The 69,042-nt window shown below is 47.4% G+C and overlaps 4 protein-coding genes across 8 annotated transcripts; 3 read left to right on the top strand and 1 right to left on the bottom strand.

The window, feature by feature from the left end:
- Positions 1-12,073: 12,073 nt before the first annotated feature.
- On the top strand, positions 12,074-40,477 carry MPP3 (MAGUK p55 scaffold protein 3). Of its 5 annotated transcripts, none has more exons than XM_074319518.2 (20): positions 12,083-12,301; positions 12,597-12,679; positions 13,492-13,554; positions 13,818-13,936; positions 14,175-14,252; positions 15,435-15,515; positions 15,786-15,923; positions 19,054-19,135; positions 20,313-20,398; positions 21,757-21,831; positions 24,122-24,318; positions 26,086-26,150; positions 27,336-27,356; positions 27,945-27,986; positions 30,125-30,289; positions 30,390-30,470; positions 32,900-32,993; positions 33,183-33,291; positions 34,732-34,854; positions 37,289-40,477. In XM_074319518.2, exons 3-20 carry the CDS (start codon positions 13,530-13,532, stop codon positions 37,463-37,465), a joined length of 1,758 nt encoding a protein of 585 aa, XP_074175619.1. In that variant the 5' UTR covers positions 12,083-12,301; positions 12,597-12,679; positions 13,492-13,529; the 3' UTR covers positions 37,466-40,477. The 5 variants fall into 5 exon arrangements, with proteins under 5 accessions (XP_088645071.1, XP_074175622.1, XP_074175619.1 ...); XM_074319520.2 differs by lacking the exon at positions 12,083-12,301 and adding an exon at positions 12,308-12,437; XM_088788945.1 differs by lacking the exon at positions 37,289-40,477 and having other exon boundaries at positions 12,074-12,301; positions 33,183-33,338.
- Positions 40,478-41,169: 692 nt separating this feature from the next.
- On the bottom strand, positions 41,170-43,982 carry CFAP97D1 (CFAP97 domain containing 1). The gene is made up of 5 exons (XM_019752249.3): positions 43,859-43,982; positions 43,237-43,307; positions 42,836-42,954; positions 41,661-41,784; positions 41,170-41,226 (listed from the first exon to the last, which is right to left on the bottom strand). Exons 1-5 carry the CDS (start codon positions 43,980-43,982, stop codon positions 41,170-41,172), a joined length of 495 nt encoding a protein of 164 aa, XP_019607808.1.
- A 1,227-nt stretch (positions 43,983-45,209) lies between these two features.
- On the top strand, positions 45,210-56,289 carry DUSP3 (dual specificity phosphatase 3). The gene is made up of 3 exons (XM_019752248.3): positions 45,210-45,781; positions 48,694-48,920; positions 52,565-56,289. The coding sequence occupies exons 1-3, from the start codon at positions 45,657-45,659 to the stop codon at positions 52,768-52,770; spliced, it is 558 nt and encodes a 185-aa protein (XP_019607807.1). The 5' UTR covers positions 45,210-45,656; the 3' UTR covers positions 52,771-56,289.
- Positions 56,290-60,055: 3,766 nt separating this feature from the next.
- Positions 60,056-68,380, top strand: SOST (sclerostin). The gene is made up of 2 exons (XM_019752198.3): positions 60,056-63,663; positions 66,384-68,380. The coding sequence occupies exons 1-2, from the start codon at positions 63,444-63,446 to the stop codon at positions 66,803-66,805; spliced, it is 642 nt and encodes a 213-aa protein (XP_019607757.1). The 5' UTR covers positions 60,056-63,443; the 3' UTR covers positions 66,806-68,380.
- Positions 68,381-69,042: the final 662 nt, after the last annotated feature.

Raw genomic sequence — 69,042 nt, 5'->3', positions numbered from 1 at the left:
ATTGAATCCTCCTTGAAAGGAACAAAACAAACACGCATACGAGAGAGAGCCCTGACACATCGTTTTCCAAAAGAGGTCTGTCGGCTTTTTTTTTTTTTTTAATTGCAAAGTTCTTACAGGTTGTAAGCAAAATTTTACACAATACAGAAATGTTAAAAAAAAAAAAAAAAAGAATGGGAATACTTCCTGTAATTCCCCTCTCCCTTAGAAAACCACTGTTTACATTTTGGCATATGTACTTCCATATATATAGTTGGAATTTGAAACCATAACTCAGTGGTTGTGGGAGGGGAGATTGTGTGTGTGTGTGTGTGTGTGTGTGTGTGTGTGTGTGTGTGAGATATTCTGGTGATGTGGGAGCTATGTTTTAATTTCACAATGATCGGGGGGCACTGCTGACATTTAATGGATAAGGACAGACGTTTATATCAGTGAAAACCCTGTAACCATGATATCAGCCTGGGACCTCATTCCCGTTACATGTACAGACTGCAGAACATAATCGGTTTTTGCAGTTTTAAAAACACAGATTAAAATAATATGTATTCTAGGGTTTGATAGTATACCTCTGCTCTTTCATTTTTGTTTTGTCTTTATACAGAATAATTTCTGATCTTCTTATCTTAAATCCTAACTTATTTATTATAAGCAGGAGCAAGCATCTGACACTTCATTATGTTTTTCTGTTGTCAAGGGGCCTGCACATTGACACTTGGAAATATGTGTTATTTGGTGACAAGTTGTTTTCCTTTTCCTTTTTCCTTCTATTACAGCTCGGGCATTATATTGTGATTTTTAAAAATTAACTGTGTGAGAAGGCATATTATTTACGATTGCATTTCATAAGAGTAAAAGAAGTGTTACCAAAATTTTAATTTTTATGTACAGGGTGTTGGGTGTCATATGCGTCATCCTTGCTTCCTTCGTGTGTATTGTGAGGTCTTCCCTCCAGTCCCCCTTCCCCCTATGTCCACACCTAACCGGGAGACAGGTTTAAAGACTCTGTTAGAAACCGATTCTTCAGGCCCGGAAGTACTGCAAGAGCTAGGGAGGAGGGCCTAGGTGAGGGGCTAGCATGGGCCCTGCACCTGGTCCTACCCCACAGGGTATATGAGGGGCAATGGATAGATTCCCCTGGTAGGTTTAAGGATCTAAGAGGAGAGGACACTTGACTCCTGCTTCTTACCTGGAGCACTGGGAAGTGCCCTGCCATCAAAGGATGGGAGAACATTGGGGGCAAAAGGGCTCCTGGACCAGTGGGCTTGCAGCAGCCTTCTCACATTTCCGTGACATCCCTGTGCCTGGTAATGGCTTGGCCATGCCTGTAGGCACCATGGCTGGGATGAGGGGATGGGCAGCAGACATGGGGAGGAAGAAGCCAGAGAGCCCCGTGGATGCTGGCCTGGGCAGACAAAGATGAAGGGTGCCCCTTCCTTCTCTAGGCCCTGATGATAAGTAAAGACCTCCAGAACTTAGACTCACTTAAGGGAGAAGGGAGGAGAAGGGAGAACCCTAAAGAGACTCTAAGTCAGCTGAGAAAACTCAGATTGAAACTTAAGTCCCAGCTGCGGGATAGGGTTGAGAGAGGCCTAGTAGTAGGGCAGACAAAATCTGTTGCCCAAAACAGGGCCGAGCTTGATGGGTGCCTCTTAGTACTCATCCTAGTCCAGTTCTCCTCTGGTTTGGACTCACTTGGACTGTCACTTCTGCTGATCCAAGATGGTCATTTGTTTCCCTTAGATCAGGTTTTCTCAACAGCAGCACTAGTGACATCTGGGACCAGATAATTCTTTGTCGGGCTGTCCTGTGCTTCGTAGAATATTTAGCAGAATCTCTGGCCTCTACCACTAGATACGGGTAGTCTCCTCCCTGCCCTCTGAGTTGTGACAATCAAAAATGTCTCTAGACATTTCCACTCTCCCTCTGGGAGGCAAAATTACTCTGGGTTGAGAACCACTATCTTAGGTGATAAATGAAACTATGAAAAAATAAAAGTGTAAGGCATGTAAGTTGTGTTTATACAGGTGTAGTAACAAGGTTTTGGTGTAGGAGAGTGGGCTTCCTCATTATGAAGCCCGGAATTAAGCAGACTTTATGCAATGCTAGAAAACTTTGCCGCCCCCGTGGGGCTGGGGCAGTCCATGTCACACTCAGGTATGGAGTAGTTCCGCAAACACACCCTCTTTGCAGCCGAGCCAGCTCCCAGGAGAAAGAGGGCTGGGTGACACATGTCTTGTTTCTCCTTGCAATTCATTAATCAAATAAATGACATAGAGACAGACCAAGGGTGTTATACCACTGGGGTTCCCTCCTCATGGAAGGAAACATCAGGATTGGGGAAGATGTCGCCCCAACAAAGATGGGTGAGTCACAAGCTGGAAAGAGCCTGGATCCCTGAGTCAGCACTTGGAAGAAAACTGCCCTGACGGTTACCAAACCTGTAGCAGACCTGATGTGAGCAAGAGACAGACTTGTATGTGTTCAGCCACTGAAATTTGGCAGTTTGTTAGTTGCTGTGGCATGGCCTGAACCAGCACAGTCTTTTGTTTCCTCACACACATTCCATCTTCTACCTAAGGCTCCCCCATCCCCAGCCAATTGCAAATTCAATTGTTAACTTCCTCCACTGATATAAATCTGAAAACTCCTTTCAAGATTTTTCTGTTGACTGTTTTAAGGATTTTTTTAACTTGTAGCAATGACAGTGAAATGACGTGGGAGGGAAGTAATGGCGGACCAGGAAATAAGGACCCTCCTCCCTTAGAAGCTGGGTAAAATAGATATATATTTTAAAATCTTCTCAAAAACAGTGAAGGAAGGCTAAAGGCAATGTGGTATCTTGGATTGGATCCCAGAACAAAGAAAGAATATTAGTGGAAAAACTAGTGAAATACTAATGGAGCCTGGAGTTTCATTACTAGTAATGTACCAATGTGAATTTCTTAATTGTGACAAATGGACCGTGGTTGTATAAGATGTTAGTGTTAGAGAAAGCAGACAGAGGGAAGGACATTCAGGGACTTTCTGTTAATCTAAAATTATTCCACAATATAAAGTTTATTTAAGAAAGAAAAAAGCAACTAGCAAGAAGAGCTAACAAGAGCATGCGGGATTGCCAAACCGAGGTCTGCATGCAGAAATCCAGAAGGATGAGCTGAGCAGGCAAGGCGCTTTTGTCCTTTGGAGCATCTACTGATTCAGGAGAAGCAGCTAAAGGGAGGAGTTAGGAGTCTAGGGTCCCTCCAAGTTTGGGGAATCTGATATATATCATTACCTTAGGCTAGAACCCCAAAGGGCCGCACTTTGGGAGAAAGGTGAAAATAAACCAGGCCACCATGGGCTTTCGCTCAGCTTCCTGTCATTTAGTTGTCTTCAGGAAACTTCAAGCTCTGAACTTGAAATAAAAATAGTCCTGGTCTGGTAAGAGCCTCCCTCCCCCTCCCCCAGCTCAGGTATCTTAAAGATACCAATGAAAATCCTTTCCGGAAGAAAATGGCATCAGCCTAAGCCTCAAATTATTATTATTATCCCCCCCCCCGCCCCATTCTTTCACCCCCCCAACCCCCACTCCGGTTCAGGCCGTTGTTTCTCAGTCTAGTTGTGTAGGACACAGCTCCCTGGCCCGTGCTGGTATTATGGGCCTTGCGCTCTCCGCAGCTGAGGCAGTCGTTTGCCAGTTGTTGGTGGGCCGCTCATAGCAGCTCACGGCAGCTCACGCCAACCTCTGGCTACTCACTGGCAGCCCAGCTCCAGGGAGAGCTGTTGTTCACAATCTTAACTGTAGTGGGGGGCGGGGGGAGGTGCAGCTCACTGGCCCATGTGGGAATCGAACCGGCAACCTTGGGCATTAGGAACATGGTGCTCCACCCACTTGAGCCACCAGGCCGGACCTAAGCCTCAATTTATTTAAAAATTGATTTTTAAATACAACTCAATATACAATCAAAGAGAACCAAACATAGTATGAGGAGACAAGACTCCTTAAGCAAGACTGTACAACAGAATCAGACCTGCGGAGACTCAAGAGATTAAAAACAGCAGGAACAGCCTCAACACAATGATTCTTACTATGTTCAAGGAGGTAAGAGTCAAGCCTGAAGGTTTTGGCAGGAAACTGGAAAATATAAAAAATGACCCAGCAGATTTGAAAAAGAACAACCTCAAATTCTAGGACTGAAAAAAAAAAAAAATGAAAAAAAAATTCTAGAACTGAAAAAAGGCAATAATTAGAATTAAGAATTCAATAAATCAGTTTCAGGTGAGACAGTTGAAGTGATAATAGTGAACCGAAGAAACCATTCAGAATGAAGCACAGGAAAAGAAAAGGATGGAAAATAGAGTAGAGAGGGTAAAAGGAATGGGGAATAAAGTGACAATGCCCAACATGCATTTTATTGGAGATGTAGCACGAAAGAAGACAGGATGTGACACAAGCAGTAATGAAATAAATAATTGCTGAGAATGTTCCAAATGTGAAGAACCACACCATATGTTCTTTAATGTGTGTGTGTGTGTGTGTGTGTCTGTGTGTCTGTGTGTCTGTGTCTGTGTTTACCATATGCAGGGTGCTAAAGCCTGTGACCCAGGTTATAGGTCCCTCTTGCCTTGGTCCAAGGGAGGTACAGTGTGGACACTTGATCTGTGACAAAGGTGGCGCAGTAGAGTAGTGGGGGGAGGATGGTCTTTTCAATATGTTGGGACACATGCAAAAAATGTGAGATGTGATCCCTGCCTCCTATAACACACAAAAATTAAGTCTAGGTGGATTACAGAATAAATGAAAAAGGCACAATTTTAAAGCTTTCAAAGATAATATAGCGTATGTTTATGGCATCGGGGTGGGGAAAGAGTTCTTCAACAAGACACAAAAAGCACAGACCACAGAGGAAAAGACTGATAAATTAGACTGTGTTAAAATTAAAAACTGTTCATCAAAAAATGCCATGAAGAGTGAGAAGACATACCCAGGGTGGGAAAAAATATCAGCCACACATATCATAGGCAACACAGATAAATCTTTTAAAAAGGTAACGTTGAGTGAGAGAAGCCAGGCGTACAAAAGACATATTGTATGATTTCATTTAGATGAAGTTTGAAAACAGACCAAATGAAATAGTATTGTATTGTGACAGATATATTTAGACGATACAACCAGAAAGCAGAGGGATTATTAGAAAAGTCAGGGTAGTGGTTATATTATTGGGGACACATTGTGATCTGAGAGGGGTTTCTGGGGCTGACAGAGTTTATTTCTTCATAAGGCGGTGGCTACACAGGTGTTCACTTTTCATTAATTTGTGAAGTTGTCTTGTTTATGCCCTTTCTGGTGTGCACATTCTATTTCAAAAATCTAAATTTTTTTTTTTTTTGAGATGGAGTAACAAAAACAACAAAAAGAAAAAGTTATCAGAAATTTTCCCCCAAAATTAGTGACAGTGCTTTCCCTGGTTCTCACTGAGATATAAATGGACTGAGCCCGCCCTTGCTTCAGACCCTTCTGACTCACCCTCTTGATGCTGTCTGGGAGTGAGCCTGTTTCTCCTCTTGGAATTAATCCCGGTTCCTGTCAGTATCTGGGCTGAACGCCAAACCAAATGATGCAGACCTAGCCTGAAGCAGATTCTTTTTGTCACCTCTTGGAGGATCACTGACATTCTACCTTTTCCAGAGTGTGTCTCCTATACTCTCTCCTAACTGTCAAGATGGACAAGACCCCAAGTCATTCATTCTTCAGGCCTTGAGCTCATCTTGCTCTTCTGTCTGCAGCTGCCCTGGCTAAAGTATCTTAACCAGGGCCTGACTGGATGAGGCAATCGCTGCCTGGGCTTTCAGCCATCTTGGCCAACTTTGCCCTGTGTCACCTCTTGCCCGAGGTGCAGTTCTCTCCCCAGCATTCCAGCTCTAAACTCTCATTCACCCAAACATCTCTCTCTCTCCCCTCTTACTTTTTATTTCAGTCTCCTCGCCCAAATATCTTCCAGGCTAAAGGACATATACATATAAACATTTTAGTGTGCTAAATTGTCTTCCAGGAGGTTTACACCAATTAACTAACACTCCTTCCAACTGTGTAAATGTATTTATTTCCTTCCATCCTTGACAACATTGGAAGTCAACACACAAACATTTTTGTCTTACTAGGTGAAAAGGGGCTTCAATTTTTTGTTTGGTTTAGATGTCTTTGATGATAAGTGAGGTCCTGCATCTTTTTATCTGTGTATTGGCTGTATATATGTTTTTTGTAGCAAACTGCCTATTTTCTTTGATAATTTTTCTATTTTTTCAGTTTTTCTTTAAAGTGTGTGAACTTGAATAGTGTGAACTTTTTTAAATTAAGGAATTGGATTTTTTAAATCATATTGCTTATGCTATCACATCATGTTACAAGTAATGTTTTCATCTATAAAAGTGTTTACATTTTATTTAGTCACACATATCTATCTTTTTCTTTATAGATCTGGGTTTAGATTTTCTTTAGAAAGGCTTTCCTAAACCCACTGGGAAAGTATTTTGGTGTGAGTGTAAAGGAGAAATACAGGAATCAATAACGTAATTGGACTTAGCTAGTTTGCAGTTTAACTCACCACAGAGCTCTATATCTCGCCACCTGTAATTAGACTTAGTTTGCATTTAGATCTACCCTGATATTCAGCTATTTTCTCTTTGTTTCTCCCCCCACTGATTGATGGTAAGAACTCTGTTTTGTTCCCTTTCTCAAGGCTACACATACCTCATTAATCCATTTAATCAACAGAATCCTAACCTTAAAAGAGCAATTTCTTAATCCTCAGGCTCCCGGACACCAGAATCCAATTTGCAACTCCCTTGCTGTTTTTACTGGTGATGCATAAAGCCTCAGGCCGAGGTGGACGAGATGGAGTCCTGAGTCCAGAGATAACATTATCTTAAAACAGACAAGACCCCAGGATGCAATGTCAGTCCTCAAACCTGCCTGACCTTTGTTTTTCTTGTGTACCCATTAAACCTTCTGCCAGATCTAGAAATGAGGAGACGGCCTTTGGACAGGAGTCCACCATCCTCCAGAGATGCTGGCATTCGGAATAAACCTGCTTTTCTTGTCTCTTGATTTAACTTTTTCCACCTTGTCTCTTGATTTAACTTTTTCAAACAGCAGGCAGCCGGACCTTAGCACTGTATCATGAGTGAGATAGGGATCCAGCTTTCTTTTTTTCTTTTTGCATAAAGAGTAGCTAGGTGTCCCTCCCTCCCGCCACATTTATATGTATACATGTATATGTATATATTTATAACGTCATCTTTTTAAAAAAGTTAAATTACCATATACATGAGGACTATTTCTGTACTTTCTGTTCTGTTCTATTTGTCTAACTGTTGGGGATTTCTTCAGTACTGAACTTTAAAAAACTGTTTTCATATCAGAAATGTTTCATATTTGATAGCGCTAGCGCCGCCTTTCACCCCACCCACCCTGGTCCCATAAACTCTTTCAGAATTTTTCTGCTATTCACCAATGCAAATTTTTCCTGATGAGTTTTAGTAGCGTTTAATAAGTTTCCTCTGAAAATCCTTTTTATATTTTAATTGAGATTGCATTGGGTTTGGAGATTATTTTAGAATGAATTGACGTATTGATAGTATTGAACTGTCCCTTCCCCTATCTGAGTTACAGTTTGTTGTGTGTGTCTTTTACTAGCATTTTAAAGGGTTTTTTCCCCCCGTATACCAATAGGTCCCTCACTTTTCCTGTTAAGTTTATAACTTGGTATTTAATCTTTTGGTTGCTGTTTTTGTTTGGAATTTTTTCATTATACTTTATTATTGTTGTAGTTCATAGGAAAGTCATTGAATTTTTAATATTAACTTGTGTACTCTGACATCTTATTTAATTTTCTCATCATTTCTATTTTTAGTCAATTCTTTGGATTTTCTACCTATACCATGTATCACCTGCGCTGCCTCTTTCTAGTATCTATGCCTGTTCTTTGTTTTTCTTGTCTGCTCATATTGGCCAACACATTCAGAGTGATGTGTTAAATGACTGGTGATGGTAGGATCTTGAGGTTTATTTCATCCATTCACATTTAGTGTTAATATGTCTTCTTGATCAACTCAGCCCTTATCATTATGAAATATCCCCCCTTATCCCTGCTAATATTTCTTGTTTTGAAGTCTCCTTTGCCTGATATTAATGTAGTCATGTCAGCTTTCTTACTTAGTATTTCTGTGGTAAATCTTTTTTCATTCATTTTCTTTTAACGTATCTGTATCTTTATGCTTAAAGTTGTTGAGACGGTTTTTCCTGCAGGCCCCCCCCCCAAGAACTCAATCTCCCCCTTATTGGAGCTATCTCTGGCAAGCTCCCCCTAAGAGCTCTGTCCCCCTTCCTCCTCCCTCCTTATCGGAGCTGTCTCCTGCAGGCCCTCTGGCTCAGAGCTTCATCCTCCCCCTCCTCCCATACCTTAGCAGAGATGACTCCTGCAGGCACCATAGTTAGAGGCCTCCCTGTCAAAACAAAGTTGAGGGATCACAATTGCTAGGGACGGATCTCCCTGGCACCCAGGCCAGACCTCCCCCGCCCAACCTGGAGGCCTAAACATATAAAATAAAACGCCTGACCCCAGTGAGTGCTCAGTTCTTTGGGAAATATCCCACTGGGCCTACTAGTGTAATAAAGCTGAGTTCTCCTTGCCCTCTGGGTGCAGTTTGTGTCTCTCGGTCCTCACCGTTTTTCGGCAACAAAGTGACTTTTTTCTAGCTAGCCCAGAGTGAAGTCTTGCTTTTTTCTATCCAGTCTGACAATCTCTTTTATTTGGAGGATTTAGACAATTTATTTTTTACAAAAACAACTTTACTGAGATGTAATCTACATGCCATAAAATTCATCCATTTAAAGTGTACAATTCAATGGTTTTTATTATGTCCACAGAGTTGTAAAACCATCACCCATCTAATTTTAGAACATTTTCTTCATCTTAAAAAGAAACCTGGTATCCATTAATAGTCACCCTTGACCTCCATCCCCTAAGCCTACGCAACTACCAATCTTTCTGTCTCTAAAAATTTGCTGATTCTGGATTTTTCATATTAGTGGAATCATGCAATATGTGGCCTTTTGTGACTGACTGCTTTTTTTTTTTTAAAGAGGGCACAGCTCACAGTGGCCCATGTGAGGATCGAACCGGCAATCTTAGTGTTATTAGCACCGTGCTCTGACCAACTGAGCTAACCAGCCATGCCTATGACTGACTTCTTTTACTTAGCAAAATGTTTTCAGGTTCTTCCACTTTGTGGCATGTATCAGTACTTCATTTCTTTTTGTTATTAAATAATATTTCATTGTATGGTTATGCCACATTTTATTTATCCATTTATCAATTGATAGGCATTTGGGTTTTTCCCACGTTTTGGCTCTTACGAATAATACTGCTTTAATATTTCCATACAAGTTTTTGTGTTTTCATTTTCATTTCTCTTGGGTATATATTTAGGAGTGGAGTTGCTGGATCCTATGGTAACTACGTTTAATAATCTTTTGTTCGCTTTCATTTTTGAAAGATATTTTTAAAAATCATGTATGGATGCCTTTTCAGAGTCTATGGAGATAATATTAATTTTTCACTTTTCATCCTATTGATAGATTACCATATATGGAGTTATAGTAATAGATTTCCAAATATTAAACCTTTTAATTTCCAAAAATTAAGCCATTTTTGAGTACACTCTACTTGATCATGATGTATTTGTGTGTGTGTGTGTGTGTGTGTGTCCTGGTGAAATTGTCAGCTAAAATAGTTTTTAGGATTTTTTCATAAGTGAGATTGGTTTGTGGGGTTGGTTTTTTGTTTGTTTTTATTTCTTTGACAGGTTTTAGTATCAGTACTATGCTTACTTTATAAAAATAATTTTGAAGATTTCCTTCTATGTCTATGTTCAAAAAGAGTTTTTTAAATGTTTGGTAGAAGTCTCCTGCAGAGCTATCTGGTGTTTTTGAGGGAGCAATTCTTTGACAAGTTTACTCTATTGAAATCAGTCTGATAATAATTTTCTCTCTTCTGGAGTACTTTAGATAATTTGTATAAGAATAATAAACTGCGTTTCTGGACCAGCCAAGTCTGAGTTGAGTGACAGCCTCAAGATGACAACACCCCAGGAATCATACAGTATGTATTTTTCACGTCTGCCTTCTTTCATTCCATATAATATATTTTGACATTCACCCATGTTGTTGCATGGTGGGGATAATTTTTGAATACTCATTTGTTTCTTTTTACTGATGAGTGAATATACCACTGTACAGATATAGCACAATTTATTTATCCATTCATTTGTTGATGGACATCTGGATTGTTTTGTTTGGGACTATTATGAATAAAGATGCGTTGAATATTCTTGTACAGATGTTATAGACAGATGGTTTTATTTCTCTTGAATAAATACCCAGGAGTGGAGTTGCTGGACCATCGGGTAGATTGTATGATACCTGCTTGTGGCTTTAATGTGCATTTGCCTGATGATAAATGATATTGGATAAGCACTTTCTCATATGCCTATTGGCTATTTACACATCTTTGTGAAGCGTGTATTCACATTTTTTACCTGTTTTGGGGTTGGGTTGTCTTTATATGATTGAGTTGCAGGATTTCTTTAGTCCAGATACAAGTCCTTTGTCAGATATATCTTTTATGAATATTTCCTCTCAGTTTGTGGCTCACCTATTTTCTTGATAGTGTTTTTTAATGAACAGAAGTTTTAAATTTTGATGAATTCCATTTATCAACTTTTTAGGGTCTATGCTTTTTATGTCTTTCCTAAGAATTCTTTGCCTACTGAAGAATTGAGAAGATAATCTATGTTTTCTTCTGGAAGCTTTATCAATTTAGTTTATGTTTAGGCCTTTGGTCCTTCTTAAATTGAACTTTGTATGTGGGGTGGGGTAAGGATTCAGTCCCCTCACCCCTTTCCCATATACACACATGAATACCTAGTTGTCCCAGCACCATTTGTTGGTGCCCTTGTCAAAAATAATTTGACCCTATATCAGATGGCTCTTGATATCTGACACTAAGCACCCCACATAAAAATGTATCTCCTGTAGCCTTTCTCTACCCAAAATGAAGTCCTAAGACAAGGAGCATCTCATACCCTGGGAGGTTGTTAGAAAGGCAGAATCTGGCGCCACTGCAGCCCTACACAACCCCCGGATGATTCACCAGCACCTTACATTTGCAGAAGCATTGGTGTAGATGTTTAAGGAAGGAGGGGAAAAAATGTCATCATGACATACTCTGCCACTGACAACCTCCCCGGGCACTGCAGGCTGTGGGGGTGGGGATGGGGATGGGGGGTGGAGGGCTGTGCACCCATTTCCTCTCCTTAGCTTTCTTTGCAGCTGGGGGAGAGAGGAGGGGACTCACTCACCTACTCCTCACCCCATGATACCCACAACCACCTACTCTCTCATCTCACAGCTTCTGCCCTCTCCTCCAAGCACAGCTTTCACCCCTGAGTCTCGGTGTCCTCAGTTACAGAGCAGAGATAATAATGGTCTCTGTCTTGGGTTAATGTGATGGGAAGGGATCTGAGGAGTACCTGGGGCATAGAGACAGCACAATAAAAGTCAGTGATTGTCATGGCCATTTCCGAGCCTGTCCCCTAGGAGAAACCCCTGCACACAAGCCGCCGTCCCCCGCCTCCGCTCCCCCCACTCTACCAGAGCAGAATTGAGCTTTGCGGTCTCCTCAGGCCGACTTCTCCCTCCCTTACTTCTCCACGTCCCCAGGGCAGCGCGCACTGATAAATCTTTCCCAGCACGTTGTATTGTTACAGCGAGTTGCCCTCGTGTCTGATCGGTCCCCCGCCCCAGCCTGGGAGTCCCTCAAATCCAGGATCTTTGAACCCCCAGTCCCTGGCACAGTGCCTGGCACTTGGAGGGCACTCAATAAATGTTCGCAAAATCAAATTATATATTAAGCAAGCGTCCACACCACAATACGCGGGGGTGGGGGCAGAAGGGAAGGCTGGCTGTGTGTCCCAGTGGGGGGGCACCGGCAGGCAGCTCCTCGAGGTGGGAGGATAGTGGGGAGGGCGAAGCCTGGGCCAGCAGAGGGCTGGCGGTGCCAGACGCTGTGGGCTCCCTCGGCTCCTCCCCCTCCTCCTCCCGCGTCCCCTTCTCTCTCCCCCGGCTCGCCTCCTTCGGCTCCACCACTCCCGCCCAGCGCGTCCGCGCCAGGGAGGGGCCGGGAAGGAGGAGCCAGTGGTGGCCGAGACTCCCGGCCCCCGCATGGTTCCCGGGCTGGAGCAGTGATCCCGGCGCGCCCAGGTAGGAATCCCCGCAGGGAACGGACAAGGGACCGGCAGCTGCGGCGGGAGGGGCCAGGCGGGGGCAGGGAGGATGGGCCGAGGCCAGCCTCTCGTGCGCACGGCGGCCTCGCGGCCCATCGAGCCCCCAGCTGGGGGTAAGAGGGTGCTTAGTCCCCGCCCCTCGGCCCGGGCCTTCCTCCCTGCAACCCCCACCCGGCTGCTTTCCCGCCGCTCAGCATCCTCCGAGACTGTCCCCCAGCGTCACCCAGGTTTCCCTCTCCTTTGACCAGCCGCGCTCCTTGTTCGTCCCACAGGTTCCTTCCGAAAGCGAGCTGGAGTCTGTGCTTCGCCGCCTGCGGGGAGCGGGGACGGGGGCACAGCTAGAAAGAGCCAGAGGGTGAGTCCGGTGCGGTAGTGGTGGTGGTGGTGGGCGGGTGGGGGCGGTGGCTAGAGGCCGGGTACCATTCTTATGCATCTTGGTGTCACCGGAGCTCGGGCGCAGAGGGGCTGGCTCCTTGTTTGCGGAATGAATGAATCATTACTCTCCTTGTTCCTTTCTGAAGGAGGACTTTTTGAGGTCCACGTGCTGCAAAGCACATCGGGGAGCCCCCTGAGACAGGGCTCCTCCGTCCCGCGCTCTCATTTCTCCACCTCCTCTGTATACTCTATCCTGGGGGGAGGGTCCCTTTGGGTTGGGGCTTGGGGATTGAGGGGAAGCAGGGAGCTTGTAGGCCCAGCCAGGTACTTGTTGAAGGTGTGACAGGCAAGGGACTTGAGGAGGCCTTCTAGAAGGTCACAGGGGAGAGGGTATGCTGTGGAGGAGAGCGCCCACTTTCAGTCAGGGGCCACTTCGTACCTCTGAGACCAGTCTGGAAGGGCCACCAGAATATGGGTTTTGACCTGAAAGTTACTCAATTCCTTCAAGTCTCTGTTTCTTCATCAATAAAATGGGAACATTAATATCTATTTTCTCAGGGCTTTATGCAGATTAAGAAAACATATGAATGACCTAGCACAATGCTTGACACAATGGGGGCACTCAGCAAATCTTACTTTTCTCTCCTTCCTCTCTGAAAAAAACTGAGCAGAGAGTTATTTGTTCCCAAATCCTCTGTCTCCACACTGGCCACGGACAGACACAGTAGATGTGCAATCACTGTTGAATGAACATGCTTGATGGAGCTTCACCCCCACTCCCCTTTCTCCCAGAATCCATAGGCAGAGCTGGGGATCTGACCAGCATAGACATGCCAGTGCTGTCCGAGGACTCTGGTAAGTGGCTGCCTCCCCGGGCTGGGCCTCCAAGGCCCTTAAGACGAGAGTTTGCCCAGCAACCCTGGCTGGAAAGAAAGCAAGCTGATGCCAGTGTGGGCTCTCAGGAGCTGCAGTGCCTCTGAGCCCTGGGAAGGAGAGCCTGGGGAGAGAATGTCCACATGGCAGGGCTGAAACATTGGTTGAGGGTCCACTGGGGGTCCCATGGGGCAGGAAGTACCCATTGCATTTGCTGTACTTTGTTTTTCTTACACTCTCCTCAGGTTTACACGAAACCCTGGCACTGCTGACCTCTCAGCTCAGACCTGACTCCAACCACAAGGACGAGATGGGCTTCCTGAGGGATGTTTTCAGTGAAAAAAGCCTCAGTTACTTAATGAAGGTAAAGCCCCATTTCATCTCTCCTTGGTGAGGGTTTCTAGAGGTCTTTCTAGCTGGCTGTGGCCATCCTCCTACCCTAGGAAGGTCTTCACTAGCCCACCATGCAGGGCTTTCTCTTACACTGCCCTGCTGATGACCCAGTTTGCAGACCCACAGTCATGGGTGGGCTGTGTGGTATCCAGAATAAGCCTGGGCAGCTGGCTTGGGAGGCCCCAGCCTGAAATTGGCTGTCTTTGCAGATTCACGAGAAGCTTCGTTATTACGAGAGGCAAAGTCCAACCCCGGTTCTGCACAGTGCTGTGGCCCTTGCTGAGGATGTAAGTTCCAGGTTTTTCCTTACCGTGTCAGCCCTTTCCCCATCCCACAGGGCTCCTTCGTCTTGCCTCGTTGCCACTGCTTAGCTAGGGAACATAGAGACTCTGGAGCCCTGAGATGAAGAGCGTCTCTTTCCCTTCTCTTTCCCCTCCTCCTCCTTGGGCCCCCTAACAGGCAGGGAGGAATTCGTGAGCCTTGGACTGGGCTGGGGGACATGGTGACACGATGACGCCCACTTACTGTGTGTTCCCAAGAAAGTCTGTTTCCTCAGCTGTGAAATGAGAGCATTTGGATCAGATCAGCAGTTCCCAAACTTTGAGGACTGGCGACATGAAGAGGTCAAGCAAGACCTTGTGTCTAGGCATTCGGGAGGCCCAATGTGAATTCCTGGTGGCAAGGGACTTGCAGTGCATCCCCATTGACTGGCTTAGGCTCCTCATTTTTTAAAAGAATGCTTCCTAATTTCTTGTGAACCTATTCTCTGTGTTGCATGGTTTGGGAAAAGCTGACCGATGACTAAGTCCAGCTCCTGAATAAACCCACCTAACCCCGGGAGACGGCCTGGTGAGGGCAGGGTGTAGGCTGGGGGTGCAGATCTTACATCTTGCTCCTCTGTGGAATGTGGTGAGGAGCATGTTGGGTTGCCAGGCTCCCAGTCTCAGCACTGCCTCTACTGCTAGCTCTGTGACCTTAAGTCAGTCGACCTCTCTGAGCCCCCAAATTCCTCATCTATAAAATAGTTCAGTGGTGAGGGCACAGTTAATGGAGCCAGATAAACCCAGATTCAAGTCTTGGCAGTACCACTTACCAGCTTTGTGACCTTGGGCAAGATATTTAATTTCATTTAATTCTCATCTGTAAAATGGCATAGTAATAGTATCCACTGCATCTAGTTCATTATGAAAGTTAAGTAAGCAGGTCCACACAAAGCAGATGACACAGTAAGGGCTTTATAAATTAGTGCCCATTAAGATTACCCTGTGGAGCTGCTCAAGCTCTTGTGATCCGTGGGGTCCTTTCCCTGGGAACGTCAGTCCTGGGGTGTCTCAGGGTCCAATGTGCCCCTGGGTGCTGTAGCAGTTGCTGGGAGGGCCCTTGGGTCTGAGGCTCAGGGAGCAGGGTTTTTCCTGGTGACTCCCAGCAAGCTCGAAGCACCCACAGCCGCCTGTCCTGTTCCCCTGTAGGTGATGGAGGAGCTGCAGGCCGCCTCTGTGCACAGCGATGAGAGGGAGCTCCTCCAGCTGCTGTCCACCCCCCACCTCAGGGTAGTCACGCTGCGGTCCCTGTTCGCCCACACAGCTTGTGTCTCCTGGGATGGGGGCAGGAGGGAGCGCTCGCTTGGTCGTGAGACTGAAGAAAGGAGACTTCTGAGTGAGGGATCTTCAATGCCGGTGTCTGGGGTTGTTTGTTGTCTCTCTGAAATGAAATCCAAGACACACACTGCTCCCCCCGTCCCCCAGACCACTGCCCAGCCATGGTCCCCTGGCCCCTGTGAGCTCTGGGCCAGCCTTTCATTTCTTTTGCTCTCCTAACAGGCCATGCTCATGGTACATGACACGGTGGCCCAGAAGAATTTCGACCCTGTTCTGCCCCCTCTACCTGATAGTATTGATGAGGATTTTGATGAAGAATCAGTGAAGATTGTCCGCCTGGTGAAGAACAAGGAACCCCTGGTATGAGGCACTCGTTTCTCTTCCCCACCCTCTCCCTGTTCCATCCAGAAAACTGGGAAGGGACCCTTCTGAAGTCTTTGGAGTGAGAGATGGCAGCTTTGTCAGGGCTGTCACTTTTGTGTGCAGGGTACCTCATTCTCTGGGTGGACACAGCCTCCCTCAACTGTGGCCAAGCTCTTTTGTGCAGTGAAGAACCTGCACAGCTGTACAGGCAGCTCTGATCATCATACTCTGAACCAGAGACTGGCAAACTACGGCCCAAGGGCAAACCCAGCCGCCCACTGCCAGTTTTTATAAATAAAGTTTTACTGGCACACGGCCCCACCCCATTCATTTACATGTTGTCTGCAGCTGCCTTTACATTGCGATGGCAGAGTTGACTAGTTTCAAAGGAGATCATGTGGCCCACAAAACCTAAAATATTTCCATTTGGTCCTTTATAGAATAAGTTTCCCAGTCCCTGCTCTGAATACTGAGGAAGCTCAGGGCAGCAGCCCTTCTTCTCTCCAGCTGACAGATGGTTTTCATTTTGGTCCTGGCTGAGCACTGATTTACCAAGCAAAGGGACAGGGTTGTTTATTAGATGGAAGGAAGTAAGGCAGGGCCAGAGAATTGAGTGCTTACCCGAGAGATTCCGCAGCTAGCACTCTTTATTGTCATCTTTCATCAGATGACCTCAGATCAGCCACTTCAACAAACAGACCAGCATCTCTCCTCTGCCTCTGTTTTCTTACCTTCAAAACAGGACAGTCATCCATCAACTTGGCAAACACATTGTGTACTTTCCTGTGTGCCAGGCACCCTGTTGGCTGCAGGCAGTTCAGAGATGATTAAAACCTAGTCCTTGCCCTCTAGGAGTTCACAGAAGGTCGTGACTGGGGGCTTCCTGGAAGGGGTAATGCCCATGACGAATGCCAAAAAGAGGAACAGGAGTTTTCTAGAAGGGAAAGGGAGAGGAAGGGCATTCCACGCAGACTGCACGAACAAAGCCAGGGAAAGGTAAACAGCATGGTATACGGTATTTAGGGAACTCTGAGCAGCCTGGTGTGGACATAGAATGCCAAGTTTGAGGTAAGGAGCGACAGGGGAGGCCAGATGAGTGGCAGATCATGAGCCTGGTTGTCCACACACAGTTGCTTACCTCGACCCCAAAGGCAGTGGGGAGCCATTGAAAGGTTTCAAGTAAGAAAAAACGTGGCCAGATTTGCAGTTTAGAAAGATCGCCCTGTCTACTGAGTAGAAAGTGGCCTGGAGTCTGAGGCCAGAAGCAGAAAACCAATTTGAGGGTGGGGGCCAGATACATGAGATTCAGGAATGGGGCTTGTCCTAGGCCTGTGGGAATAAGGAAGAGAAATCCAAGAAATCCTTCAGAAATGAAATTAATTTCACCCTGAGACTGCCCCGGTTTGGGCAGGAGGCTGGGGAGCCACATAGGATAATGCCCAGGTGTCTGGCTGGGACTAGGTGGGCTCTGGAGACGTCATTCATGGGAGGGATTAAGGAGGAGCTTAGGCCCGTGTGACCCACAAGTGGAGATGTCCAGAAGGTGGAAGGATTATGTGTCCAGAGATACAAATTTGGCAGCGTCCCCCGTCCAGGAGGGGTTAAAATCATACCTGAGCATTCGAGACCACCTGGGTAAAGAGTATACAGAGTGAGACAAGAGGAGGGCCAGGGGCAAGCCCTAGCCCTATAATCAACATTTAAAAAGCAGATAAAGGAAGACTCAGCAAAGGAGAAGATTTGTCCTTGAGAAGAACAGGGAGAGAGGTGTCACCGAGGGTCCTGGCTAAGAGAGAATTCCAGAGGGAGAGTGAATACCAGAGTCAGACAAGAGGGAGATCAGAGGAGAGAGACCGAGGGTGGTAGCTGGGGTCATTAGTACTTTTGCTGGAGCTTTTGAGATTGCACGGGTGAGTGACTTGGAGGGCAGGAAGCAGAGAGAGCACTGCTTCTTTAAGAAGCTTCGCTCCAAAGAAACGGAGACTGGCTGCTGCTGGATGGGAATGCAGGCCTTTTAGTGATGGGGGAGACTTGATAATATTTTTAGGAGAAGGAGCCAGTAGAGAGGGGGCATTGAGAATTCAGGAGAGGGAGGGAGGGGTAGAGGAACCAGCTTAGACAAAAGGAACCCCTCTCCTGAGATGGAGGAAGGAAGAAAGAATGAACAGAGATGCTGGAAAGTTAGGAGATCTAGGGGCAGGAAGCCACAGGGTGCTTAGCTGATGGCCTCTCTTTTCAGCAATATTTATCTTACGTACTTCAAATAGATGACGTGAACGAAGTTAATCAGTGTGCCAGTGTGTTTGCAGTTACAGCCAGTAATAAATGGTTAGCATTTATTGAGCACTTACTGTGTGCTAAGTGCCTTGCATGTGTTACCTGATGCAATCCTTGCACGGCCCCGTGAGCTAAATGCTATCCCAGCGGAAACAGACTCAGAGAGGATAATGGGCTTCCTTGCTAAGGCTGCATGCTTTTAGTAAATGGCAGAGTAGATTCAAACCCAGGGCTGTCCAACTCCAGAGCTTAGCTCTTCACCTGACTGCCGCCCTGCCTTGCCACAGTCCAGCCTGCGTGGTGCACGACGTCGAGGGCTCATTAGCACGTTTCTTATCCTTGACATTCCTTCTGCTGTGTTCCATGGACCAAGTCCTGGTCCCAAAGCTCTGCCTGGGGTATGATTGGTTCCCCTCAGCAACTGAAGGCCCTGTAACCCTGTGATGGGTTAGAGGCAGGATGAGGATTTGCTGGCACCTACTCTCCTCATTATTAAATGTCTTTGCAAGAGGCCAGGGCTATGTTATGATAAAGACCGGATTCGGCGTCACAAAAAGCTTTACTCCTTACTAGCTGGGTGACCTTGAGGGTGTTTACCTTCTCTGAACCCATTTCTCTTTCCTAAAATGAGACTGTCATCATGTTTTTTTGCTTTGTTTAAACTGTAGTGCTGTGTGATACTAATGTGAGATGTTGGCTTTCTTGCGTCCTCTGCATTGGCAAGGCCCCCACTGATCTGCCCTCTGGGGTGACAGAGGGAGGGATGGGGAAGCCCTGTGGGCTCCAGAGAGTGAGGGTCTGAGGTGTAGGGCTGCATCTGAGGAGTCTGCCTTCTCTGTCTCTGACGCAGGGTGCCACCATCCGGCGGGATGAGCACTCGGGGGCTGTCGTGGTGGCCAGGATCATGAGAGGGGGTGCAGCAGACCGGAGTGGTAAGTGACATCAGTGCCGGCCTGGCTGAAGGGATGGCCATCGTCCCCCTTTGGCTACAGGTCTCCTTTCCCCCTTCTATCCAGTCTCCTGTTTGGGATGTGCCAGGAGTAGGGGAGCGGGGCTGAAATTCTCTCCTTCCCAAGTCCAGTAGACATTTTAATTGTCTGAAAAATCTCTTGGGCATGGAGTACTTGGGGTGGGAGGGCAGGATCAGAGGGGTTCATGCATTGGCTTGTCGTGAGGACTATGGTAGTTAAGCATACAGCGTGGGCTTGGAAGGTAATTCCTAACTTGGGGGCAGGGACACCCTTCCCTACCATCTGGTTGCCATTATTACTGAGGGGAGGGTGTTCATGTCTCAGATTTGTTTGGGTGGAAAACAGGTTTCGAATCACTGGTGTGGGGAAGAACTGAGTCAGGAGGCAAAGTTCCTGATGTGAGGGGTGTTGCCACCAAAGTCTGGGGATCATTTTTGTGGGGAATCCTTCATGAGCTTCTCAAACATGAGCAAGTGAATGAACCCCCTTCCTCCCCACCCCAGAGCATCTTGTTAAAAGGCAGATTCTGGTTCAGCAGGTCTTGGGTGGGCCCTGATCTGCACCCCTAACCTCCTCCTGGGTGGTGCGGATGCCTCTGGGCCCCTGTCCATTTTTCGTAGCAAATAGGGCCTAATATGCAGAAAGTGCTTGTCATTAAAACTGAGGCCAACAGACAGGTGTATTTAACACTCTTGATGACATCTTCCCTGGTGCCCTTAAGTTTTCTTGTTAAGATTGGAGAAGGCATTCTCGGAGTGTGTCTGTAAACTCAGGAAAGTGAGGAGTGAATGGTATTTTTAAAGAAGCGGAGGTTACAGCAGAAAGAACACAGGCTTTCTATGTCAAAATAGCTGTGTTTCAACACTGGCTCCATTATGTCTTAGCAGTGTGGCCTTGGGCAAGCGGCCTCATTTTTCTGGATCTCGGCTGCCAATTGCAAAGTGGGGATTTCACCGGGTGGTTGTAAGGCTGTGATGCCAGCTGAGGCACCCAGCACACAGTAGGGATTTCCCGTCTTTAAACCTTGAGTCTGCCCTGAAGCAGGTTCATCAGATGCCCCCCAATGGTGCCTAGAGCTCCGAGTTCTGGGGGCCGGGACCCCCTTCCTGTGCTGATGGTCAGTACCCGTGTCTCCTAGGCCTGGTCCACGTGGGAGACGAGCTTCGAGAAGTGAATGGGATCACAGTCCTGCACAAGCGGCCTGACGAGATCAGCCAGATTCTGGTCCGTGCTGCACGCATGCTGGGGGTTGCTTTGGAGACCAAAGCCAGGCGCTCAGACCTGGCTCAGTCTCCCTGTTTTCATGGGAAGGCCACAGACAAAGTGGCCTTACAGTGTGCCTGGGTGCAGGGTGGGAACTCCAGTCCATCTGCCCCTCGCAGACCTTCTCATCAGCACAGCCAATCCCCCTGATCCCCAGCTCCCTTTCCTGAGGACCCTTCTGGGAGACCCCCCTCAAAAGGGTCCCCTTTTCCAAAGGGCTGAGGAATATGGAACAAGAGATTGCAGCACAGGGAGGACCCGGAGCAAGGGCTTTGAGGTCAGCTGATCCTGGGTCTGAATCCTGCCTCTGCCACTTTCTAGCTGTGCAGCCTTGGGCAAATTATCAAATCATTCTGAGTTTCGATTTCCTTTCCTGGACAGTAGGGACAGGGATGGTTTCTCATTCAGTTTCGTGATCATTAGTATGTGAACATCTGGAAAGGGATATAGCATTTCATGTCAGTGCTGGGATGAAAACAGCCCCCAGAGTCCATTCTGGAAGTTCAAGTCAAAACTGAAATTGTAAAGAGCCCCAGTCATAGTTTTATTCTCTTTATCCTTAGCATTCTCCCCCAACACTCTTTGCTACCTTCTGATGGTTTGGGGGCGGAAACAAGATGAAATCTGAAAAGCGGAGGCCTGCTCTTTAAGACCCCACTGTAAGGGGCCTGGTTGCTGGCAGCCCCTTCAGTCTTCCTGCCTCCACTGCCCGTTTCCTGGTTCTGGGCGCTGACCTCCAGAGTGATACAGGGCTAGGGGACCATTGGGTGAGATGTGCTCTCATGGGCGGACAGCAGTCTTCCTCATGGGCCCCATATATGGAGATGCAGGGTCACAGGGTCTCTGTCGTGCAAAGGGGAAGGGAACTCCTGGAAAGGTTAGAGTAGCCTGCCATTGGAGAGCCCATTGGGGAAGATGGAAGCAAAGAGGGAAGTACTGATTGGGAACCAGCCCCAAATCAGGCAGGAAGGAGGAACAGGAAACTGGAGTAGGTTATTAAAATAACCTAAGAGGAAGGAAAGCAAGGTAGCCCTTTGAGGCACTAGAGGTCAGGAGTGATGCAAAGCTGGAGTTCAGGGCATGCATTGTCCTTGGGTTCTCCTTTAAAGTCTGTCCCTTTGTCCCATGAAAATGCAGATACTTGGTTTTTTGAGTTTTGCTTTAGTTCATTCAACCAAGTGCCACCATATAAGGGTGGGTCACAGGGGAGGCAGCGAGTTTGACTTTCCTCTGAATGTGAGTTTTCAGATTTGAGAAGATGGGAACTCACGGAGGGTTAGATCTAGAAGATGATAAGCCTGTGCTCTCTCTCCTTTCAGGCGCAGTCCCAGGGATCCATCACCCTGAAAATCATCCCAGCCACCCAGGAGGAGGACCGGTTAAAAGAGAGTAAGGTATGGGAGGGCTGGAGGGGGGGGAGGGCCCCAGCCAGTCTTTGAAAAGGTCATATGGGAAGAGATCATACATCTGGCCCTCAGAGCTCGCGCTTGATAGATTGTAATTCAGTCACAGAGTGATTCATTTATTTGTACCCTGCGTCTTTTTAAAGAGGATTTGATGCAGCTTACTAATAAAAGGAAAGCTTATTTTAACGGAAATAGAAAATCGGGGCTGTGAAGAGGAGGAGAATGTACCCAATGTGCTGGCTTTAGGACCAATTAAATAATTGCCATTTGTTTAATTCTTTGTGGAGCCTACCTTTTTTTGGGTGCCTCCTCTGTGCCAGGCACTCTGCCAGATGCTAGAGACAGGGTAGATTAGGAACTCTGAAGCTTCCTAGCTCAGACGGGAAGACTGGGGAACAAATCTTTTGTTACTATGTGATAAGTGCTATAGACACTGTACAGAGTGACAGGGCTGTGGAAAGTGTCAGCTAGCAGGGGTGAGGAAGTGAGGCTTGTCGCGGAGGGTGAAGATGAGTAGGACGTCCCTGGGGAAGAAGAAGTAGAGGGAAGTTCAGGCAGTGGGGTCTGCGTAAACAGAGGCTCAAAGTGATGGAGAGAAGCATGTTTGGGTGTCGGTGAGAAAAAGCACTGTGGTGGGGTCTGGGAGGGTTTTTGTTTTTTAAGAGGGGAGTGATACAACCCTATTTGTGTTTGAGAAAGCTCTCGGGGTAGCCACCTGGAGGAGGATGGAGTGGGTGGAGATTGGGGGGAGGAAGACCTGGTAGGAGGTTGTTATAAAAACCCAGGTGAGAGGCTGTTAACACCTGAGCTGAGGTGGTGGTAGAGAGGACAGAAGAGGGCATTACTTGATTTCAAATAAATTTGGATATGAACTTCCTGGCAGCCAAGGCAGAAAGGAGAACGTAATGAATTTGTACTTTTCATTGGTGGATAGAAGAAAGCTTGCCAATTTTTCAGGATAGTAGATTCCTGAAGCCCCTGCCTCCCAGTACTAAATGCATGAATGAAGGGACATTCTAGCACCTGGCACATAATAGGTGTCAATAAATATTTTGATGAATGAGGATTAATAATGGACAATGTCTTTGATATCAAGTTTTTTGTTTGTTTGTTTTTACAGCAAATGAAGAAATAATGCTTTTATGGCTTGTTTCTTATTTGCACTCTTCCACTGAATCCCAGGGCACACATAATATGGACTCTCTCTTACCTGATGGAAGGTGGTTCTTCTTGGGACAAGTTAACGTGGTTGTCATAAGCAATCACTAAAGGTTTTAACTTGATACAGGGAGAGAACGTGGTTTTCTTGGAGGAGAAAATAGGTAGCCTGTCCCTTAGCCCATCCTTCCCAAATATTTCTTCTTGAGCCAGAAGCTTGGTCTGGCTTCCCGTTTAAGATTATATTCTCTTCGGAGTGGTTGGGACGCTGGTGACATCTGTGGCTGGAGGAGGGTATCTGTCATGACAATATCTGGCTAGGAAGTTTTGTCGTCTAACTGAATCTTTTCTGGTTGGCACATAAAGGAATATGATTTGGATCTAAGGAAGCCATCTGAACTTTTTTCCCCCCCTGTTTGCTGATAAAGTAATTGGGCCCAAATAGAAATAAGTAAATCCATGCCATTTAATTGTAGAAGAGAACAAGGAAGTGTGACAAAATGCTGTGTCTTCCCACCATCTTCTCTAGCAAGGATGACTTCAGGGTAAAGGGGAGAGTAAGGGGTTGGCCAAGTATATGACAGATGAGGCAGGATTGAGCTGTAAAAAATGTGGTGTCAATTACCCACTGAAATATGATGGTGAGGAAATAAGTAACAGTAGTTTTGTTGATATTTGGGTTCTTACCAAAACATCTTGATTATTTATTTAACAGATGGCTGCTGACTTCACGAGGGGCAGTTAGCAAATCAAAAATCACATTTAAGTTTCAGATTGTGCTTGCCTTTGCGTTTTGTTCCCAGGACTAATTATTGCTTTGTGTATGCTAAGGACAGCAGATCAGGTAACAAAGGAAATGTTTAGGCTGGAAAGAGCAATTCAGACTTGCGGCCCCTCTATTAATTTTCTGATTCTTGAGGGATTGCCTGACTATAATAATCAAAATGGTTGAAGCAGAATGAGAAAATATGTGCGGTGTGTTTCTGATTCGCTTTTGATTCTTAAGGCTGCTTGTTCTTCCAAATTGTGAACGGCAGTTGTCGTATGTCCTTCAATGTGGCATAGACATACCTATGCTTCCGGGATGAAGGTCCGTCTCACCGGAGCCCCTCCTCTGCAGGTCTTCATGCGGGCCCTCTTCCACTACAACCCTCAGGAGGACCGGGCCATTCCCTGCCAGGAGGCAGGCCTGCCCTTCCAGCGAAGGCAGGTCCTGGAGGTGGTGAGCCAGGATGACCCCACGTGGTGGCAGGCCAAGCGAGTGGGGGACACCAACCTTCGAGCTGGCCTTATTCCCTCCAAGCAGTTCCAGGAAAGGTGGGTCTGGGGTGTGTTGTAAGGGGGTGGTTTTGGGGTGGTCAGAGGCATAGGTGCATGAGACCCCTAAATCTCTGCCACCACAGCCAGAGGGGCACACTCTGTGTGTTGTTCCCTGAGATAAGTACCAATTGCACTTGTGTTTATTCTTCTTGATTCATAACCAGTGATGATGACTGTTTGAGATTTAAATCAATATATGGAAATCTAGGTTCTTAAAGTAACATATGTTACTTATAATGCACACTTAGAGAAAGTTGAGAAATAAAATACAAAAATACAGAAAAGGAGGACAAGGGAAAAAAAATTACCCAAAGTCTCGCCATTATCCAAACAGCATAATGTATTTCCTTTCTGTGTTTTTTATGTGAGTGTTGCACATAGAATTTGAGGTCTTGCTTTATTTTTTTCAACTTAGCATTTTGACATTAGCATGTCCTACAATATTACCTGTTCTTTATTGTGTGATTTGGGTGGCTACATCAGGTTTCATCAGGAGCTACACCATTCATTCAGGCAGCATGAAAGTATTTATTATGAATGGAGCTAGCCTGTGCCAGGCATCCTGCAGGCTGCTGTGAACCCCTGGTTTCTACCCTCGAGGAGCCTACAGTTTAGCTGGAAAGTCACAGATGGTTCAAACAAGCACTGTATAAATGTGAAGGGGGCGAGGGAGGAGGAGATGGTGCTCTGTAAAGTCATAGTAAGAGGATTGGCCCTCGTCTGGGTATACAGGGAAAGCTTCTCAGAGGAAGGGTTGTTCCCAAGTGACTTCACTCCTTCCTTCCTTTCCAGTCGTCTCCAGTGTTTCACTGCTACAAGGCTGCAATTATTATCTTGTGCATAGACTATTCATCATATTTCAAATGATTTTCTTAGGATAGATTTCCATAATGTAAATTCTGGGTCAGAGCGGGTGGCAGTTAGGACTGCATCGCCTCCCCTGGGGTTTGTAGCCCTCTTCCATCTTTTGGGGGGCATGGAATGTGGTAACAACAGACCTCAGGTGTGGTTCTCATGGTGTGGTCCCGAGGGCAGGGGCAGCAGCAGCCCCTGAGAACCTGTTGGAGAGACAGACCCCTGGGCCCTGCCCCAGATTTGCTGAATCAGAAACTCCAGGGGTGGACTCTGAGCTCTGTGTTCTCGCAGATGTTCCAGGGGATTCTGAGGTGCTGAGGCTTGAGAACCACTGCTGTCTTTTTTCCGGGAAGCCTCAGACCCATCTGCATCTTTGGCTTCAAGGTCTTAGGGGAAAGCTCTTTAGCTGTGTTTAATGTGGAAATCTCGAGTCCTGGGCGTTTTCTCAGGTCAGACCTGAGGCCTTGGCGGCTGGCTGTCCATTAATGGCCATATTGGATAATGGGTCAGGCTCGCCCTCAGCCTCTCCTAGGAGTGGTTCTGCTATTTTCCAGCTTCCTCAGGGATGGGAAGGCCGGTGAGAGTGGAGAAGGGGCCTCCTTCCTTGAGAATCAGTCACAGGAAAGTTAACAACCAACTGCTGACCGGGCACTGTGCTGGTTCCCTGTGTGTGACCATCTGGGGCTAGGAGAGCTCCTCCCAGAGCAAGACCTTCAGTTTCTTCCCCAGGAGCCAGTGAGTGCCTGTGAAAGTGTCTTTCTTCATCGGAACTCATTGTGTGGCAGGAGGCCCTCGGAGTGCCTGCTGTGTAGGAGCTAGGCCTTAGTCTCTCTGAGTTTTCCGTAAGACTCCCCCCGACTGGTTCCCTATCCCAGCTCATGGGCCTGCCTTCCCTTTGTGTCCCCACAGGCGCCTAAGCTACCGAAGAGCCACGGGTACCCTTCCAAGCCCCCAGAACCTCAAGAAGCCCCCCTGTGAGTAAATTGGCAGGGTTGGCACTTCAGGGAGGGGCCAGGGTTAGTATTTGGAGGCATTTTGCCACGAAGAAGCAGGCACTGGGCTGGAGGGGGCACCAAAGGTCTGCTCTGAGCTCCCAGGCCTCCAGAGGAAGGAGGGGGCGGGGAGAGGGATGAGGAGGAGAAATAGGGATGTATTGGGGAGACCTACTCTCTGGAGAAGAGCTTCTGTATTTGGAGCCCGTAGGTGACACGGGGGGGCATGTTAACACTTCTCCCAAAGCTGTGTGCAAACCTCTATGTGTGAGTGAGTGTGTCTGTCTTTCTGGGAAAGGGTCCACAGCTTTCATTACATCCCCAAGGGGCTCTCTGATCCTGTCGATTTAAGAACCTCTGATTGGGGGAGGGAATGGAGATGGCTATGAGTGATCCTGTGCCTCTGTGTTAGAGGCCAAATTTGGCAAATAAAAATAAAGGATGCTCAGTTAAATTCGAATTTCAGATAAACAAATAATTTCTTAATATAGGTATGCCCCCAGTATCACATGGGATATACTTATGCTAAAAACCAGTTCATTGTTTTACTGAAATTCAAATTTAACCGAGTGTCCTGTGTTTTATCTGACATCTCTACTCTGTGTAGCACTTTACCTTTTAGAAAAGATCCACCTACCTTCTTGCCTTCTAATTGTCTTGACAGCCCTGTAAAGTAGTGGAGTTGGAGCATCCCCTTTTCCAAGATAGGAAAACGGAGGCTCAGGAGGTTGAGGGAGTGAGGCCCGGGTTGAGTTTTCAGAGGCCTGTGATCAGAGCCCCCAGTTAGAGTATGAGGAGGAAGCTGGCCCACTGCTGGCAGCCTGGAGTGAGCTGCTCCCATGGCTTGGCAGCCACTGCCCACGGTCACTCTTCTAGACTTGCTCTCAAGCAGAAGGGCTGCTGAGTAAATTGGCCTTACGGCTGCTTACAGCAGTGATGAGCTGGCTTTCTTTGGGCCACTAATGAGACACGCACAGGAAAACTAATTAGAGCAAGTCTTGGTTTAATAACACACCACAGATCAGATCACAGGTTTGTTGGAAGAGAGAAAGAGGGGACAGATGGAGGGCTCCTCAGGCACACGAGGCCATGGCTGTCTCGCAGCCACAGGGCCTCCTGGTTCCCCTCCACTAACGCTGTTCCATCTGTCTTTTGTGCAAACCCCAGATGATCAGCCTTGTGACAAAGGTAGGCCTGGTAATTGTCCCTGTGTGCATGGATAAGGCCTCTTTTCTGTGGACTGTCTAGGGCTGGAGGAACTTGCCCACCCCGCTTTGGGGTGGCTGTGCCTCTCTGGCTCTTTGCACACCTCTCCCTGCTCTGCCAGCTGGACTGGCCTCTTCCTTGAGACTGCAGAGCCGGTGGGGACGGAGCCCCTCCCTGCCTGCCTGGCATGCAGCGCCCAGCCTTCCCGGGATGCTGGCTGGGCTGGCTGTGACTGGGCTGCGTAGGAGGCAAGAGACATGGGAGGTGGGGTGCAGCATGAGTGAATCTTCCTTATTCACACTGATCCTAACTCGGAGGGGCTGGGATGGGGGCCTCCTGGCCCATAACCCCTGCCAGGACCGGGGAAAGCTATTTGGGACCTAAGCATGGAGAACTGAGCTAAACAGAAGAACTTGTTTTTCTGGGGTGGCCAGGATGTGGGATTTCTCCTGAGCCCTCTTGAGACACCATCCCAGAGGGCTCCGCCTGGCCATCCAGGGGCCTGGTACCTGTGGGTTGGGGTGTGTGTCCAGCATGGCTCACTGGCCTCCCTCTTTGTTCGGTTCTCAGAGACCTGTGACTGTGAGGGGTACCTCAAAGGGCATTATGTGGGTAAGTAGTGGGGGCTCTCCCCGCAACACCCTCTCCTGCATTCATGCACAGCCCATCATGGTCTCCTGGGTCAGGGAGAGAAAAAAGCAGAGTGATCTGAGTGCCGGGAACATTTTAAGAGCAGCTGGGACCCACATTTTCTCACGTCTCTGTCAGCAGAGGAGGGGCTGCCTGCCCAGGCCTTGGGGTTCCCCACCTCAACATTCACCCAGCCACAAGAAGCAGAGCCCTGGCAGGAAATGGACATAGCCCCCCTACATTGATACCGATTTTATTATTATCACGATCTCAACTATACACCACCATTGCATAGTAACGCAGCCTTTTACTAGTCTCCTAAGTACCTTCACTTCTTTTATTTTGGTCAGTCTTCTCAAAGGCCTAGAGACCAGAATTTTTTAATTTTTGACTTTTTTTTTTTTTTTTAAGATTTTATTGGGGAAGGGGAACAGGACTTTTATTGGGAACACTGTGTACTTCCAGGACTTTTTTCCAAGTCAAGTTGTTGTCCTTTCAATCTTAGTTGTGGAGGGTGCCATTCAGCTTCAAGTTGTTGTCCTTTCAGTCTTAGTTGTGGAGGGCGCAGCTCAGCTCCAGGTCCAGTTGCCGTTGCTAGTTGCAGGGGCGCAGCCCACCATCCCTTGCGGGAGTCGAACCGGCAACCTTGTGGTTGAGAGCCCGCGCTCCAACCAACTGAGCCATCCGGGAGGCAGCTCAGCTCAAGGTGCCGTGTTCAATCTTAGTTGCGGGGGGTGCTGCCCACCATCCCTTGTGGGACTCGAGGAATTGAAAGGGCAACCTTGTGGTTGAGAGCCCACTGGCCCATGTGGGAATCGAACTGGCAGCCTTCGGAGTTAGGAGCATGGAACTCTAACCACCTGAGCCACTGGGCTGGCCCTTAATTTTTGATTTTTTTTTTTTTTTTTTTAAGATTTTATTGGGGAAGGGGAACAGGACTTTATTGGGGAACAGTGTGCATTTCCAGGACTTTTCTCCAAGTCAAGTTGTTGTTCTTTCAGTCTTAGTTGTGGAGGGTGCAGCTCAGCTCCAGGTCCAGTTGCTGTTGCTAGTTGCAGGGGGCACAGACCACCATCCCTTGCGGGAGTTGAACCGGCAACCTTGTGGTTGAGAGGACACGCTCCAACCAACTGAGCCATCCGGGAGCTCAGCGGCAGCTCAGCTCAATTTTAGTTGCAGGGGGCGCTGCCCACCATCCCTTGTGGGAGTTGAATTGAACTGGCAACCTTGTGGTTGAGAGCCCGCGCTCCAACAACTGAGCCATCTGGGAGGCAGCTCAGCTCAAGGTGCCGTGTTCAATCTTAGTTGCAGAGGGCAGAGCCCACCATCCTTTGCGGGACTCAAGGAGTTGAACTGGCAACCTTGTGGTTGAGAGCCCACTGGCCTATGTGGGAATCGAACCGGCAGCCTTCGGAGTTAGGAGCACGGAGCTCTAACTCCCTGAGCCACCGGGCCAGCCCCTAATTTTTGATTTTGAAGTAATTTCAAATTTACTGAAAAGTTAACTGTACAAAGAACTCACATATACTCTACAACCAGATTCACCGGTTGTTAACACTTTGCTGTGTTTGCTTTATCGCTCCCTTTTTCTACATGCATACATTTTTTTCCCCTTAGTCATGTGAGAGTTAGTTGTAGATGTCATTTCCCTTCACCCACAGCATAATACCTCAGCGGGACAAGGACATTCTCTTATATAACCCTGGACAATTATCAAATTCTGGGAATTTAACATGCATACAATTCTATATCTAATATACTGTTTATATTCAATTTTTGCAAATTGTCCCAACAATGTTCTTTGGAGCATTTTCCCCGATCTACTATCCAGTCAGCATACTGCATTTGTAGATTTCTATTCCCATTTCATGGATAAGGGAAGCAAGGCTCAGAGAGGTGGTGCTAAGTAAAAAGTGACCTTGAACCCTATTTTTTGGATGCCAGGTGGTCACCCTTTCATCATACTACTATGTGTTTCCATCAACCCCTTCCTGTAGCAAGTGGAGGTTGGGAGAGGCCAGTGGGACTCAGTCCCACCTCCGGGTGGGGCCAGGTAGAGAAAGTCTTTACTAGGAGATCCAGGGACAGATGCCATGGTACCCCCTGCCCTTCCCCTAAAGCTGGTCTTCGGAGGAGCTTTCGGCTGAGCCGCAGGGAGAGATTGGGAAGCCCGCAGGAAGGAAAGATGTCCACAGTAGCTGAGTCTCTGGAGCTGCTGACCTATGAGGAGGTGACCAGGTACCAGCAGCAGCCAGGCGAGCGGCTGCGCCTGGTGGTTCTGATTGGTAGGTAACCTGCATCTCTAGGGGGTGGGCTGGTTTCCACCCTGCAGGAGTGGGCGGGAGCTCAGCCGGGTCCCTGGTCAGCATTCCCTTTGTTTCCCAGGGTCTCTGGGAGCCCGACTGCATGAGCTGAAGCAGAAAGTGGTGGCAGAGAACCCACAGCACTTTGGTGTTGCCGTGCCACGTAAGAGGGCCGTGTGTGTCTGTGTGCGTGTGTGTGTGTTGGGGGGTGGTGTGCGCATCCACACAGGAACATTTCATGGGTACTTGACTCCCCATATCCATCTTCATCCTTACTTTGGGTCTCAGGGACTGCCAGGCACTGTCTGCTATAGGCAGATCATGGGACCTAAGCATGATGGGAGAGACCCACTCTCAGTGGTCCACTAGGACCCTCTGAGGCAGAAGCTGGAGGACCACTTGTCTGGTTCCTGCCTGGGATGGGAGATGAGTCTAAAGCATATTGCAGGCAAAGTGGCAAACTCAACCCAACACCAAGGGGCCCCCAGCCTCTTCTTCCAAATGTCTCTGACTCCGATGGCCCCTGCTCTCTGCCTGGATAAGAGAGCAAAGCAGGGAAGCCAGAGAGCCAGTGAATGGTGTTGCTTGGGCACTCCCTTATAGCTAGATCCGCCTGTCAGGGTGGCTCCTGAGTCTAGAGGCAGCTGGGGATGCTAAAACCCAGCAGGTGGGAAGTCCTGGTTCTGAATGTGATGAGGAAGAGGAGAATGAGGAGCGCTAGGAAGTACACCAAGAGCTTTCATGTGGTAATTCGGTCAGCTTCCCCAGCACCCTTGAGAAGAGGGACTATTATCATCCCATACTGCAGAGGAAGACACTAAAGCTCCGAAAAGGCGAAGTAACTTGCCCAGTGTCACATAGTTGGTAAGTGGTGGAGCCAAGATTCAAACCCAGGCAGCCTGCCCCAGTCACGTTTTTAATGAGGCCACACGACAACCTCTCACCTGCTGCCTGTCACTTCCTGTCCTTGGCTTTCCCTTTCCTTTCTGGGACACTCTCTCAGTCCCTCTGGCCTCAGAGGGACAGTGTGAGCACCTGGTGACCACCAAAAGTGGCAGTAATGAGATCTTTCCAGGGTGTTCTGAGGAAGGGCATCTACAAAGCTACTCCCCTGGGCCTTGGGGTGCATAGCCTAGTCTGTGGGTCGTCAGAATTGTCTTCCAGAGCCCAACTTGAAGTGGCAGCCGTGGGGACGGGGAAGGTGTTGGGGAGGCCATCTGGCAGCACACCTGTGATGGGCCTGGTAGGTTTCAGGTGTCCATGCCCTTCTAGGCTGATAGGATGGACTGAATGAAACAGGACATGTGGAAGTTGCTCACACATAGATCCTTGGAAACCCTCAGATCCATCCCCTGGGGGAGGGGTACCTAGATGGTCAGGCCTACCTGCTTCTAGGTACCACACAGATAGGTGACTTTCCCACTTGCTTTTAGGAACTGGGGGAGTCAGGGAGGCTTCCCAGAGGCAGTGACATTTATGCCGGGTTTTGAAGAGTAAATAGGAGTTTTTCAGGCAGAGAAGAAAGGAAGAATTCTCTCTACAGAGGGAACAACATGTGCAAAGGGATGAAGGTGTGACCCAGCGTAGCAGTGCTAGGGACTGGGGAAGATGGTGTGGATGATGTAGGGGAGATGAAGCCGAGCTGGGGGCTGGGCAGACAACGAGGGTCTCATATATTCATCTGAGGTCTTTAGAATGTAATCAGTAGGTGAATAAAAATTTTAAAGCAAGGGAATGACATGGTCAGACAAGGGATCCTAGCAGCTCTGCCAGAGGTTGGCCAAAGATACCAAATGTAGAACACAGAGCATCCCCATGGGTGGCCCCCAAGGGCCAGAAAACACTACCCTCCAACACCCTATCTTTTCCTTTGGAATGCTCTGGAAAAAGCTGTGTGTTGCTTCATACGTGCTCTTATTCTGTGGAGGACCTGTTTTGCCCCAGAAGTGTGCATCTCAATTCTATTATGGAGAAGGTTGGGAAAACACTGTGTGGTTTAAAATTATGTGAGAGCCAGCTCTGCTGAAGCACATCTCATCCATAAAGGGACTGTCTGTCTTCATGCCTCCTTTTCTCTCAAAATGGGACATAATTGAATAAAGAATTAAAAGCATACAGCAAGGTCATCTGTGTTTGTGCCTCCTCTGCTCTCAAAAAGCAATTAGGACTGGGGATAAAATAAAAGCTTAGGACTAGGGATTCCCTCAGTGATTCTTGCAAAGCCACAGCATCTATGAGGCAATTTGGTAAGGTGGTGGTTAAGGGTATACACTTGGCACGAGACAGAGTTCAGAACTTGGCCCTACCACCTGCTGGCTCTGGGTGATTGGCATGCTGCTTCGCCTCTCCTCACCTCTCAGTTCCCTCTCCTGCAAAGTGGGAGGCCTCCTTTTGCCTACTTCAAAGAGTTGTGCAAATCAGTGATGAGCCTGGAAAGGACGCTGTGCCTGACACAGGGACACTGGATGAATGGAAGTGGTTGGTTTATATACAAATCAGCAATGAACTCTGCTTGAGGGCAGAGGCTAGCCACTGTGCTTGCTCATTGTGATGTGACATCTCTTTGCCCAGCTTTCCTTCTTTCTTTCAAAGATACCACCAGGCCCCGAAAGAGCCATGAGAAGGAGGGGGTAGAATATCACTTTGTGTCTAAGCAAGCTTTTGAGGCCGACTTACATCACAACAAGTAAGTTTGCTCGATGGGCCAGTTAGGCCCGTGTGACTGTCTTTGCATGTGTCCCGTATTCCACTTGACCTCCTGGGAGGGCTTCCTGAAAAGATGGGGGAAGTGGGAGAGAAGTCTTGGTGGAAAGTTTCTGTGCTAATTTAGGTAAGCTCAGGAACTAAAGGCCTTTCCCCTTTGGTGGTGTTCTAGGTTCCTGGAGCATGGTGAATACAAGGAAAATCTCTATGGAACCAGCCTGGATGCCATTCAGGCTGTGATGGCCAAAAACAAAGTCTGTTTAGTGGACGTGGCGCCGGACGTGAGTTCCTGGGCCATTGGACATTTCCTGTAGACGGAATTCATAAAGTAGGGCATTGTATATTTTATAGAACATTTGACCTCAGTCTAAGGAAGTTTTAGTCTAGAGCACTGGATATTAAAATGTCCTTGGGTCTCCCTTTGAGAATCCAATGAAAGCTTTGTACCCCCAAATGAGCACCTTTATACACAAAAACTGCATTCAAATTGTAGGGAGTTCATGGATGCTCTTGGTGGCCTAGAGACCCAGGCTGGATAGGAACCTCTGCATGGAGTAAGTCATGCAGTAGATGGTGGCACCGACTGGCCAATTGTGATGTGACAGGGAATTAAATGTCAATGCCTGGGTGGAAGCTGGGTCTCAGCTCTTGGCATCAGGCCACCCCTTCCCTGACCAGGACGAATGAAATTAGTGGCTTGGGGAACCACTGAGGGAGGCAGTCAGGAGAGCAATTTGGAAGGGCGAAGGGAAAGGAGACATGACCCTGTGAAGTACTTCAAAAACATTTCCAGCTCTGTACATCCTGCCTGCTGTGTGCTCGACAGGGCCTTAACCATCTTTTTAACCTTGTTTTTAAGAAACACTTCTAAGCTTTGACCTCAATCTGGGGAACTTTATTCCTCTATAGAAAGAAACAGAGCTGTGATTTTTATGATATAAGCTGTAGACTTCATTTTCTAGAAATTTGCTTGAAACAGATCCCAAAAAGTACACTATGTCTGTAAAAGAAAACCCTGGCAAATTTGGATTTACTGGGAGTTGCTAGTCAAAATTAAAAGTCTAAATTTCAAAATTTTATTTGGAAAGTGATTTTGTTGATTTTTTTTTCTTTTGGCTGCAGAGTATACATACAGCAGTTGAATACCACTATTTCTAAATAGAGGACTTTACATTTTAGATCAAATGCACTAATAAACAGGATGATTTGCATATGGGAAACCTTCTAAAGACTTTACAATTTGTTTCAAGCGATTTCTTAGTCTCTTCACTTGCTTAGCAAACCTTTCTTCTTTGAGTATTATAACGAGGCCTGTGTGATAGCACACATTTTGCATTCGTATAGTCCAAATTGATGACATTTGACTAAATAGACACACATTGAATCCTGCTGGCTCATCCATCAGGACTGGGCAGGTGGAGAAAGGTGTCAGGAGGTTAATTAGAGCTTGCAGGGTCAGAGCAGAGAGAGATGGCAAGTCTTGGAGCCAGCCGAGGCTTTGGAACCTGTGTTCTCAGTGAGTGGGCCTTCAGGGCCCAGCTGAGTCCAGTGTCACAGTGGAGCACGGAAAAATAAGCAGTTGGTTTGCCCAGTTGAAGTCCACTGTCGTATGACTATGCGATGGTCTTTGCCACCGAGGCACATCATTACTGAGCATTCAAAAAGTATGTTTCACAAAAAAATATTTCCAAAGTATGATATTCCTGAAATTTCTTTCTCAGGCATTGAGACAACTGAGGACCTCAGAATTCAAACCCTATGTTATATTTGTGAAGCCTGCAATTCAGGAAAAAAGGAAGACACCACCCATGTCCCCAACTTGTGAGGACACAGCAGCTCCACTTGTGAGTTTAAGTTGATCCTTTCTTTTCTGAAGGCCTGTTACAGCCACAGAAGGGAGCTGTGCAGACCACCTTTTGCACAGACCTTTTCATTTTCCCTGTTGGCGAGACTTAGATGGACAGGTGACCGGAAGGCCCAAGGTGGGGCAGCCAGAAGCACCTCCCACTTCAGACATGGGTGGCTTTGTCTGGGCTCCTCACCTGCCCTTCACTCCCTCACATAAGCACTGTCCTGGAAAATAGGGACTGACATCTGTCAGGGACCTGATCTGAGTGTGACAAACCACACAAATCTCTTAAACTCCTAAGCCAAACCTAAGTAGGTTTTTGTTGTTGTTGTTTTAAATATTATCCTTTATATTATAAGATATTCTTTTTTTTTTTTCTAAGTAGTTTTCAATTGAAACCAAGTTCTGATCCAGTAAACTAATCCAACATGGGGCAACGGGCAGCACGAAGGGACTCTTTCCCATGTGCATTTCAGGTCTGTGGCTTTCTTGCTGAAGCTGCAGGTGATTGAACATTCCACCTTTACAGGCTAAGAAAGGGTTCAGGGCAATCTGTGGCTGCAAAACAAACGTCACACATATTATTCCATTAGATTTATTTGCATTCTTCCAAGACGCAAATATCTATTGGAAGATTGAGGTACATAGTAGCAAAAATGTTCCTTCTATAATTTCTCAAATAGCTAAATGCTTCCAGGATGAAGAGTGAGGGTCCCAGAGGAGGGAAAATTCCAGAAGCAGCAGATGGGTCTAGAGGATATGTGTGTAAGGGGGCAGGGGAGATAGGGTTTAAGTGCCAGGGCCAGTGCTAGGAAACGGCAGGGTGCTTTTGAGTCTGAGAAGAGCTCTGTAAGATACAATGTAGAATTGGGAGGCCTCTCCCAATTTGATCTAGTTTTTCCCCTCCTGGGGGAAAGAAGGAGAAAAAACTATCTCAGCCTTCCCTTAGGTCCCTGCTGTCTTTTTGGTGGCATATAAAAACTGTTTCCTAGACCTTTAGAACGTATCTTCTGAAACTGTAGATGTTCTTGCTGAAGGAGGAATCCGGTTTTGATTGGTGATAGAAGAGGAGGAGAGGAGACTATTTTGGGATGTAGGTCTCTTTGGGGGAGGACAGCTCACCCCCTGCTTTGGCAGCATCAAAACACTGAACCCCTAGAAGCAGAGGAGACAAGGCAATAGGGGACTGGAAAGAGAAAGGGAGATGGGTGAACACCAGTGATAAATTCCATTTTGTAACTTTGCTCAGAGTGGATCTGCCACTTTCCTTTCTTCCAAGAACCAAGCTATTTATCAGTCAGCTACCTGCATGAAGTTCTTATTAGAAGTTTCTCTCTTTTTTTTATTGGGGGATATTGGGGAACAGTGTGTTTCTCCAAGACCCATCGGCTCCAAGTCGTTGTCCTTCAATCTAGTTGTGGAGAGCGCAGCTCAGCTCCAAGTCCAGTCGCAGTTTTCAATCTTTAGTTGCAGGGGGCGCAGCCCACCATCCTATGCGGGAATTGAACTGGCAACCTTGTTGTTGAGAGCTCAAGTTCCAACCAACTGAGCCATCCGGCCATCCCTCCGGCATCCCATTGCCTTCAATCTAGTTGTGGAGGGTGCAGCTCACTGGCCCATGTGGGAATCAAACCAGCAACCCTGTTGTTCAGAGCTCATGCTCTAACCAACTGAGCCATAAGGCTGCCCCGGAAGTTTTTGAATAAAGAAGCAAACATTGTGCATGTTGGGTAAAGGAGGGATCATTGGCTATACCGTAGTATTTAGATGTCAGCAAAGAAATCTGATTAAAGAAGTCAGGTACCCTAAGGAAATGGGGAATTTGATCAGGGTTGCCCCAGCACTTTCTTAAATAACTCTACTGTGTCTCCTGGGCTGGTGTTTGGCCCTAGTATGAGGAAATGAAAAGAATTGAGTTCTACAGTATGAATTTAGGAGTCTTCAGAGGGCATTAGAATTACTTATTCTCCTTCTTTTCCTCCTAGTGGATTCCAGAAATGCTTGCTTTGCTTTTATATAGTTATTATTTATAGTTCTTTCCTGTAATTATTTAACTAAATTGCCATACAATAGGATAGTACCACTTCTTTGGAAATACCTTTGGACAGGAAGTGTGATAATCACACACAGGCAGCTATATAGCGTCAACATCCTCCCCAAAGCACTTCGTATCATAACAGGTCCTCAGTAGATATTTTGTGAATGAATGACTGAACAATGATTATGTCTACTGCCCATTAACTTTCTGGAAAGTTTGATAGCATGTTGTCACTATATTCTGTTGTTGAGTTCACAGTTGGTTATTAATGGGCCATCGTCATCACCACTTAAAAAGTAGAGGTTGGAACATTGTCCAAGACACAGGTCGTAAGTTTCTTATTTTGGGGGAGAACCACCCGGTTGCTCCATAACTGCCCCTTTCCTTGCAGGATGAGGAGCAGCAAGAAATGGCCACCTCCGCTGCCTTCATAGACCAGCATTACGGGCACCTCGTCGACGCTGTCCTGGTAAAGGAGGATCTCCAGAGTGCACACAGCCAGCTGAGCGGGCTCTTGGAAAAGCTGAGCAAGGACACTCACTGGGTACCTATTAGTTGGGTCAGGTAACTGTATCCTAGAACATCCAGGTTGGAGGGGACCTGGAAGACTACCTAGTCCAGCCATGTTACCATCAAGGAATTGTAAGTGTGGAGAGGGGCAGAATTTTCCATAAACTCCATCATCAAGAAGAGTGGGAAGTCCTGTTTGGTTGGTTTTTGTCTATTGTTCTTCACTGAACCCCTTTGGAGAAGAAAACATGAGTGGGAAGGGGGCGTATCACAAAATAACATGCCATTCATTCAAGTATCACAGGCAAGTTGATCCTGATTCTTTGTATCAAAGTTAAGTAGCCACTGTCTTTGGGGGGTGGTGAATGTATACAGCACCTATTTGCAGCGATGTAAGCTTTAGAAAGACACTTCATGTATCCAGCTTTGTTGGAAGTTGAATTGTTTTACCCAAGGGCATTTGCCCATGTAACTGAAGGTCCCGTCTTCAAGCACCAAAATGTTGATTTTTAACCTCGGTGACGGTGAGTGCTTGCCTGGCAATGGAAAACTTGGTTCTCTGACTTCTCAAATAGTGAGGATGCATGAACTTTTTTGGAAGACTGAGGCACACTTCACTGTCACCATGAATTTCTAGATATAGGCGTGTTTTCAGGGACTCTTAAGGAAGATAGGGCTGCTTGTCCCCTTTTTAAATACCGTCAGACTCCTACAATGGAGTCCTTGCTTTGTTTGATTTGTTCGATTCCGTCACTTGTCCCTCTCGTTACTGACAGCTGCCCTGGTTCTTGCCTGTCCCTACCTTCAGATTACAGGGGCTCCTGTCAGGCTAGATCATGGGAAACCAGATGATCCGCCCCCTCCCCGCAAAAAACTCTTTAAGCCACGATACATCAGTCCTGACTGTAAAAATCAAATTGTATAGACTCTGAGTTATGGGCCTAATGGGTTGTTTCTGAGCAAAAGTGTTTATCATACAGGATTCGTGAGCTTTCTTAGCTGCTCAGAGAATTTTGTTTCTTATTAATATCCAATGTATGTATATAAGTCTTTATTCTGTGCCGGGAGCTATGCTCAGGCCTTTATGTACATTACTTTGATAAATACTCCAAACCTTTGATGGAAGATTCTTATCATCTCCATTGTATAAGAAGAAAAACAAGGCTTAGAACGTTTACATAACGTGTCCAAGCTCGCACAGTTTTATTTTATTTTATTTTGTTGGGTTTTTTTTTTTTTTTTTTTTTGCATATTTTATTTTACTTAATTTTTTATTAGTTTCAGGTATACGCACAGCTTTAACTAAATGGTAGAGCTACAGTGTTTGAGCCCAAGTCTTCCTACTATCAGAGATGGTCATCAATTACTATCCTATACTGCCTCATTCTTTTGTGGTCCCATAATTGTGGCTACTTTGACTTGCAAGTGAGGAATGTGTTCACAGCTAGAATTTGCAATACTATGTAGCGTGGCTGTAACTTCTGAAAAGAGGCTGCTTATACATGTAATTTCAAGCTCTTTTCCTCGAGAAGTAAAGGAGGCCAGGTTAAGGGTGAAGCACCAGGGAGATTTGCTGTCCACTTAAATTTCCGTTTTGCCTTGTTACACAAAGACAACTTTGTCGCTTTCTGGCTCACTAACCTGGTAGGTCCACCTAACAGGATCATGTTCTTCAGAACTTTCTAGCAATAGGATGAAGACTTCTTTGCACTTACAGAGTACTGGATTCTTATCAAGTGACGTTAGTCTTGAGCTGTTTCACATAGAACCAGGGCGGGAAGGGCAGCTGCCCCTTGAAGTGTGAATGGTACCTGTGAAATTGTGAGTATTACGTAGGAGAGCTGTGATCTAAAGGCAGCTCTCAGGCAAACACCACATATATCAAAATTACTCACGATAAATCCCCTAGGGAGGCTCCCTGGTGGAGATCCTAACCATCTCTCACCAGGTCCCATCTTGGTGGTTTTTCCTCCAGAAGGAACACAGTGGTTGAGCACCAGATGACTTTATTTGTATTTCATACTACTCAACAGACTTCTTCTGCTTCTTAATATTTTTACACAATTGTCAGATGAAATCATAATAACACTCTTCATGTGCATTATGAAGCAAGGCATTGAAATGTGATGCTTGCTTTACTTCCTGTCAAAGTAGCTTCCCCACCCCGAAGACAAGCTGTGTCTACAGCTGTTCGTCTGCTACTAAATCGGTGAGAGTAGAATGGATAGGGCTCGGATAGAGACAGAAGTCATTTGTAAAGTGTTTCTGCTATTTGTAAGCAAGCAGAAAAGTGTTGAAAAAAAGACATCCGTTTACAAATATATATTGGTGGGATGTGGGCAAATGCAATTCCAACTCCCATTCCCGCTGTTAATACATATGTTCTGAGCTCCTGGGCAAAAATTTCACAAAAGTTCATCAGTTGGGCCCCCACACCAAAAAATCTCCTTATTACCTACTCCTTGAGATGTGTGCTGTATGGATTGTACCAATGTAAACTTCCTGGTTTGATATTGAATTATATAGTTACACAAGATGCTAACCCTGGGGGAAGCTGGTGAAGGGTGCAGGAGACACCCCGCCCCCACACATTTACTTGCAACTGCCAGTGAATCTAATTATTTTAAAATAAAAAGTTTATTTATTTGTGATGAGATCATTTAAGATCTACCAACTTTCAAAATAATAAGCTTAAAAAGTCAGGCTCAAAAATAGCATGACCAGTCACAGAAGCCATGCAAACGCGGTCTTGCCATGTATTTTGATATATTTTTGACACTTTCACTGTTGCTGCTCCCTATAAATGAACACAGTACATGGAAATGTCACTGAAGCATTCTTTTCCAATTCTGTGTATTCACAGAGAAACTACTGGCATTTGTTCTCTGTGCTGTCGGAACCTTAATTTCATCACATGCTTTTGTTTTCCATTTTGACAGAGCTGAACGTTTGGCTAGATCATCTCCCTGCACCTATTCCCCCCAGGATGGTGGTGATAGTGTGTTTTAAAAAGTTCTCTTTCATTAAAACTTCTTTTCATAGCCCCAAATAAAAATGCTTGTTGTCTTTCCTTCTGCCTGCCCCATTGTGTCTCCATTTGGGGATGAGACTTAAAGCCTGTGGGTACCTTAAATGTTAATTTACTCATTTTATGTTCCAAGCTTTATTGTAGCATCCTGAGATTAAGCATTCAGCCACTTAGGAGTGTCTTGAGATTCTAAGCAGCTAAGAAATCCTAGGGTCTTCCTTGTATCTTTTCCATGGTGAGTAACCTTGTATTTAGGGAGAAGAGAGAGAGAGAAATGGAGAACCATCAATTATACAGAACTCTTCTTTGGAAAGCCTGCGTGTCCGTTTATCCTTTTCCCCAGGAGGGGAAACACCAAACTCAGTCATTACTAATAATATTCAATAATACAAAATGACAACACAATAGTACGTTTGAATAGTGACAGAGGCCTGTAATATAACTTTGGCACAACATTAAAGCCATGAGACCTGTTTATATCTTCTTGGAACAAATCACGTCTCCTTAGACTCATGTGAAGTCTCAAAGCTGAGGACGAAAGACAGTCATTTCCTACTTGGAGAGAAAACAGACAGAGCTCCAAGTTCCCTGAATGGACGACGAATCAATATTATAGAAGAGCAAATTCACCCCGTAACTAGGACCCTTGCTCTCCATCTATACAGTTCTTGGGGCTTTGGTATCAATTGTGATCACTGTGTCCTACAGTAAAGAGCAACTGGGGTAAGACATACCTATTCATCTTGGGAGAGAAGATATTTTGTTGTATTTCTGATGTAGCGTCTTGAATTCTTGAAGGAAAAAAAATCAGAAAGATTTATGTCAAAGCGAGGGTGCTGGTGTGAAAGTTCTAAATTCTAAGAACGGTTTAGAAAAGACAGGTTAAAGCCAGGGAGAGGAGGTTTTAAAAACAGTGCAGATGGCTTTTCTTCTTAAAGGGTCAAATTAACCACATACTGGATCGTGTACCCTTCATCCTCTGTGCTTGTACATTCAGCCTTTCTTAATGAATTAGGGATGGAGGAAGATGCTACCAGGTATTTTTCTGAAACTGACACATGGCTTTGCTACCAAGGAGATGTCCTTAGCTCGTGGATGGTTTGTTCTGGGTGGTTTTTCTTTAACTGATTAGTGCATTTCTCATGATCTCACTCTCCTGAGACTGACCCTATTCTGAGTACAGACGAACTCTGTACATGGGAATATCCCAGAGTCCCCCACGTGCCTGCCAGTCCATTTCCGATGACCTGCGGTCATAGTAGGGTTTGCGATCACCAAGCCTCTTCAGAATGCCCTGGTTTTCCACGGTGATTCTCACTAGCTCCCGGTTCCTTGTTTCTCTGTTTAAGCTGAAAAAACACAAAAATCCCAAGATGGGTGAATAAAATTCTCTTGGATGGGAGTAGGGGCAATGAAGTCGTGATGTCATAAATCCAGGCTGCCTAAGTGCAGGGAGCAAGTACCGCTGAGCTGAAGCCCCACACACCTGCTGAACCACACTACTCTGGGAAATGTACTTAGCACTGGCAGGTTTACAGCAGTGGTTTCCAGCCCCACTGTCTAGAAGGTTCTACTTGATTGGTCTGGGGTGCAGCTTGGCAGTAGCATTTTGTAAAAGCTCCTCAGGAATTACGCGAAATGAGAATTGAGAATGTCTAATTTCTACGATGAGGGAAGGTCTTGCCCATGGATAAATCTCAAATGGCTGGTGACAAGGTTTGTTTCACCTCACTTGCCTCAGCTTTAACTCCGTTTCAGATATACAAGAATGCAGGAAAGTCATCTTGACACTCCCTACCACACACACACACAGCCACCAAATTCTTTCCCTTATATACATTTCTTCTGTAGCCCCGACCCCACTGCATTATTATTTACATAAATGTTTCCCCTACCAGAACCTGAGCTGTTGAGGTTAGGAAATGTATATCTCATTTCATCTCTATTGCCTGTGCTGAGCACATAGTAGTTGCTCAGGAAATAGTTATAGAACCGAATCTTAAGAGTGCTGTGTCATAGTCCCAGCTATGGCCACCACTTCACAAAAGTATGCAGTGCTTTCTTTTCTTTTGAATTTTTGTAAGAGTTTTTTTGAGCCAAACTGATGACATATGCCAGAGAGCAAGATCTCAAATGCTCCTCTGCAGTGCTTTCTTGTGACAAACTCTGAATAAGACTCCAAAAAGTCTCTTAAATGAAATAAAAGTTAGCTGTTCAACACTAGGGAAGGTCCCTGTTTTCAGTAGTTTTCATTCTCCTTGACATGGTCGCTTTGGTTATTCCTCGAGATAATACTCCCGTAAATACTCACCCCACTCAGGAGAACTTTCCACTAAAACTTAACGAAGGGAAAGTCATTTTTGACTTTCCAAAAATGAAATGAAGAGAAAAAAACACTACCTCTTGGAAAAATATTCATTCCAGCAGTCTACCGTGGCAGGGCTGCGATGGGCATTGGCGATTTTCTGACACAGTTGCTTGTTTTCATATTCGATTTTGTCGATTTTCCTTTGTTCACCCTGGTGAGAAACCCCTCCATGGTGACATCATCGCTACATTGTGCTCCAACACAATGGTTTAGCATCACCCTCCACTGGGATTGTGGGAAAGAGGCAAATTGAGGGCTACAGTGAAGACTGGGAGCAGAACTGAGGACATGGGGTGATGTGTATAGGGAGGAGAATTAACGAATCTTTGGGTTAGGTAAGTATTTAGAAGGTGCTGGGAAACTGGACCTCTTTAGGACACAGTTAAAAATCATCAGTAAGGTACATCAGCAGATGGCATGCACAATTAAATACCTGTAGTTTGCTCAGTTTTAAAATGTGGTGTGTGTGCGCCACTGGAGGTTTGGTATCAACAGCAGGCTTCACTAGAGAAGGATAAAAATGAGCAATGTTACGCCACAGGTGTCCGCTTAACAGCCTCAGAAAATCTACTCGCGTTCTAGACAACGGCCCCGATAATAAACAGTATGATTTTGAATTCTGATCTTAATCCAGCTCAGGAATTTTAGTTTAGTTTAATTCTCCTAACTGACATTTTCGAAGAGTTGTAAGCAGAAAGGAAAGAAGGGTGTAGGCTAGAAAAAGTAAAATTTACAGGGATAAATGTCCTCTGAATCCCATGAAAGAGCCTGTCTCCCACCCTCTCCTAGTATGACCACCTTGTCTGTTGCGTGCTCCAGTACTGTCCTCTTTCTAACTTACTTTGGCTTTAGAGTTTAAATGAACATTTCTATCAAAGGAAATCCCTGGTAGAAGATAATTTTTGCCACTGATGCTAATGTCCTCTTGACCCAACTCAGTGGATAAGGCCACATCATTGCATAGTTATGAACTGGTCTGGTTCACTGTCAATCTCTCTAAGGTGGACCCTTCCAGAACCCCTAATCGCAGTGTCCAGCCCAAACTGCCCACATACCGATTTGTACTCTATTCTTGTGAGATAGGTAATGGCCAAAGTCCAGTGTCTTCCTGAAGGTTGTGCTCTGCCTGTGATTAGAGACGATTACAGGGTAGGCTAGGTAATCCAGGGAATTGTTCATCTTCTCTTCCTAGTCTTACTTCAGAAATGAGGCACCTAGACTCCCCTGTGAGGTACTTAGCTGTTCCCATGACGGGCTGTCATAGTGACTACCCAGTTATGACATCAGGGACAGGTCTCGGGGAAGGAGGAGCTGCAGCAGAGCACGCCTGGCTGTCCCTGAGCTTCTCTTTTGAAAGCTAACATAGACCCCAGTCAAGATGAGGGGTAAGGGATTTGGAAGCTTTCTCACGTGCTTTGAGTGCAGATGCCACCAGCACCAGCCGGAAAAGGTGTGGAGTGCTGGGAGGGGTGGGGATTGAGGGAGAAAGGATGTAACCAGCCTTGGGCTATAAGTTTAATAGTCTCCACTGCAATGGTTCCCCTAAAGAGTGAGACCACAAGCTTTTTGGGGGAGGTGAACGATGACCTGGACGATAATCTGATCCAATTTCTTCATTTGCAGGTGAGGAAACTGAAGCCCAGAGCAGCAAGCTTGGCTCAAGAACCAAGTTAGTGGCAGAGCTGGGCTCAGAATGTGGGTTTCCTGAATTCCCACGACCACATTGGCTTTTTGGAGGGGGAGGTGTGTGAATCTGCCATTTTCAAGGCAGTGGGAGAGGACAGAGACTGCCTTTTGCTCCTAGTGGGATCTCAGTAAGCAGTGAGTTGCGGGCACACTGTGGCTCATAGCAGGCTGGCAGCAGCTCCAGGAAGGGCTGCAGAGGAGCCCCATTCATCTCCATACTAGCACAGGGGGTGGCACCTAGGGGTGCTCCACACGTTTGCTGAGAGAGAGAGAGAGAGAGAGAGAGAGAGAGAGAGAGAGAAAGAGAGGGAGAGAACAAACTCCCATTCAGTGCTATTAGTGCTGGGCGCTGTCCTTAAGTGTCACATTTAATCTTGCAAACAGCTCTAGGAGTTAGGAGCTACTATTATTATCCCCCCCCCCCCCGCTCCCCCTCCCAGCAAACAGGCTCAGAGAGGTTAAGTAATTCCCCAGGGTAAGAATGCCAGGCCTGGCTGCGCAGAGCCCAAGCCTTTAAGAACCAGGCGGTCTCTCAATGAACGTTGAAAGAATCGTGCCCCAAAATTGAGCTTCTCAAACTTTAACTTTTCTAGGAATCCCCGGGGTGGGGGTGGGGGTGGGATTGTAAATGCACGTTGTCATTCAGCGGGTCTGGGCTGGGACGGAGATTCTGCCTTTCTGACACGCTCCCGCGTGATGCCAATGGTGCTGGCAGCAGCAAAGCGTCAGCGCTCACAAGCGGAACCCGGGTGCCCGTCATCTGAAAAAAATACGCGACACTTGGGTGTATTCGGGTCTATAGGAACATTTATTGCGCCCTGCATTTGGTCCGATGAAGTGACTGCATTTCCCAGTTTATAATGTTACAGGAAATGCCTTAGCTGGGGGTGAGAGAGGACCCCCTTCCCGAAACTCAACAGTGGCGGCATTTCCGCCCCCGGGGCTGGGCCCAGGAATCTTCCGACCGTTAGCTCCGCGCGGAGCTGAGCGCGTACTTCCCGGGAATGGAGCGCGCGTGGCCGCCCACGTTCCGCTGCTTCTAACGCCAGGCGAACCCGCCTCCGGGGCGGGGCGGGGCGGGTCCCGGCTCGGGAGCCCCCGCCCAGCTGACCCGGCCGCTCTCCCCTCGCTGGCTGCTGCCCCGGCGTGCAGGGCCCGGCCGCCGCCATGTCCGGCCCGTTCGAGCTCTCGGTGCAGGATCTCAACGACCTGCTCTCGGACGGCAGCGGCTGCTACAGCCTCCCCAGCCAGCCCTGCAACGAGGTCACCCCAAGGATCTACGTGGGCAACGCGTGAGTCTCCTCTCCCAGCCCCAGCCCCGGGACGCCCCGCCCACCCGGGATCTGAGGAGGGGGCGTCGGCAGGTGCAGGTGTGGGGAGCCGGGGCATGGTCGACCCTCTGGAACTCCGGCAGGGACTGGGCGGGGGCTGCGTGGGGGCTGGAGTCACCGCCCACCCCCGCGTTGGGGGCGGAGGGCTGGTCCCCGCCTCCGCCCGGCGCAGTCTTTCCCTTCCGGGAAGGCACAGAGCCACGGGGGTCAGTTCGGCTAGCCCCTCGTCCGGCCCAAAGCCACCGCCCGCGAGGGGCTCGGCCTGGGGCGAGGTTGGGGCTACCATGTTCACTTAACAGGTGGCCCTCTGTCGCCTGGCGGGTCAACGGCCTGCATGTCACGTGACAGCTGCCTGGTTCTGCAGTGAGGTCACCGCGGAATGTCTGCCTTCGCTGCCATGGCAACGAGCTGACGTTACAATTTGGGCGTGGAACTTTCCCCAGCTTGGCAGACCCAGATCAGGGAATCGAAATACTCCAAAAGAGCCAGGGCGGGGGGGTTTGCTCGCTTCTCCTGCCTTCCGGATGGGGTTTGATTTACGTGGAATTCTAGACCCCCTAAGGACCTGAGCCATCACTTAGAAAAGATTCTCACTTTCTCACCACTAGGAAATGCATTATTATTTATCACTTACGAGTTCGTACCAAATATTTTCTTTTTTGGCCCCCGCGAGGGGGTCGTACCAAATTTATATTCCATTTTTTGTTAGTCAAACTACTAGTAAGAAATTCTCAGCAGCAGGAGACAACCAGTGTTAACCATTCCGAGAGGTGCTGAAATACCAGCCAAAAGCAAAGAATAGATTACCAGGCCTGTACAGCCTTGGGAGGGCTCAGGTTGGACTGTCATGAGACCCCCGAGGACCCAGTTACCAATGCTGTAAGCTCCCTGGGCCCAGGGACAGCATTTTAGAAACTCAGAACTACCCCCTTATGTTGTTTTACACAGAAAGAGGTTGTGGTCCCCAAGCGAGCGGCTGAGGGATTGTGAGGTTAGGGTCAGTATCTTGCTCATGTCTGTATCACTATCCTGGACTAGGACTGGATGCTTACTCTGCCAAGGACTGCCACAGAAATTGGGGTCATCTTGGAGCTAGAAGGGGTCCATAAGGCAGGTCCCAGCCTCATGGGGGACCATATCATCCATTCTGTCATTCATTCACCATAGTAAGCACCTACTATGTGTGAGGCAGTGTACATTGTTCATTCATTGTAGTGATAGTGATGATGACGGTAAATTTGTTGAATGTTGAATTAGTATTAGAGAAGGGAGATAAAGGGTAGTGACTCTTCAAAGTTAGTTATTTTATTTTTAATGAGCCACTGCTTTACCATTGCATGCAGCGTCGGGAGCAGAGATAGCTAAAGCAGAGTCCTAGAGTCCCAGCCAAAGACCTCAGTAATTGCAAAGTTTTGAGGATGACCCCCTCTCCAGCCACCCAGGCAGCAAGTGGCCTTGGCACTCACAGAAACCGTGCTCTCTTGGGCAGTTTGGCACATTTAGCTGTTGCCACTTCCCAAGTGGTAAGTAAGGTTGTGAACGTCTGGTGGTAGCCAGAGTGGCAAGGGCTGACAGCAACTGCGAAAAACACATTCCTTGCCCTCTAAGCAAATATGACCTTGACTTAGCCAGAGATGTGTGGGGCACCCAGCAAGGAGGATTGACTGAGCACTTAGTGTTCCCCCACCTATCGGGGGAAACAAAACCGGGGCTCCTGATCACGGATCACAGGGCAGAGAGGCGCCTGGATGTGCCACGTTTTCTGGTGAATTTGCAATTGATGTGGGCATGAGAGGCAGAGTGAGGAGGAAGGCAGAGCAGTGTGGCTGTTTTCGGTAGAAAGGAGGTCTCCTCCCAGCTCTGCCCTCATGTGTGAGCACATACCTACACATCCTTCCGCTGTCCCATCAGGCCAGAATTTAAGCTCAGTCCTTCCTTCCTCACAGGGCTGCCGCTGTGACAGGCAAACGAGATCATGTAGGAGAAAGCATTTGGTAACATATAAACAGCTGTTTGAACTGGGATGTTGTTGTGAGATGAAATAAAGGAGCCCTTTGACTATTCAGGTCAAATGTTTTATAAACCCCATAGTTCTGTTGGGGCCACTGCTCCCCATGTGCTTACTCACTCAAGAGAACATCAGGGCATGGCTAGTGGACTGTGGCAGGAGGGACCCCTCTGGGGGACGGGAGGGGGCTGCTGAACTTTATAGTCCAAGGAAGGAAGCAGCCTGGCATATGCTGATTTCATTCTTCTTCATTGACTCACCACATATTCGTAAAACAAATAAGCATAATCAAGCCTTAGAATAGTAGCACTGACTCAGTGTCAGGCTCTGTCTATAGAATAGCTTGCTTAACACTCAAACCCCAGGGGCTAGGTACTGTTATTGTCTTCATTTTATAGACAGGGAAACTGAGTCACAGAAAGATTAAGTGACTTACTCAAGGTTACCTGGCCGCTAAGTGCAGGGCTGAATTCAGACGCAGGCAGTCCAGCTCCAGAGCCATTCTTAGCCACTTGGCTATACCAGCACCACAGTACAGGGAGCATGATGCCAAATGGATTGGAGGGGAGATCAGGAAATACTGCAGAGGGTGGTGAAAAATGAGAGGGTCCGTGTCCATGGAGAAGGGCATTCCAGGTAGAGGAAACAGCGCGGGCATGAAACCACCCAGTCTATCTGGGGTGGCTGCTGGTAATTAGATATGGCTGGGGTGAGGCATGAGGGTCCTGAGATGGGGAGAAACCAGCAGTGGCCAGAGCATGCAGAGTTCCTCACGTTGCCAAGAGGCTTAGAAGCTTTTCCATCGTCCTCCCCTGGGGCCGCCAGTTGGTCAGATAAACATCCCTTGCTGATGTCTCCTGTCCAGGTCTGTGGCTCAAGACATCCCCAAGTTGCAGAAACTGGGCATCACCCACGTCCTGAACGCTGCTGAGGGCAGGTCCTTCATGCACGTAAACACCAGTGCCAACTTCTACAAGGACTCCGGCATCACCTACCTGGGTGTCAAGGCCAACGACACGCAGGAGTTCAACCTTAGCGCCTACTTTGAAAGGGCTGCAGACTTCATTGACCAGGCTTTGGCTCAAAAGAACGGTAAGGGTCCTACCACCCGGGAGACAGTGGGAGGCAGCTTTGACTGGACACTTTCTAGAAAACAGGCCCACAACAGGCTTTCTCTTGGATAACCTCTGATTTCCTGTCTCCTGTGGTGAACAATTGAGAGCTTTAAGTCTCTCTCTGGGCTGCCTGTCAAGTGGCCCCATATTGCATAAGATGTACAAACCTTGCACACAGTGGCAGCTCCCGGGCCCTCGTGTTTGATTCGACTTTGACTGAGGGTTAATTTCCAGCCACCCCTCCCTCCGATTCAAATAGCTTCAGTAATGAAGATTTATTTTCCATGATAAGAAGTTCTGAGGCGAAGGAGCTCTGGGCTGGTTGATTTAGCAGCTCAGTGGTAGCATCAGTACTAGGTGCTTTCTTTCCCTCTCTCTCTTCTGCCACCCTCATTGTGAGGCACTCCCCTAAGGGGCCCAAGATGGCTGCAGCAGATCTGGTTCCCACCTCCTAATAGGACAAACTGCAGCAAAATATGAGGTAGCCATCTATCCCTTCCTCATGTTTCTCTCATTTTTCTGAGAGTAAGTAAAACATTCCTCAGAAATCCCCCAGTAGAATGCCCCTCACATCTCACTGGCTAGAGTTGAGCGACATGTATACCTGGCAAGGGGAAGGGGGCAGCCCTGATTGGCTTAGGCTGAGGGTCAGCATACTACAGCCCACAGGCCACATCTTCCAGCCATATTTTAAATGTTTCTTGCAGCTCCCAAACATAAGACTGAAGCAGAACTGCTGAGGCACTGATAGCCAGGCAAGGTGTTCCAGAGAGAAATCCTAGAAGGCCAGAGGGCATGCATCCGCTGCGCAGGCTGGGCGACTTGCCCTTTCTGCTTGGCTTGGGTCTCTCAGCAGCTGCCTTTACCTTTGTGCTGCCGCCAGCCTCTTCCTTCCTCCCCACCCCAAACCTTCCCAGGGGAAGTGACCTCCTTTGACGTGTGATGGGCCCTGTCCTCCTGTTTCTAGCCTGTCTCTGCTACACCAATGCTTCTTGTGCCAGCAGCCTCCCCACTGAAATGATTTCCAGTGAACAGAGTTTATTAGACACTGGTTATCTCATGTTTGGGGCCCAGGAGGGAAGTTTTATCGCCCGGGGAATCTGCAGACTTTACTGTCAGGCCCTTCATGGTTCTTCACGGTCTCCTGCACATACGTGTCATCCCACCCTCTACTCCTGTATAGATGAGGATGAGGGGCCAAGTTAAGGGGATGTATGTTGTTGTTCTCATATATCGTTTGGTCATGCATTCAGAGAACTTAGAGCTCTCTGACTTTGTTTCTTCTTTCCATACAAGTAGGAACATAGCCTGACTTTTTGTGATCTCCTGCCTGAGCTCATGTTGCCTGGGTCATCAGTCTGGAAAGCTCTTTCTGCCTCTCCCTACCCTGTTCTCTGGCAAACCCTACCGCGTGCTTTAGCACTGGGCCTAGTGTCCTTTCTTCCATGAAGCCTGCCCCCTTGTCTGTGTCCCCAGCACCTGATGTAGCATCGAGCACATAGCAAATAATTACTAAATGAGTGACAAAATAAATTCTGTGGGTTCTAATGCCACATGTAAATGTTCTAAAATTGATTTGCTAAGTGAGTCAATAGAAACCCACTGGCCTCTCACAGTGTGCAGGGCTCAGGAGAGCCAAGGACCCATCACTTTGGAGAGCTGAGGAGGATGTCCAGGGTGCTCAGAGGAGGGAGCTGTCACTTCCAGCCTCGGAGATCAAGGGAGGCTTCATGGAGGAGGTGGTGTCTGGGCAGGGCCTGGAAGAATGGGCTTTGAACCCTCCCCTTCCACATTGGCTCTGTGAGCCCTGGGCATGCTGAGCATGTTTGGGTGGTGCAGCAGCTGCTCTGCAGAGGGCCATGGGGGCAGGGAAATCCTCACACTGAATACTTTGGGTCCATTGGGCCAGAGTGTGAATGGGTAGAGAAGTGGAGGACTCCCCCTTCCTGCTTTGGGAGGCATTGGGAAGATAGAGTCGTGTGTTGGGAACATTAGACTGTTTAACAGACTCTGAGCCAGCAGATTTCCTTCAAAATAATGCCTATGTAGAGGTGTTGGTGGGTGATCATTCACTCATTCTCTTGGCTACTCAGCAAATATTATTGAGCATCAGGAGTATGCTGGAGATCATAGGGAATCCAAAATCAGTCCCCCACACTCCTTGCCTTTAAGGAACTCGCATTCGGCAGAGGAGGATAGGTCTGTGCTTGACCAATAGTAACACAGGACAGGGCTGCTGTAGGAGACGATGTACTAGGTGCCACCAGAGGACTCCTAGTGTTGGCTAATATTTATTTATTGAAGGCTCGCATGTGCCAGGCACTAGCCTAAGGGCAGGGCCTCGTGGGCTATTTGGGGAGCCTTGAGATGGTGTTTTTGTTTTGATGTTTTTGTCTTGGTTCACGTTTGTACTTGACATTTATGTTCCTTTTATTTTTTAAACTGCTTTGTTGAGGTATAACTGACATTCAATAAACTACACATAGTACAATTTGATAAGTTTTGACATATGTATACACTTCTGAAACCATCACCACAACCAAGACAGTGAGCATATCCATCACCCCCCAAATTTTCTTCTGTCCCTTTGTGACCTCTCCCTTCCGCCCTCTCTCCTCTGCTTTCCTAAGCAACCACTAATCTGCTTTCTATCACTCGATACTAGTTATGTTTTGCAGAGTTTTATATCAGTGGAATTACGCAGTATGCATGCCTTTTTGGTCTGGCCTCCTTCACTCAGTATAATTTCTTTGCGTTTCATCCATGTTGTTGCATGTGTCAGTAGTTCATTCCTTTTTAACGCTGAATAGTATTCCGTCATATGGATGTACCACAGTCTGTTTATCCATTTACCTGTTGATGGATATTTGGGATGTTTCCATGTTTTGCTTTGGATTGTGAAATACAAATTCATATAGAGAGGTGGCCATATTACAAGTGTGTAGATCAGTGTACTGAACACAACCATGGACCAACCCCCAGATCAAGAAACAAAACATGACCAGCATCCCAGAAAGCCCACCACATGTTCCCTCTCAAATCCTCCCACCCCTCTCCTTTACCACTATCCAGACTTCTAATGGCATAGGTCAGTTTTCCTGCTCTCCTACTCTGTGCAATCATTTACATCCTGTTGGTGTGTTTCATCCATGCTGTTTCTGATAAGTTGTAGAGCGTACATTCTTGTTATCCACTCTGCTGTTGAGGGGCTTTGGGAGTCTCCAGACTGGGGCTATTATGGGTAGTGCTGCCTATGAACGTTCTGGAGCATGTCTTTTGGTGAACATGGGTGCGCGTTCCTGCTGGCCGTGGACCTGGGATGGAATTGCTGGGCTGCAGAGGATGCATGTGTTGAACTTGAGTAGATGTTGCCACAGTTTCCCCAAGTGGTGTGCCAAACTTACCCTCCCTCCCCAGCCCCAGCCACATGGCCAAGTCCTAACTCCTCCATGTCCTCACTGTTGCTTTGTGTTTTCTGTCTTTTCATTTTAGCCATCATTCTGGTGGGTACAGAATGGCCTTGTGTTGTACTTTTCATTCACATTCTCTGGAAGAGTGTTGACTAGAGTCGTGGTTCTGATTGGATGGTCCCAGCTCACTGTGTCGTCCCATTTCTTACAGGCCGTGTGCTTGTCCACTGCCGCGAAGGTTACAGCCGCTCCCCAACTCTAGTTATTGCATACCTCATGATGCGTCAGAAGATGGATGTCAAGTCTGCTCTGAGCATTGTGAGGCAGAACCGTGAGATCGGCCCCAATGATGGTTTCCTGGCCCAACTCTGCCAGCTCAATGACAGACTTGTCAAGGAGGGGAAATTGAAACTCTAGGGCACCCCCACTGCCTCTTCTCTAGAGGTTGGACAGGGGACACCCTGGTTGAGGTGTTCTAAGCTGCCATGTTTAGGAAACACAGTGTACCCTGCTCCCTGTATCACCAGGCACTTGCCCACAAATCTGTCCCAACACAACCCTGGGCCACTTTCCCCCTGGGGAGCACATAAAGCTTGCAAGAGGACATTCTTGCTCCCCGGTGTGTCCTGTGCCTGCAATTTATTATGTCCTCTCCTTGAGGTAGGGTCGCGGAGGGAGAAAGTCTGGGACATGCATGCTTCTGGGTGGCCCAGGGCAGGAGGTCTGTGGAAGTGTAAGGCCAGACAGGCTCACGGGGCCCTTCCTGACCTTCCCTGCCCTGCACCCCGGGGTCCTCTCCTGAGTGGGGACTGCAGCACCTTGAGCCCTGTAAAGGAACTATGCAAACCCAGGCCCCTCTTCTCCCCCAGGTCTGCCTTCCCAGTCTCATAGTTGCCCACACCCTGCACATTGGCAGAGGTGTGTTGTGGGGTCTGAAGCCAGTGTGGGATGGCCATCAGTTGTTAGTGGGCAGAAGTTCCCATGAAGAGACCATGTTTTAATTGTTTCCATAGGATTAAAGATACTTTAACAAAGAAGCCCTCAGGTGGGTGAACAAATTCCCCTAGTGGTCTCTCCTGAATCAATAGTTTCTAAAATGTGAACCCTTGAAAGTCTTGAGTTCCGTAGCCACTGGAATATTCCCCTGGGACAGTTCTTAGTCACTTGGTTTGTTAGAAGAGCGATGCCTTAGTCATGGTTTTATTTTTCTTTTTTAGAAAACAGGGTGTACAAGTTCAGCCTATTTAAAAACCCCACCATTTGGAGAATTACAAGGGTTTTGTCTTGAATTATAGTGTTGGCGAGCCCAAGCCACTCGTGCTAACTGCTTTTTGTCTCGGTTGCTATTCCAAGAACAGAAGGAGGAAGTTGGCCAATTACAGCGTGTGTGTGTGGGTGTGCATGGGGGTGTGTGTCTCAGAAACACAGCCAGAGGACCGACAAGCAAGGAGATGAAGGGTCCCCGGCTCACACCCTGCCCACTTATAGGTAGTTCTTATGGCTTTCCGGTGCCAGAAAAGATCATGGACCCTTGAAAGCAAAAATGACTCAGCCAGGTAAAAATGAAACATGGCGGAGCATCCAAATGGAGCCTTAACTGGTGGTAGAGCAAACAAACAAACAAACCAACAAAAAGAAACGACCATTTTTAGGGTGATAATGGGATACACTAGCTCTCATACACGTGTGTGCACATTTATCGGAATATAAGATTTTGTTTTCAACACAGACTTGTTAGAACTTTGCACGATTGTCATCGTGGAAGATGATGCAATGTTACCATCTTCAGGTTCCCTAATGGCAGAGAGGTGTTCCTCAGCCATGGCCCCAGCGCCTCACACATTGGTGTCTGATAGAAGTTTGTGGAATTAAACTTTTTTTTTTGAGCACCAAATATATTTAGGGCATCGTTCTGGTGGGCGTACCAAGCTCCCAGAAGCCTGAATTTGTGGTAGGATCACTTGCAAGAATTTGCAAAGGAGTTTTACCCAAAATGAAGTATCAGGGACTTTTGTTGAATAATTAAAATTCAGTTTCAAATGTAAATTTAGGCAATGTTAACATGTCAAGGTGTGGAATGTGCCTTTTTCAGAGTCGCTGACCAGGAGCATTCGGCCAGGACTAGGAGAAGCAGGGGTGCCTTCGGGCCTCACTCACAGGGGTAATGGTCTCTATCTCAGCAGGGGCAGCACTGGGCAGCTTGAATGACCCCCTTTTCTCTGTGGCCACAGCAGCCCTGAACAAACTAGGATCTGTCTTCTTTTTCAGACACTGGCTGTCCAGGTAGAGCCACCTACGTGAAATGGCCATCCTCTAAACTCTGTACCTCACAGTTCTCAGATAACTCTCCCCCTTAATCTAACTTGATCCTCACAATAACCCTAGATGGTAGAGCGTATTCATGTGTTGTTAACCTTTTTTGAAAAAAAGAGCTGATGTTCAGAGGGATTAAGGGCATGGCCCCCAGGGTTGCCCAGCTTCAGGCAGAGTTGAGGCACGATTTCAGGTTTGCTGCTCCCTGAAACTGAATTCCCTCTCGTACTACACTCCTTCTCAAGAAATGAGCCCCCTGGGAGTGTCCAGGTGCACTGCACATACCCTTGACCCAGCCTGTGTGCACAAGGCCAGTTAGCTTTTTTTGGACAGAGTACAACAATTCAAGCTGTGGTGCCAAGGGGGGGGGCGTTTCTGGATGAGGGTGGGAAAGAGTTGGCACAAACCCATCCTCCAGAAAAAGGAAGTAAAAGATTGGGTTGGAATGTGTGGCTCTTCTTCTAGGAAAAATGTAGTATCCCTAAATCAGACCTTTCTGCTCCATTTCTGGAAGAGTCTCAGGATATGGGGCTGGGGCATCCCTCCCATGCCCAGGCAGTGGTCACCCCACAGCTCCGTAGTTGCTCTTGAAGGCCTGTTTGTGGAGGGAGAAAAGGTCAGTGGGAGAGTTACTGCCTTTACTTTGGGACTACTTTTATGCCGGTAACTTGGGATTTCTTGATAGTCCTTAGTCTTAGAAACCCCATATTTACTTCATGAGATTTAGCTCCTAGTTCTTTGAGTAAATAACATTTTATTGTGTAAGGGTGAACACTGTCCAGCTGTGAGTGGAAGCTGTTTCTGGACAGCTTTTTACCCCTGGGAAGTGAAGGAGTGCGAACTCAGGGTGCCCTCCCCCCTCCCCTAACCTGATCCCTTTCTTTGACTAGCAGACCCCACAATTAGAGCACCACACGTTTCTTTTCTGTTCTAAAGCAGTACACCTTTCACAGGCAGGTCTGTTTCCCTGCCACTCTAGGTTATCTGGAGAGCAGAAATCACCATCTATCAATTATGGGAATTCATCTGAAAGATCTCTAAGGTTACTTTTGGCTCTGACACTTAGGGGTTCTCTAAGAATCCCCCCACTTGGAATTTACCACCACCTGAAAATTAGAGGGCATGTAATAATATGGTGACCAGCAGGTGGTGCTGTGTTCCCCCCCCCCCCCCCCCCCCCCCCCCCCCCGTGATGATGGATAATTGGAAAAGGAATGTTGGTGCCTTTTGTCATGAGTTAATGTTAAGATGCTAACGTTTTAATTAAAATAAGCACTGATCTTATAAAGATACGAGCTTTTCTCGCAGGAAATTTTCTATCGTAAAACCGGTATCAAGAATCACTGAAGAGCCAACAATGAGGGTCCTTCCAAGTTAAGATTTTATCCTGATTGGAAATTGAGACCATCTCCAGTTGAGAGCGTAGATTGGTTGGAAGCTTACGTTACCTCCTGTCAGCTTTTAGGGTCATTTGATTGTGAAAGTGTGAATTTTCTGGACAGAAAAGGAGAAGGTATCAAATTGGTTTAAAAAAAAAGTTCAAGTTTAACACATCTGTTATATCACAAATCCGTGTTAAAATACTAATACTGTAACCCAAATAAATGTCTTATATTACAAATACATGGTCTTTTTTTGTCCTTATCACAGTTGATTGCTTTTATGCTTAGTCTTTTTTTTTTTTTTTTTAAAGATTTTATTGGAGGGGGACAGGACTTTATTGGGGAACAGTGTGTACTTCCAGGACTTTTTTCCAAGTCAAGTTGTTGTCCTTTCAGTCTTAGCTGTGGAGGGCACAACTCAGCTCCAGGTCAAGTTGCTGTTGCTAGTTGCAGGGGGCGCAGCCCACCATCCCTTGCGGGAGTTGAACCTTCAACCTTGTGGTTGAGAGGACGCCCTCCAACCGCCTGAGCCACCGGGTCGGCCCCCTGTGCTTAGCTTTTATGTTTGCTTTTTCTAAAAATTAGCCCTCCTGAGCTATAGTTATAGATTGCACGATGATTATATTTATGAAGTAGATATTTGTTGAATATCTCTCAAGTACCAGAAATTTCCTGTGTTAGGACTAATTTTTTGATTTACTGAATTAAAAAAAAGTTCAGCTTATTGAGGTATAATTGACTGGAATATTCTTGAGTAGAGTGGCCCCTTCCAAATGAGTGAATTAAGATTTATGTTCCTAAGAAAGCAGGGGACTGGGGTGACAGTCTCAAGGTGGCCTCATGTGAAGATGATTAGGAGGCATTTTAGGATTTGAGTGATCCTGCAGATGGGGAGTCTCAAAACATACCCCTGCCTCCAGATGCCTTAAATTCCACCATTGCGCATTCTCTCTCCTAGGCTAAGCGTTGCTTTTTCCCCCTCTGAATAAAAAAACTCAGAGTTAGTGCTTTTTCTCCCAGACAGAAACGGCCTGCGCAGAAAAAGAGCCCCTCTACTCTCCCGTTCCCCATAGCATGAGGCAGTTAGGCTAGCTCATTGTTTGTCAGACCTTTTGGCAACATAATATTCATATTTTTACCCAAAATCTTAAGGCAGAACACTAATATATAAAACTGGTAAAAGATTTTTAAAGCATCATATAAAAAACATTTTAATTAAAAAGGCAATAATGTATATATATATACATAGTAATAAATTCAAACAATACAAAAGGCTTGTAACAAAAAGCGAATCTCCTACACCAAATCCCTTCAATTTCTCTCCTCAGAGGAAGCCACTAAGTATATCCTTCTAGAAAAATCCCATACATAGGTAAGCATATACACACGTGTGTATGTAGAGATCGCCTTTTCCCCGTAAATGGAAAATAGTCTGTACTTTGTCTTGTTTGCTTAATATGTCTTACCCACTGTTTCTTCTAATCCTGTTCATTTTAACAGTTACATAGCTTTCCATTGTGTATGGATGTATTACGGTATATACTGCGTAATGTATGGATGTGATTTCTGGATACTATTATTTTAAAGGTCCAGGCTGCTTTAACCAGCACAGAATGTTGAAATGAGACTTACAGATGACAATTGCAGTTTTTTTATTTGCACTATATCCTGTTAATTTCTGTGTCTTTTGTGGCACAGTGTCAAACATATCCCAATACTCAGAGCTAAGGAGTGTCCTGTGCTTGCTTGTGTAATTTCATGGGAGTGGATATGCCCAAGCCTAATTTTTAAAAAGGTAGTCTCTGAGCTATGGCCTCCTGAATTGATGACCCATTTATGAGAAAGAAGTTCAAGGGCATAGAGATTCAATGTCTGAAGCGTATACTAGAGTTAACCTGCAGGCAACAAAATAAAGGGGTGGTCTCTAATTCATTAGAAGTAGATGAATAACATTTGATTAATGTGTGTGTTTTTATTACAGTTTTAAATAATTAAAAAGTACATACTTTTAAAACTGTGAGACATTTCTGTGGAAACCTGGGGTTCTGAGAAACCTCGTTTGAAATCCCATAAGCTATATGACCTTCCAGTTTAATGTTCCCAGGGATAGAGTTGGGTGGCTACCCTTGGAGGAAGGAAGGCAGAAGGAAGAGGGGGGAAGATGCTGAAAGAAGGAAGAGTAGAGGCCTGCAGCTAGGTGCTGAAGGGCAAGAGTCTACAAAAACTCAGGGTAACAAAGAGCTTCTCTTTGGCCAAACTCCAGTCATTCTCCCCTGAACATCTCTTTCAACTAGGCCTCGACTTTTGGACTTGCATCTTTGTCTCTGTATTGTCCAATTTTAGCAATAATCCTGCTAAGTCGCATTAGCCAGAATCTCTCATTCTCCTTAGCTGGTCACCCTCAATATCTAAGAGGCTTCCTCATCCTCCTGCTGAAGTCTGATGACACTGGCCTCCCGTTAGGTCAGTTTAACCAGACTCTCCCTTACCCCCAATGTTTCTTCTTAGTACTGTTCCATTCACTGACCCCTGCCCTGCTCCTTGGCTATAAATTCCAACTTTTCCATGTTGTATTTGGAATTGAGCCCAAACTCTCTTCTCCACTGCAAGACCCCATTGCAGGGGTCTCTGTACTTACCTAGCACCATAGTACCCCCTTGAATGAAGTCTTCTTTACCATTTTTAACAAGTGTCAGAAATAATCTTTTCTTTAACAAGGGTTTGCAGTCAGGGGCCCCCCAAGCAGAGGGTGATAGTTTGGATGGCAGTTGGGGAGTTTCTGGGGAATGAGTCAGGGCCCCACCTTGAAGGGCCTGGTCTGCCAGGCAGAAGGAAATGGAAGTTTCATCCCGTTAGGGCTGGGGGAGCCATTACCCTATTGTAAGCAGGAGCCTGTGTTACAAAGTGCTTTGCAGCTCCTCTCCCCCATCCCTAAGAACCTGCTGAATGTACAAGTAGGATTTCCATCTGTGCCAAGACCCTGCACTCCCCAGAGAACAATTCTCAACTGTGAATAAAGATGGGGCGATTTGGACAGGCCTCAATGCAGGCAACTGCCTATAAACAGATTTCCCTCCAAATCCATATATTCCATTTTCGCCACTGACCTATGGGACCAAAATCTGTTCAAAAATGCAGCCCTCAGTTTCCATGAATTAGAGACAGGTGGCTTGAATACTAAGTAGAGAGTGAAACTAGATGGCCTTTGAGGTTCCTCTCACATCAAGGATTCTATGGTCCTGTGCATTCAAAGGATTGTGACTTACTTTCCAAATTTGGCGTGTCCTTCAAAGTCTGGTGGAAATCCTACATCTTTCTATGAGGATCCCAGATCCACCTTAGGGGGAAGGGAGTGTTCTCTCCTCTGAAGGCCCGTAACACTTGGTCCCTTTAAAAAAAAAAAAAAAAAAGCCTCTGAACCTTTTTTCAGTGGCACTAATCACTTTCTATGGAGTTATTTGGTTGAAGAACTTATTTCTTCCCTGTTACAGGAGCTCCTGGAGGGGGAGAGTGTCAGTTCCTGATGCGAGCGTAGCACCTGGCAGGAGGTCTTGCTTCATTAAATGTTTAGCAAGTGGACATATGAACAAGCAGCGTGGTAGAAGCAATAACCAGTAAATCATCATATAGAAAAAACAACCTTGCTAGGAATTTAGGTATGGTATTACAATATTAAATTCAATTTAAAAAGTCTTAGCTCAAAACCTGTGTTGACAGCCTGGTGGAGAAACATGCGGTTATGGTTTGATTTGTGTCCCTCCAAAATTCATATGTCAAATCCTAACACCTAGTACCTCAGAATGGGGCCTTATTTTGAAGTAAGGTTATTATAGAGGTACCGTGTTTCCCTGCAAATAAGACCTAGCTGGACAATCAGCTCTAAGGCATCTTTTGGAGCAAAAATTAATGTAAGACCCGTATATATTATATTATATTATATTATATTATATTATATTATATTATATTATATTAATTATATTTATTTTATTATATTATGACCTGGTCTTATTTTACTATAAGACCGGGTCTTATATTAATTTTTGCCGCAAAAGACCCATTAGAGCTGATTGTCCAGCTAGGTCTTATTTTTGGGGAAACGGTAATTAAGATAAGGTCATTAGAGTCAGCTCCAGTATGACTGATGTCCTTATAAAAAGGGGGAATTAGGACATGGACATGCACACAGAGGGAACACTGTGTCAAGATGAAGGCATGGATCAGGGTGATGCTTCTTGACAGGCCAAGGAAGGCCAAACATGGCCAGCAAACTACCAGAAGCTGGGGGAGAGGCATGGAACAGACTTCCTCACCGCTCTCAGAAGCAGCCAACCATGCCAACACTCTGATCTCATAGAGTCCCAGCTTCCAGAACTGTGAGACAATATGTTTCCGTTGTTGAAGCCCCCAGTGTGTGGTACTTTGTTCCAGCAGCCCCAGCAAACTAATGCCCACTTATATGTCACTGGTGGGACTGGGGACCTGGATGGGATTTCTGGAGAACAACCCTGCAACATGTAGCAAACTGTTTACCCTTTTGGACTAGCATTCACTTCTGGAAAATACTCTAACGTTTAAAAAAAAAAAATTACTCTGTGGAATACTACTGGGCAATAAAAAAGAATACATTGTGGATAGTACATGCAACAACTTGGATGAATTTCCAGGGAATCATGCTGAGTGAAAAAAGTTAATCCTAAAAGGTTACATACTAGTTGATTCCTTTATATAACATTTCTGAAATGACAAAACTGTAGAAATGGAGAACGGATTAGTGGTACCGTGGGTTAGGGGTAAAGAGGGTTGGCATGGGCGGAGGGTGATTCTGGTTCTAAAAAGGCAACAAGAGAATCTTTGTGGCCACAGAGTTGTTCTTTATCTTGGCTGTGATGGTGGCCACTTGACCCTGCACATGTGATAAAGTTTCATACAACTAAACATACATACAAGTAAAACGGGGGAAATCTGAATACGATTGGTGGAGTGTATCAATGCCAATATCCTGATTAGTATGTTTCACTATAGTTTTGCTAGATGTTACCATTGAGAAACTGGGAAACGGTACATGGAATTGTCTCTGTATCATTCCTTACAAGTGCATGTAAATTTACAATTATCTCAAAACAAAAAGTTTAATACAAAAAAATTACTTTGTACAGGATATTCATAGCATCCTGACTGAGGATAGGGGAACACTGAAAATAAACTACCCACAACAGAAGTCAGCTAAAACCCTGGGAGTTTAAGTGCGGGAGTATTGCTGAGCTCTGAACAACAATAAACTTGTGGACTGAGTAAATCTAAAGTTGAATTAATGTTATGTGAAAAAGCAGATGGCATCATAGCAGGTTCTCTCTGAGCCATTCTATGGAAAGTATGGCTATACATTGGCAGAGAATAATTCAAAAAGATGTAGATAATTTAGAGATTCAAGTCCACTGGATTCTTCTTTCTCTCTCATTTTAACATTACTTCAGTTTCAAATAAAATAATGACATGAAATAAAAATCCTGAGTCTCTCCACCCGCTGTCCCTGGCTCCTCCTCCTGTTTCCAGCAGGTGGCAGAAGTGTTCCAAGGATGGTCCCCACCGTCTCTGTTTCCTTTGGATGAGTCCGCAGTTCTCAACAGCAGGAGGGGCTCGAGCATCAATCCCGCCAGCTCTAGGAATCCAGGCAGCAGAACTGTCCTCTCCGAAGTCCAGGGCAAGGAGGCAGTTGTCTGGCCTCCATAGGGTTAACAGTCCACATTCCAGAACAAGGGAAAAGGAGACTGGTGGGTCATAGACAGTCAGAGGGGGCTCTGGAGGGCCAGCTTCTCACAACACACAGCCTCTGTTGGGAGAGATAGATCACCCCCAACAATGGCCACAGCTGTTTTCGTCTGCCCTGAAGGAAACTGACTTAGGAAGCAGGTATCAGAGAGGGCCCTTCCTGCAGGGGCTTCTGTCTGGCTTGTAAAACTGTCAGAGCAGCTGCATTCATGTGTCGAGTGATGGATGATGGAAAGAAGGAGGGACAGATGGCCACAGATGGACACAGTGACTTACAAGTCCAGGCAGGTGGCAGAGGCCTGGCAGAGGCTCTGCAGGTGGGGCATGCTGATTCATTGCCCAGTGAAAATACCAAGGGGACCTGGGCCACAGCCCTCTTCCCAGCTCCTTCAGAGCCGGAGTGGCTGCACCTCCTCAATCTGTCTGCAATGAAAGCTTCCGCTGGCCCTCCTTTCTTTTCCTGCACCTCAGGTGTGAACCTTCCTGCCCCCACACCTCTGCCCCTCCCAGGCCCCTCATTCTGCTCCAGGGCTGAGGTAGCAATTCCTTTTGGTTTCTTTGTGGCTGGCTGGACCTGGGGTGGCTTCTGGAATGCTCCCCTGGTATGCATCAATCAGATTTTCCATATAGGACTCAACGCTGGTTTTGAAAAATGAAATGGGCTGGGAGACAGGAAAAAAAAATGTCAGCACTAAAAATGTTGGCCTTGGCTTTTGCTAAGAAAATGGATTTTGTGCTCTCTACTCCTACCCACAGCCCGGCCAAAGAAATAATTGCCTTTAGCACATGCGCCTGCGAGCCACAGTTAGTGTCCTGGCCAAAAAGTGCCTGTCACCGTGTGCGGGATCCCTGAGGAGCTTGAAATGCATTTTCCTCCTTGAGCTCCATCACCAGTTCCTGTTCACGTGCTCATCCTGGCTACTTATAATGGGAATCCCCATCCCCTTGCCCAAGTGGGCGCCCTTGCTGTGGCCCTCAGTTTTCTCTCTTGCCTCCCAGAAGATGCCCAGAAGGGCTTTTTTGGGCAGAACAATCAATGCTGAGCCTCATGGACTTCGGGACCAATGAGATTTCTTTAAAAGCATACTTCTGCCTCTATTTGGGTGTGTAGGGGCCAAATCGACACCCCCTAGGGCCATTTTTTCATGTGACAAATGAACTTGGCCTTAGAAATGGGATCAGCTGGGCTCAGCCCTATGGAGGATTCAGAGCTGCAGTTTTCTTTGTTAAGCTTGTCCAAAGTTTGTTTTGAGAAAGCCTGAGGGCCCCAGGAAGGTAGAGATTAAGAGCCGGGATTCATTTTGATATCTGAAAACCACAGCCGTCTGCTTGTGGGAGGCGCTGGAGAGCAGGCTCGCCTCACACACACCCCTCTCTCTGGGTCACCTGGGAGCACCAGCAGCAATTTGGGAGTTTGCTGCCCTTGAGGAGAAGTCTTTGTAGCGGGTTTGTTCTGAGCACACCCCTTTCCCTCCCCCTGGGCTGAGGAAAGCATGGGACCAGCACTGCCCCAGCCTGTCATTGGCTGGCACTAGGCAGAGGGGGCTTTAAAAAGGCAAACGTGTCTGGGCTGGGGACTGGAGCTTGTGCTACTGGAAGGCCAAGTGCCCTCCTCCGGCTGGCACCATGCAGCCCTCTCTTGCCCTGTGTCTCGTCTGCCTGTTGGTGCACGCAGCCTTCCGTGCGGTGGAGGCCCAGGGATGGCAGGCCTTCAAGAATGATGCCACAGAAATCATCCCTGAGCTGGGCGAGTACCCTGAGGCCCCGCCAGAACTGGAGAACAACAAGACCATGAACCGGGCGGAGAACGGCGGGAGGCCTCCCCACCACCCCTTTGAGACCAAAGGTATGGGGTGGAGGAGAGCACTTTAAGCATAGGGGTCCTCTGATGGGAGGGTTCCCTTTGGGACGTGTTGAAGACTAGGGTAGACTGTTAGCCACTGCCAGCAACGGTGGAGGGACAGTCTTGTCTGGAAGCAGGAGAAGGAGGACCTGCCAGCATAGCCTGGGAATCCGAGTGCAGTGACGTGAGACTGGCAGGGGGCAGGATGGAGGCTGAGGTGGTGAGGGTACAGCATTGGGACAGGCTCAGAGGCTGAGAAAGCTTTCAAGGAATCCCCTCCTGAGAATACAGGAGCCTGGTCCAGCTGTCGGCACCACTGAGGAGGGGACAAGGCAAGGGAGCCTCGTATCTATGAGCACCTGCTGGAGGCCAGATGCTCTATGTGGGCTGTACATGGGCTGTCCCCCAGGGACCCACCACGTGGAAGACCCCTAAGGTGAACTCCCAATTTGAAGGTGAAGAAACTGACGTAGCAGAAATTAAGTAATCTGGTAGTGAGTAGAAGCACTGAGATTTGGACCCCTTTTGATCCAATTCCAAGACAGCCCAGGTAGAGGATTATGGGTGGAGTGTTGGAGACCAAGAGCCAGAGCAAATCCCCCCAAAGCAGTGGGAAAGGGATGGCAGAGAGGCACTCCATCAATTGCCCCTGACCATGGTCTGCCCGGTGAGCTGGCACTTGAAGGAATGGGAGTGTAGGCACAGTTTTAGCCTCTGGGTGGCAGCTGGACCTTGGAGGGGAGGCAGCATCCTCTGTGCAGGGAGTAGACACAGGTGGCACCATCTGTCCTGGGTCCACACCTCGGATCCAACCTTGCCTCATTTCTGGGGAGGGAGCCTGACCCTACTGAAAAGTCAATGGCCCCAGTGGAGGGTACACCTGGGTTCCTGATCAGGTGCCCACAGAGAAGCCTGTGGGTCAGTGTGCACAGCTGGCTCTGCAGCTGGCAGGAATGGCTGGGGGTGGGGGCTGGGATGACACTTCAGACTAAGGGCCTCAGTGCCCTCTGGCCATTGTCCAGGTGGGAGAGGAGCCCACTGCCCAGGCTCCTACATTCCATCCGTCCCCTCCTCCCAACTAGCTGGGAACATGGGGCTCTGCCGAGAGCAAAACCAGAGGAGGCTGGGGGGACCCTTGGGTCTTCCTACCTGGAGCTCGGGCGTGCCCTCCCCCTACTCCCCCCACCCCCAGAGAAGGTCAACGAAGCTCAATCCATGGGCTGTAAGGGACCCAAGTATGAGATGTCCACATCCCTGAGCTCCCATGAGAGGCCACAAGCCCCAAGGAAGCCACTTGCTCAAAACAAAGTCACCTTCTGAAGAGGAAGTGCCTGACCTAGGGGCACTATTCTTGGAAAGCCCAAAAGCCTCTTCCCTGGGCAAACAAGCCACCCCCACACACCACCCCTGCAGCCTGGGAGCAGGAGTGAGGATGCCAAACCAACCCAGAAACCAGAAAGCCAGCCACAGGAGGAAGGCAAGCCCCACATCTCCCCTGCTGTGTTTGCTCTCGTGTCTGGCTCTCTCTGCCCCCTCTCTGGTTTTGGTCTTAGGACTATTTTTCATCCCTTTGTGTCACATGGGTCCCATAAGACTCTTGGGGGTGGACAGGTGCTTACACGAGGATTAACTGTTTAAAAAGCTCCCGCTCATCTAAACCCATAGTAGAAGACACCATCAAGGTGACTTTAGGGGCCTAAGCCAGGTCTCCGAGCTCAGTCTTACCCCACCCAAGAAACAAGCCTGTGCCACCATCAGGTGTCTATTCAAATGGCACAGAGCAAGAGACGTGCCCAGCAGGGTGCCTGGTACACAGCAGGTGCTTAATACATGTTTGTGGCAGTTGAACCTGTAGGTTTTCTGGCAGAGCTTGGTCCCCTTCTGGTAGGGAAGTAACCATAGTAAAAAGCAGCCCTTTGCCCGCCCCTCATTCCCCAGCCCAGCCTCCCATGGTGGCTTAGGCACCCAGCTTCCACCTGTGTGGGAGCCAAGAGGTGCTGGGGCCCCAGGGAAGTAGAGTCAGGAGACCCAGCTCTGCCTTTTGGGCAAGTGCTTTTCCCTGTCTGTCCTCAGTGATAATGAGGGGGTTTGCCTTTGGCTCCTTTCAAGTCTAATGACTTGTCCTCCTCTCCACCTCTCTTCCATCCTTCTCCTTAGCAGCAGCTGCCCTGATTTATTACCTTCAATTAACCCCTACCCCTTTCTCCATCCCCTCACCGCCCCTACCAAGTGGCCGGAAAAGGAATTTGGGAGAAGCCAGAGACATGCAGAGGGTGTGGCTAGTACCTACCCTGCCATGGCGAGGGGCCCTGTGGCACAGGTGTGACCGAAGTCTGGCAAAGAGGAATAATAATAATACATAGTAACAGCCAACACTTCCAGCTTTTACTATGTGCCGGTGGTGTCCCCTGCGTTATATATGTGATGGATAAATGAACGGAATCCTCAAGACAACCCATTTTACAGATAGGTTGCAAAAATACCAAAAACCAAAACAAAACAAAACAAAAAACCCACCAAAACTTGGCTTCAAAGTTTTAGGAGGAGAGGGTGGGCTGGAGATCTTTCCACCGGCTGGGCCCGTCCCATAATAGATGCCCAGGGACAAAAGAACCCTATCTGGAGAAAGGCAGGTTTGGGGAAGGCGGGGTGAGGGGATGGAGTGGGTGTAAGGCCTAAGGCTTGGAGGGAGCCGCCGCCCTCACGCGCGCCTCTCTCCGCAGACGTGTCCGAGTACAGCTGCCGCGAGCTGCACTTCACCCGCTACGTGACGGACGGGCCATGTCGCAGCGCGAAGCCGGTCACGGAACTGGTGTGCTCGGGCCAGTGCGGACCCGCGCGCCTGCTGCCCAACGCCATCGGCCGCGGCAAGTGGTGGCGCCCGAACGGGCCCGACTTCCGCTGCATCCCGGATCGCTACCGCGCGCAACGGGTGCAGCTGCTGTGTCCCGGCGGCGCGTCCCCGCGCGCGCGCAAGGTGCGCCTGGTGGCCTCGTGCAAGTGCAAGCGCCTCACCCGCTTCCACAACCAGTCCGAGCTCAAGGACTTCGGGCCCGAGGCTGCGCGGCCGCAGAAGGGCAGGAAGCCGAGGCCCCGCGCCCGGGGCGTTAAAGCTAACCAGGCCGAGCTGGAGAACGCCTATTAGAGCCACCTCGGCCGCACCACCCCAGCAGGCGCCCTCGATCCGGGCGCCGCAGGTTTCTGCCCTCTGCGCGCGGTTTGATTGTTTGTATTTCATTTTAAATGCCTGCAACCCAGGGCAGGGGGCTGAGACCTTCCTGGCTTCGCAGAAGGTAGCCAGACCCTGCGGATCCCGGGTGCCGACAAAGCCCCACTCTCCCCGTCCGCCCGCCGAGAGGGTCCCGCAGGGCTGGGGAGGGAGAGTCACAGACACTGAGCCATGCAGCCCCGCCCACCGGGGCCGCCTACCTTTGCAGGTCCCACTTCAGAGGAGGCAGAAAAGGAAGCATTTCACCGCCCCGGGGTTTTAGGAAGCGGTGGGGAGTGAGAAAAGTGTGGGGACTGGTAAAGAAATTCCCATAAGATCCCTATCCACTTCTCTGCCTGTCGTAAAGCCTTTAGTGCCACGCTGTGCCAAGAACACAAGACGGGGGTCCGAAAATAGGGTTTCTAGTCCTGGCTCTGCCACTAATTTGCTGGTGAACTTGGACTACAGTCTTCCCTTTCTGGACCTCGATTTCCTCTTTGTAAAATGCAACTGGGGGTGGGATTAGGGTCTCCAGCAATATTCTGTCATACGGTTCCAAGGACTCGGGTGCGTTTTGAATGGCCAGGGAGAGAGGTTGGATTGAACCATGGTCATGTCCAGAATTCGGAGTTGTAATCCTGTGACCTGACAGCCAAAGATGAAAAACAAACAGGAAAAAAGAGTGTATTCATGGCTGACAGACTCCCGAAAGACACGGAGTTGTTTCCAAGGCTGGGTTCCCTAGATGTTTGGCTACCTCCACCCTTCCATCTCAAAGGATGCAGAAGCAACATCATTAATTGGGGTAGAGAAGGAGAAGATCCCAAGGGTGGTGGGAGGAAAAGAAATCACCCCCCTATTCCCAAAGAGCAGTGTCCCGCCCCCACCCCGTGGCCATATTTTAAAGTCACCTTCTGCAGAGAAGCTCAAGGTCCCAGGACACTGGACTTGCAGGCCCAAGGGAGCAGCCACCACCCTTTCAAAGACCAGCAAGCAGATCCCTTCAGAGGCACCTCTTCGTAACTCATGGACACATTTCTGTCTAGAAAATTGCTTCTTACTGCTGTTACGTGTGGTGGCATATCTTACATTAAAATGATATTATTGGGGAAAAATTACAAGTGCTGTACATATGCTGAGAAACTGCAAAGCCTAATAGCTGCCATCCAAAAATCTTTTTGAAAATCATTTCCAGACACCTCTTACTTTCTGTGTAGTTTATAATTGTTTAAATTTTTTTTTTTTTTTTTTTTTTTAAACAGAAGCACATGCCATGTGAAAGCCTGCTGGGCTGGTTGTTTTCTGCAATCCTTTCATGTGGGATTTGTCCACAAGAATGAAAGTCGTGGTTTTTAAAAAGAGTTAAGTTACATATTTATTTTCTCACTTAAGTTATTTATGCAAAAGTTTTTCTTGTAGAGAATGACAACGTTAATATTGCTTTATGAAATGCCAGTCTGTTCTTTCAGAATCCAGAAGCATTGTTAATAAAACACAATGAGTCGTTATGGAGAGGATGTGGTCTCATTTCTCAACCACACACAGTCATTTCTGTCAAAGTTAACATCCTTCTTTGGGTCACTACGATACCTTTGCACGATGGTGGCCCTTGTGACAATTATGTCCTTTGAAAAGTCCTGTTCGTCCCTTCTTCTCCAAACCTAGACCTCATTCCTTCACTCTGCTATTGTAATAAATCTCAGCCTGGTCTCCCTCGAGCAGCCTGCCCTTTGCACTGTTCCAAAAACACGGTTCTCATTGTGTCACACCCCTGCTCAAAATCCCTTCATAGCTCCTCCTTGCCCCGGATCAAGTTCAGTCTTCTCAGCCTGACAAATACGGCTTTCACCTGCTTAACTCCCATCCTCCACTTCCCCAAGCTTCCTTACTGACTCCAGGTGCCACATGCTGTACTGGTCCCCACCTCCCTAGTTTGCTTCCCAGCCCCAAAAAACTCTTGCTCTTTCTTTGGGGTTCATGTTCCTTGTCATCTCTTCCCTGATCCTCCCAGAAGTGTCCCAACCCCCACTGATCCCTGCGCCTCAGGTGTCCAGCCCCTTTTGTCCATGCCTCGATTTTGGTTCCTGAGTCTTTGATTCAACATTCATCCGTGGACCACCTGCCCCACCTGGCCACACCCTGCTGAGTAATGGGATAGACACAGAGCCAAGGAC

Source organism: Rhinolophus sinicus, chromosome 12, assembly GCF_057876585.1.
Source record: "Rhinolophus sinicus isolate RSI-liver-muscle chromosome 12, RSI-T2T, whole genome shotgun sequence".
Lineage (NCBI taxonomy): Eukaryota > Metazoa > Chordata > Mammalia > Chiroptera > Rhinolophidae > Rhinolophus > Rhinolophus sinicus.
Note: the sequence above shows the minus strand (reverse complement) of the source record. Positions and strands in the feature narration are given on the sequence as shown.

Excerpts from the sequence above, each read along its gene's own strand:
- MPP3 (XM_074319518.2), top strand. The coding sequence starts at position 13,530 with ATGCCAGTGCTGTCCGAGGACTCTG. Across the intron at positions 13,937-14,174 it reads GCCTCAGTTACTTAATGAAG|ATTCACGAGAAGCTTCGTTA; the intron begins GTAAAGCCCCAT and ends CTGTCTTTGCAG. Across the intron at positions 20,399-21,756 it reads ACGAGATCAGCCAGATTCTG|GCGCAGTCCCAGGGATCCAT; the intron begins GTCCGTGCTGCA and ends CTCTCCTTTCAG.
- CFAP97D1 (XM_019752249.3), bottom strand. The coding sequence starts at position 43,982 with ATGAACAATTCCCTGGATTACCTAGCCTACCCTGTAATCGTCTCTAAT. Across the intron at positions 42,955-43,236 it reads TAAAACTGAGCAAACTACAG|GGTGAACAAAGGAAAATCGA; the intron begins GTATTTAATTGT and ends GTTTCTCACCAG. Across the intron at positions 41,227-41,660 it reads CATCGGAAATGGACTGGCAG|AATTCAAGACGCTACATCAG; the intron begins GCACGTGGGGGA and ends TTTTCCTTCAAG.
- DUSP3 (XM_019752248.3), top strand. The coding sequence starts at position 45,657 with ATGTCCGGCCCGTTCGAGCTCTCGGTGCAGGATCTCAACGACCTGCTC. Across the intron at positions 45,782-48,693 it reads AGGATCTACGTGGGCAACGC|GTCTGTGGCTCAAGACATCC; the intron begins GTGAGTCTCCTC and ends TCTCCTGTCCAG. Across the intron at positions 48,921-52,564 it reads GGCTTTGGCTCAAAAGAACG|GCCGTGTGCTTGTCCACTGC; the intron begins GTAAGGGTCCTA and ends CATTTCTTACAG.
- SOST (XM_019752198.3), top strand. The coding sequence starts at position 63,444 with ATGCAGCCCTCTCTTGCCCTGTGTCTCGTCTGCCTGTTGGTGCACGCA. Across the intron at positions 63,664-66,383 it reads CCACCCCTTTGAGACCAAAG|ACGTGTCCGAGTACAGCTGC; the intron begins GTATGGGGTGGA and ends CTCTCTCCGCAG.